This window comes from Ciconia boyciana, chromosome 2 (assembly GCF_034638445.1).
Source record: "Ciconia boyciana chromosome 2, ASM3463844v1, whole genome shotgun sequence".
In the NCBI taxonomy this organism is placed as follows: Eukaryota; Metazoa; Chordata; class Aves; order Ciconiiformes; family Ciconiidae; genus Ciconia; species Ciconia boyciana.
The window spans coordinates 73382176-73444645 of record NC_132935.1 but is presented as its reverse complement, the minus strand read 5'-3'; the positions used below and the strand labels follow the sequence as shown (position 1 = coordinate 73444645).

Sequence of the window (62470 nt, the reverse complement as noted above, 5' to 3'; positions counted from 1 at the left end):
AACCATTCATTTGGGATACTTTTTCTTCAGACAAAACCGGTGAGTTCAGAATCCTTCTGTGCCCCCACAGATCTGTTGAGGATGAGTACTTGGTTTGCTAGGTAGAGAGCATGCAGAATCCTGTTTCTCCGTATATTTTGATGTGTGCATATTTTGACAGCCGTACGCTTGCCTACTTTTGCAAGTATTAAAGAAGGTATTTCAGGCCCCCTTCTTTAAGCAGGAGAGTGCAGGGAGCAGCACGGTGGTTGCACTTGGACTCCATCTGCCTGTTCTCCCCTCACTGGGGAGAGTCAAAAGTGGACGATGGATTCCTGAGGAGAGGAGACATCTAGCCAGGGTAAGCTGAGGATTAGACTAAAAGTGGCTTTGACTAACATTGTAATAGTTCGAATAAAAAACATTTTGAAAAAATGCTTAAAATTGTAGTCAGGTGACAGAGTAAACATACATGTAAAAATACCAAGGTAGCCAATGCATAAACAGCAGGACAAGGAGGCATTCTTTGCCCAGCGTAGGACTCGCGCATATGTTCACCTTCAATGAGCTGAATGGGATTCCTTGTGTGCTTAAACAACTTAAATATTTGAGCTTTGCTGTATTGCTCAGCTGATACATTCATCAGGGACTGCGTACTACGACAGGCAGCTTCCCTGTGAGAGGTAATGCACGCCGCTGCAAGAACTATAGAGCTGCCTTCATTTAGCATTTATAGGCCGGGGATTGAATATTTGTGTGTTTATAGGCAGGCAGATAACATAAGAAGTATCAGGCTTTCCTATGCCAAAAATATGTGTTTTCAAGTTACGCTAAAAAGTTTTAGCAAGAATGATCTATTGTATGCGAGCAGTTTACTATATGCAAACAGCTTAACACTTGTCCATTATGATTGATGATGCTGTAGGATGTATCCCAAATCCCTCCGGTGGAAGGTCTTTATGACACCTCGATTATCTGTTCTATTGCATTGCAACCGAGTCCGGGAAATTCACTTAGCAAAAATGTTATCAATTTCATGAAAAGAAGTTAGTGTGAGATGTCTAGATACAGCCAAAGACACTTTAAGAAGTGATATGAATTCACGAAACCATGCAGATAGAAAGATGTAATTTTGGAGTAAGTGTACATTCAAAAATGTAGCCTATAATTTAAGGACTAAGTTTACAGCATTTGTATTAAGAGAAGTATATTGAGATTCAGGTTTATGGATTGTGGAGCACTACTAAGTCAACCTTGTAAAATTATTGTTGGAGGGATCTTTTAAAATATGCATATCTCCAAGTCATAAGAACAAATAAATAGATTTTTGAAATCTTTGTGATGCTTTGTAATTATAGTCAATGCTATCCTTCTGATTTCATGACAGTCTCAAATTATTCTAACATACATACTGCAGAATGCTGGGGGCGGGGGGGGTAGGGGTAGGGGAATAATGGATTTTTCTTGCTTTGCCTACATGTTTGTCCAAGCTGTGCCACTCCTCTGATGTGCCCAGAACCCCACAAAATACCAGGTCTGGGGCAGACAGCTAGTACGCTGCAGAGGGGAACCTCATGTGCAGTTTGTACTGTAGCAGGCACCAACAGGCACAGTTGCCTGCGCAGGTCTCCATCCTACATGTGCAGCCCACCTACAGCTGCAGAGAGGTGAATTGACCACAACAAATGACAAAGCTGCCAGGCTCAGGGCAGATGAGGAACTGAAGTTCAGGCTACCTGCAAGGTAAACAGAGGCACCAGGGGCCAGATCCCACAGACAGGGTATGTGTAACCATCATTCATGTCGGCAGCATGGCTTAGCGTCATGAGGACAACAGCCAGGAGCAGCCTTGCCAAGAATCCTCACAGAACCGGCATTAAAATGTTCCCCAGCTGAAGCAGGTCACTGTGTCAGGGTTTGGCAGTTTGCTGCATCGGAATCTGAAGCGGCATCCCCTTTGAACCGAACGCAAACAAGCAGTACCTTAATGGAAGTCATTTTACACTCGTTCAGTGTTTAAATGGTGTTTTTAAAAGAAAACCTTAAAAATAAAAAGTATATTTACATGCCAGATACAATCGGCTTTGTAAAAAGAAAGAAATATGTAAATACTGTCTTCACATCAACTTTGGGGAAGTGTTTTTCCCACCAGAGCTAATTGCCAATGAAAAAATTGGCATTTATTTTTGAGGTTGTTACAAAGGGCGTCATAAACTAACTTTATTATAGCAAATGTTGAACTGTATTTGCATTATTTCCATCACATTGTCTTTGTTTTACAAGCTGTCTGCAAGAGCTGTTCTTGGAAGGTCTCCAACAAAGCATTCTCTTTGGGGCTACTAACTGCAAATAAGATTAAAGCTTAATATGTCTGGTAATCAGTTTTCTTTTAAAGAGTGCAATTTGATTTCTTATGGTCAGCTGGGATCCCACGTATCCTCATCTCTTCTGTTTTTCAACTTGCTGCTCTCAATAACCCAAAAAGGCAATTTGCCAACAGATGTCCTTTCACCAGTTTTCCTGAATTAAGAGTGTCATCCGAGAGGTAGTCATGCATGGCTTCTACTCCAGAATCCAGACTTCTGTCTATTAAAGGCAACTACTTTTTTTTCCTTCCAGCCTGGGCAAGAACAAAGCGCTTTATGTCCTCCATTTGTTCTGGTGACATGCAGCGAATAAAGATGGGTAAAGCCCATTTGCTCAAACCAAGTAAAGAGGAGTGGGTCCTCTCTGTACTCCTCACCTATACCACTGACTTGCTCCAAGAGAGCTGCAGCTGTACTGTGTGAATTTTTCTTGATAACAATAAAAATACTCTTTTGGGCAAATGGCAACTAAGAGAGAGCGAGCACCACGAGAACTTGTCTGTCTTTCATGAACCCAGTCCCACACCCCCCAGCTGATCTGATCTCGCCTCCCTTGTAAGGATGGGAGGAGGGAGCAGCTGGGATCTGTGCAGGTACCCTGGAGGGGAGGGGAGAGCACCTTCTCACCTCCCAGGGACAAGAGTCCCAGCACTCTCTTCCCATGGATGCTCCCTGAGCCCATGAGCACACAGCTCTTGTCCGCTTTGCTCCTTTGCTGGGGAGGAGTAAGAGGGAGAACAAGTCTCCTTCACCCTATTCCTTCCCCTGTATTGGACTGGAACTAGGGCACCGTCCTGTATCTGAGGAGAAAGTTAAGGACAGAAAAACAGTGAGACTGGACCGGCAAAACTGGACTGGGTAAGCCTAGTCCTACAGATATCATGCGAGTTTTACAACCTAGTAATTATTGAATCATTTGGTACAATGTGCAAGCAGAACAGCAGCCACCCTGTGCTGCTGCCATCTATGCTGCACATTGTACAACAGAAGGGTCAGGAGTTGCAGGAGACCATGAATCATTAAGGAAAGTGTTTGGTAAAAGAGAATGCTGTTGGCGACTCTTGCACTTTCTTTTTGTCCTAAATAATAATATTCCTGAAATCCATCTTGACTGATACTATGACTTTTCCTATTGGGCCTACTGGACCAAACCACCAGAGGCCAACATTTTCAGAGTGTTCGTTCCTCATCGGGAGCTAGGTTCTCAAATCCCAGTCCTTAATTTTTACTTGTGTTAACTCTCCTATTGAAAACAAGCTTTAGGACAACATCAGAGCATATTGGTATATTCATCAGTTTGGTTGTCAGAGGTCCAAGATGATTTAAACCAAGTTTGCCAAAGGAGGTTGCTTCTAGATATAAACATTTCAAAGAATGTAAACACCAGTTTTCAAAACGTTGTTAAAAGGTTTTGGCAGGTATGAAAGTGCTTCTATTTCCATCTACATTAAACCTGGAGCATATTCATTATTCTTACATAGCCTGTTGTTATTCCATATGTCATCATTTGTTTTGATACTTATTTCTAAGTTCTGTTACAGGAGAAAATAAGAGCACTGTGTTTCTAGGATATTTCTGGCACAGCAACGACATGTTTTAATATAGTACAAAACATTTAATCCAGTGAGAATATCCACAACTACAAAATGCAGATGTTTAAACCACAAAAGAAAAATAACTATTACACTTCATTCAAACATACATGTGACTGAAAGGACTGAGGATTTATCACAAACAGCTCTAGCCTTTACAAAGTGAAAGTGACTGGTCCTATTCTGGAAGAAATATGAATGAGCTTTCTCTCAAGAAAAATAGAAGCGGCCTGAGGGCAACATGAAGGTATAAGTAAAACTCTAAAACATGAAGTCTCTATTTTATTTTTACCGGAGTAGCTTTACCTTATGGATAAACAAAGACAAGATATAATTTTATGTAGCCATTTGAAAGTTCATAAGCCTGGTTAAAGCAACTTTTCTCAAGCAGTCTTAAAAACAACAGTAAAACTAGCAACTAATATGTTTGCCTGATATACTGTCACGTCTCCATGACAGTAAGGCCTGTCTAACCATTCGTTCTCCCTGCAGATGGGATCCCAGTGTTCCTATTTCAGGAGGATGTTTTTGTCACTGACTTAAAAACAGTAAGTGATTAAAGCGAGAACAGATACTAAATGTTTTCACATAAAAGCCTGCCACAGATTTCTCACCCAAATGCTTCCATCTATCCCTCACTATTTACCATTGCTGTTAACACAGCGGGTCAGCAATATAATTTTTTGCCAAATGTGAAACAAGGCAATTTTGTAGGGGATGCCGGAGGCCACTTGGAAACCAATTGCTTGAAGGAGGAGGTACCTTATGAAAAGGGACTGTAAAAGTGGCACCCAAGGGCTTCAACTTTGTAGCTCGATGGCTTCTTCAATAAATAGGCTCTGTTTATCATATATAGAAGAGCAAAGGAGAGGAAGCGGGCTTCCCACAGACAGGTCTGCAAAACGAAGGTACCGTCTGCTCCACACATCATAGATTAACCACAATAAAAAGGCTGAATTCATCAGTGTAGAGATATGCTGCATCATTAAATTATGCCTTCAGTGACAACTGAATAGTCCATTTGCCTTCAGCAGGTTTCTACTGGAGGCAATGATTGGAACTTAATAAACAGTTGTGTTAGAAAAGCACTATTTGTTATATATACGGCCTGTGAAGCACAAGCAGCAGAAGAAAGCGGGAACATTTCTTTTTAGTTACAAGCATCAGAAGAAATTACTGGCAGGTAAAGGAAGTGGACTGACATGATAAAAATACACTACTTACCACTCACTTTTCAGGTAGGACAAGCCCTTAATAAGTATTTGGTAGGTTTTCCCATTAGTCTGGTGTTCCTACTGTCAAGTGTGGATTAGTATTCCCACATGTTATTTCCAGTCAAAGGACTCCACCCATAATCTAGATTCCAGTTTTATTGCCCAATTAAGTTTTTAAAACGGTCAACATCCACTGCAATTCAATGATTTAATTATATTTACCTAAATGACATTGCAAATGAGCTACGCCTGCAGGAATGGATGGTTTGGGTCAGACCAAAGGTCTGTCTAGCTTCATACCCGCTCTCTGACACCCCCCAAAGTGGGTACCCAGGAAAAGATTACAAGGGCCACTACAAACACATGGTGGCAACTCCTCAGCTTTCAGCCAAACTTGGGTTTAGTTTCTCTTTTCAATACAAAGGTGATTTGCATTTCACTTATTTTCTATAACCTGCAAAGGTCTGCAAAGGCAATAATCCTGTAGATCATCCTCAGCTAGGTCTCCACTTAAGTGTATGTTTAATTGGAATGTACTGGCAATACTTAATTGCTGCAGGTGAGCTTTGTGGACATGCAGGCTGCTGGCAAAAGCAAAAGGCAAGTATCACCTCTATGTCTTAATTCAGTTTCTCTCTTATGATCTGGCCCAGACCATAGGAATTCATGTACTGTCCCTAGGATTTTGATTTCTGGAACCAGTGGATGACATCTGTGTAGGGTCAAATAATTTATCCAAAGTATAAAGAGGCTTTTCCGTAAAACCAAGGAATAATCCATCACTCAGGCTTCTTTGTTAACAATTTTCAAGTATTATGAAATTGTCTAACATTCTTCCAGCTCTGTTCTTATTCTTAAATCCTTCTACCCCACAATCTTGAAGTATATGCAAGCATAAAATATTTTATCCAGGATACATTTGAGTAATAAGGGCATTCTAACAATTTTTATTCTGTCTTGCTGTGTAGCAATGATCTTTGATATTAGTACATTCACTGCCTTCCTTCCAGGGATGCACTGATTTTAGACAAGGTGGGTAAAAATCATTTCATCTGGAACTGTTGTCATGCTTACTGCCTGATTCCTAAATCCTGCACTGGAACTGAGTACACCATGGCTGAGCACAAGCCCAGCACGGAGGAATTAGGGAAAAAAATCCGGCACCTCAAGGTAGTACTTGGCAGCTGCTGTTTCAGCCCTAGAGCTACAGCAGCTGCCACAGCCAAAGCAGCGTTGCTTGGAATGGACAAAATAAAGAAGATCTGCCTGAACTGTTGATCTACTTCTCCTTCCCACCTTGTGGCTTGCCTGCATTTTTTAACTCTTCCTTTACGCAGTGCAAAGAGCTCTACCTGGATCGTAATCTTGTGGATCCAGGAGAAGGACTATGTTTTCATCCCTATTACACAATACAGCCACAGAAACCTCCCCTCCCTTTCCCCCAGCCCCACCCCAATATTATCTTGTTAAATTAAAAATAAGCCTTTTTTTATATATATGTTCAGAAATCCTAGCAGAGGTGAATAGTGCAGAAAGATTATTTCATCACATGGAGCAAGCAAAGAGACTGTGCAAGCAATGAGCTACACACTTAGGAGGAGATGAGAAAAAGATGGAGCATATAATCTAGAACCAGCACAGCCGCATTAAAGTAAATTCATGTATTTAATTTTATATGAATCTATTTTCATACCTTTCTTTTCCTCCAGTCTTTTCTAAAAAAAGGTTTAACTCTCCAGAGTGCCATTTCTGAGATGGCTTCCCATAATGCAAAAGAGAAAAGTCTACAAGCTTTCCAGTGTAAGCAAGCAGCAGATGTGTGCGAGCCGAGAGCTCAGTAAGTAGGTATTTCCAGAGAGCTTAGATAAAGTGCTTAATACAATGCCCAAATACCACAAGTCCCAGTGGGATCTTGAAGCCTGCTATGGAAAAGAGACGATGGAAGAAAGTCAAAGACAAGGCAGGAATGTGATGTTTCCTTTTTGAACCATTTCAAAGTCTGACAACCTTTGTGTGAACCTATCAGTCTGATGAAGTCAACAGCAAGATGCAGCGGGTAGCAGTGGCATGGAAGGTAATATAGTACCTTCTTGGGGTTATAAACTGCATTCCAGTTGCCCTGTACTAATTCTGGGGCATCTCCACAGCATCTTGGCTAATCACTTCCATCGGAGTCAAGAGTAAGCACAATATCATCATTTCCAAAATATTGTTTTAAAGTTTGCACCTTTGCATCTAAACAAAGTCTTGCTCTTTGTCCAATTATCTGAATATACACAAGATCTGAGTATTATTAAATATTGGGAACACTGGCACTTTGGTTAGTGCAAGTCTTAGGTAAGTAAACATGTTGTACATCCACCATACTTTTTACCTGAGGTTCTCACAACTGTTGCTGATGCAACTGTCTCAGTCCCATGCTACGCTTACGCCAAGGCCAGAAGACACCACGCTGAATCCTAACCAGACTTTACATGACCCTGTAATGAAAGTAAGGTTACCCTTGCTTTCGGGGAGGCAAACTGGGGTCTTGCCTAAGGTTGCAAAGCAAGTCAGTGACATAGTGCCAAAAGGATTCAAGGTCTTACCTCCCCTCCCATTCCTGTGCTTCATTATTAAAACATGCTCCTATTCTGTTACATGCATCTCAGTTTTCACTACAGCATTATCACTGTTTAGCACAGTTTTAACAGTAAAACTTACTTTATGATTTGAAATGTCCTTTGGATAAAGAGAAGGGTTTGGAGAAAGAGAAAAGCGATTTCTTCAAAGATACACTCCTGCCTTGCAAAGTAAGTGTTAAATCTCTCTAGCTGAAAGACTATTTATGGTCTGCATAGTTATTCTTTCAGTGTATGACATCATCCTTAGCACATGCATAGCCCAGAAGAGAGTAAATTATTCTCCCTGAAAATTCCTTTCATTACTCTCAGATTGTTAAACATCACCTAGTGGCAAATTGGTAACTGATGTCTGTTGTCTGCAATTGATTTGCATGCTTATTTCCTTTGTTACACACTGGGGTCTCTTACCTTTTGTGTCTACAATAGAACTAAAGATGTAAATATTTTAGGATGCTGGGAATAAATTATGCTAGCTTATTTGCTTTTTTCTAAACCTGTATTTATTTACTTTTTTAAAAAGGCTTTTTTCTATTGCAAACAATACTCATTCACACAGTTACATATCCTCTACTATTACCTCAGCTGTAAAATACAATTTTCTATCCAGCCTTTGACGTGGGACTTCAGCCTGTTGTGCAGCCAACTTCTGCCCATAGCCACTCTCTCTGACTTTGCAAAGGAGTGACCTTTTGAAGTTAACACTGTTTTATTCATTCAGTATCACTACTCCAACTAGTTGAACAGTATCAGTATGATCTGAGGCCTCTGAAAGCAAAAGGTTTAATCAGAGCCCCTCATTCAGTCTTTGGGAGTATTCTTCAGAAAGACAATACAGGCTTAAAATTGATTTCTTGCAGGACCTCTCAGTGGCTGCTGTAAAGAATAAGGAGACAGCATTGATATGAGTCCCATGAGCAGAATCACTTTAACCTGAAGAATGCTGGAATTCCCAAAAGCTGAACAGTGATGAAAGCAATTACCTGAAAACACAGGCAATGTTTTGATGTTTTTGCTGTTGCCTTTTTTCTTCCTGGCTTTTGGAATTGTTTTTCTCTTAGTTGCAGCAGTAAAGCCAGCATCTGCAGTTTGCTGCTGTCTACTCAGTTAAGCAAGTGGCAAGTATGACACTTTTGTTATGGTGGATCAGGCCCTTAATCTGAATGGTACTGTCTGTAATGAATCAAATAACCTCCAGGGCATTTCTCTTTTATATGGCACAGCTATTTACTTCTGTAGAAATCATGCTTTTTAGGCACAAAGTGCTGCACTTCTAACACCCAAACAGTGATGAACCTCTTGGTCGCATATTCAAACAGAGGAGGAAATGCCTCCCTTTCTAAATTTCTTCTAGCTATGCTGTCAATCAACCACAGTCTATATTTCTATTAAATAGACAGATTTTCCTTCCCTCATGTGTCCAATATATTTTTTTGTTTGGGTTCTCATAGTTGCTCACTTGCTACATCCCAAACAACAGGTCCTGATGTTCTGAATGGCGCCTTTATTAGGATTGTTGTTCTAGAGGCACCTCCCTGGAAATTTGATTGAATTTTTAGATGAATACAGATACAGAGGTGAAGAAAGGAAATGTATGAAACTGATTATTTTTCTATTTGAAAACTAGTTTTCCTGCTGTTCTAGACAGATGGAGAGGAAAAAGATGGTACTTAATGAGGTGGGACATATTGTACTTCTTGACAGCACTGCTGAGCCAGAATACCATTTCTTAACATGAAAACCAATGCAGTAGATAATGTGCCTTTCAAACACAGCTTTAAAGTGAAAACCAATACACAAATCAACTTATCTCACCTCATTTTCTCATAGCAATGATAGACTAGTTTGGTTTTATTGCCTACATTTGTATTTATTATCGTTCCCTCTTCCTCCCATTTCCTACCTCTCTCTTTTTTTCTCAAAAGAGAAAATAAACAGATGCTAGAAGAGTAACCCTCAAGATAAAGATACCTAAAAGACCATGCACAATTTCCCATGAATTCTTTCAAAGCATGCTGCTAAAGGAATATGGTCATGCACTGTAAGCCTCATACTGAGCTCTGGTCAGTGTGGGACATTGTTTTACACCACCAGAATATAAATGCTGTTCTAACTAAATCAAAAAGCTTACAAAGTTTATAAACTTACAAAGTTTAGAAATTCTCTGCTGGCAAGGTTGAATTGTCCTCTGCTCTGAAACTCAAGATTGAAACCATCTGGGAAGAAAAAAAAAAATGATGTATCAATGATCTAAAGTGAGCTTGTGCTTTACATATAGCTTATTAATAAATATATAGTCAGACCACATCAATTCTACTGAGCAAATCCAGTCTGTAGGAAGCTTATTTTAGGCATGTGATTTGGGAAGCATACAGAAGAAAAGGCTCATCCAGAGCTGGTGCAGTCAGTTGGAAGAATGCTGTTGACTGGAATGGATTTCAGAGGACCCCGATAAGTAACAGTTGGATACCTTTGGCTGTCAGCATTGGAGCTAACAAAAGCTGTGGTTTTCTACACTTACTCCCAGCTACATAGAAGCCAGAGTTACCTTGACCATCAGCGTTCATCAGCAGGTTGGAGTGTTTACTATCTCAGGTCTACAATCCTTCCCCTCTCAAAAATCACAATGGCTGTAAGACTCTTTTCCCAATTAAGGCCAAATCAGCGGACCCCTGCAGCAGCACTCAAAAAATGCAACTTTTGAAATTTCATGAAGCCAACTCAGACTCTTCAAATGTAACTTTGGAATAATTCTAATTTAATTGTTGTCTTTTGCCCCAGAGTTTTTGTGCCTATGTGTTTGAATTAGCATTTTCAAGCCAAAACCTGAAAGCCTTTTGCTGTAAGTAACAGTAGATGTTAATGTAAAAGCTAATGGAGATTGTGCTTACCACTGAATAAGGCACAAAGAAAAATAAGAGCCCCAAAGAATTTACCATCTAAGGGCTCATTAAATTCAGTGGGACTACTTCCAAGATTAAATGAACACTTCTGGGCTAAGTATTTGTGAGATCAGTTTCATTTTGCAGACATAAGATACAAAATTGCCCCTTGAGACTGGGAGAATAATTGTGCATAACAGGAGGCATGTACTCACTCTTACTATACTCAACAGCAACACTTTAATGATAGTAGGAGAGCCCTCTGGAGTGCTTTTTATATACACTCACTCACACGCTTCCATATATGTATATAGAAGTTTTATCTTTATATACATATATGTATGTGTGTCTGTGTATGTGACTTCCAGTTACATAAATACATATTAAAATCTGCCTATATTCATATATATATATATTAAAATGCAATCTATCACTCCTGTATAGCATATGCTGTAATATGAGAATACATAAGCTAACAAAGCAAGAGGGCAGTTAGAAGACAGAAAAGCTTTCATACAGGTTGCAACTTCATTCCCATAAGATATTAGAGGTCCCAATTCCAATTTTAGAGTCACATAATCTACTTGAGTATATGAACTACTCTTCTTTCAGGAGGAATTCTAGCTCCCACTATGGTCAATGGAGAGTTTTCCTCTGCTTCCAAGAGGAATCAGCCCAGGCCTTAGTGCATCCAAACAGAAATCATTCAGACAAGACTATAGTGTCCTTGCTGATGCAGGAGTTGGGTCTTGTAGTTATATATGTTAAAGCGCTGGATAGTTCATAATCACCAAGAAAGGAAAAAAAAAAAACAAAACAAAACACAAAACCCACACCCAACCAAGCCTATTTCTTATATGAATTGTTTCAGATGTAGCAAAATTCCCTCTTTGCAACCTATGGTACAATTTTAAACAATCAGTTAGAAGTTAATGAAAGTGGGAAAGTGAGTATTGGCCACTGCTTTGGGATTAGGTGGGTTAACATTGCGGCAAGACATAAGGAATTAAACCTGAAAATTACAAGGGATTATGATTTGCAGGAAAACCCCTACATCTCACCATGCCATTCAAACTTGTTTCTGGTATTAACATTGAGCTCCTACCAGGTTGGGTTTTTCGTTTATTTTAACACTAAATTGAGATTTATGCAAACATTCCTGAAATAGGATGAATTTATTATATCAAGTAGGAGACTGAAAACTGCCTACATGCCTACAAAATCATCATTGCTCCATCAGTTAAAATTACATCCCATATTGCTCTCATTTAATCAAAAGCCAATCTTCTTAAGTTATTAAAAAGTACTGGCTTCTTGACATTAGCTAATACCAACATTAAACAAACAAACAAAAAAATTAATAGCTCATCCAAAAATTAAGGCAAGTGTGAAAAGGAAAAAAAAAATCTTCATATAATTGGAGTAGACTCCTTTCTCCAAGAAATAAAAAGAAAATATTGTCAATTTTCAACAAGCATTTGCAGAGTACACATTAAGAAAATCACTTAAGATTTCATCATGGTAAAAGTAAGATAGCATCAACATTTTAGATTTTGTAACATCTGTTTACAGTCAAGACTTTTTTTTTTTGAAGTACTATAAATTGGCAATTGTTTATCTACAGTAATGGACTCAATTACTGCTTCCCCACATTATGCAATGAGCATATTCAGTAACTGAGAAAATTAAGCAATAAACATATACTTTGAGCTACAGCAAAGCCTTGCCAGCATTAATTCTGCCAAATCAGAAGACATGCACACATTGCAATGTCATTTATTTGCACTTCATTTTTTCAGTACTTTGTCCTTCGCTGTTCACTTCTGTAATGCTAATGTACTGTTGCTTTGAAAATAATTAAAATTATGGTCTGACCACATGCAGTTTGAACAAATAGGTGCATGACCTTCAACCCTACACAGAAACACATTCATGCCAGACAAGAAGGTTATACAGCATTAGATAAACTACTACGTGCATACTTACACACATTATAAATGTCAATACGCTAATCAAAATTTTGAAAGATGTATTTTGATTGCACAAAGATGTGTACACTACAGGCTTACATTACAGATACTTAATATTTTTAAAAGTCTCCCTCAAAATCTCAGTTTAAACACCATCATTTGTTCCCAGCCTGTAAATCTGCCAGGAATATTCTTAATTTCCATCAGTTTTTCAAGCTTTTTTTTGTGGGCCCAACACTTAAGTTGCTGATGGTTGCCTCTGAAGGCCTAAACCTCCTTAACTTTACTAAAGTCCACGGGAGAACAAAAATGCTTCACACCATCAAACTTGCATTATCTAACATCTCTTAGAACTCGCTAATTGGGAGAGACAGAATGTCACTGCAGATTAACGCACCTTCTTTCACTTTGAGCACCTGAGTTGAATCTAATCTGCACAAAAGTGACTAAAAATCAATCTAATCTGACAGTGGTGAAATTATTAGATATAATTATATGCATTCTCAGATCCTTACCTGGAGAAGACAGATTCTTTAGGACCTTTCAGAAGAGGAATTTAAAAGATATTTGTAGGGTTTTTTAAAATCAAACCCATGCAGAAAACATTTGCTTTCGATCATAAAAGATGAAAGGTGATAAAGACAATATCTTCTGTTCATATCAGCCCTTAATATTTGCTACAGGAAACAACACACCCCCAAGCCAGAAGTGTGTTGGAGGAAGGAAGGAATTGGGGGAAGGGAAAAACCTTGAAAAGTATTCAGATGCACCATTTTTAATTACACAAAAACATGCATTACATTTTGAATGACGGGCTCCTCTCCATTAAAGGAGCAGGGATCTTAGCTTGCTCATACAATGAAATAATTAGCAAAATTTCTCGCTTGCAAAGGGCTGTATACATCCAATGCAAGCAAGTAAACTCAGCCCTTTTGCCAAACTCAGAGCAAAGGACATGACCAGGGGAGCGTAACCCTGACTTGAAGCTACCTTTTTCCTTTCACTCAAGTTTGCTGAGCTGTATTCAACTACAAGTTAGGAAATAAAAAGGACGCTACCGCAGGCTTACACACTTTTTGACAATAATCTCAGCAATAATATAACACTAAACAGTGCTGAAAAAGAATCTAGTTTGTTTAAATACTAATCATGCCTACCAAAAAGCTTCAAATGCATTCACAAATCTTTTTACCATATAACAGGACATACTCAACAGCACACTGTTAACAATGTTCTTCATCAAAATCTTTCTTCAAGCAGTAAAATGCATCCATTTATAATTCCAGTATTCCAAAAATGAAGACACAGATGATGAAATCGTTGTATTCTGAGCATTAAAAAGCACAGCAAGTCTGTGTGTCAGAACTAGGAATGCAATACTGTGATTAAACTAACAAAATTGTATTTGGTGAAAAGAATAGTTTCTCATGTAAAAGAATCGCGTTGTTTGCTCCTACTGTCATCTTTTTATGCCCACAAACACATGGACAGTGGAAATCCAGTTGATACAATCTATCTGGATTTCCAGAAGGCTTAAGGAACCTAAGCTCCTACCAAAAAATAATGAAGGTTCTTGCACAGATGTGTCACAAAATCTTTTGACAGTGCAACCTGTCAAAAAATAGGATATAATTGCCTAAAAGAGTTAGAGAAGTAAATAGTCCTCCCAGAGATCTGTCCTGGGACTTATGCTGTTCGTTGTATTTATCAGTAAGCTAGAAAAGGGGTGTAGCATCAGTAAGCTAGAAAAGGGGTGTAGCAAGGTGACAAAAGTTGCTGATGCTACTTCATTATTTAGGGTAATGAAGGTGAGGGCTCATAATGAAGAACTACATACAGACCTTATGTGACTTAGTAATTAGGCAATAAACCAGCACAGGAAATTCAATATAGATAAACATAAAAAGATACACAGGAGAATAAAACTGTCCAAATTTCCAATATACAATGAGTCAACCAGTACTACTCAGGAACAGAGACCTTGAGGTCATGACAGACAGATTATGGATATATATGCTTAGTGCTCAACAGCAGTCAAAAAAAGAAAAACAATTATTGGAAAAGGAATTGAGACTAGAACAGAGAACATCTCTTTGCAACCTGTGGAGTGCCTGCATCTTAAATACTGTGTGCAGTTTGTTCCCTCCATCTCAAAGAATATACAGTAGAGCTGAAAATGTTCCAAACAGGGCAACAAGGAGAATCCAAGCACCATCTTCCATATAAGAAATAGCTAAGTAAGCTAGAACTCTTGAGTCTAGAAACAGAAACGTTTAAGACTGAATAAAGTAAAGGTCTATAAAGTCTTTAGTGGCAATGGAGAGGGTGGGTCTTCAATGTCTCTCCAAAAACAAGAGCCAAAAAGCACCAAATGAAGCCAGAAAGCGAGTCAAGTTCAAAACCAAGAGAAAGAGGTGGGTCTTCACACACGTGATTCAGCTTCAGGAACTTCTGGTTGTGGGATACCATGAACGCCAACAGCTCACACTTGTTCAAGGGGCACCGGACAAACTCGTAGAACTGGAATCTACCAAGAGCTACTAAATACACAGAAACCATCTACAGAACAAGTATCGTCCTGTATGAACAGTTGCCCTGTTCATACAGTCTTCCCCACACATCTGCTTTCAGCTCTCACTGAGGATGGTGTACTGGGTTAAACAGTCTGACCCTGTATGGCCAGCCTCACATTCTCACTTCTCTGTGTGAAAGCACATGCCTTTTACAAATAACGATGGAATTGACAGAATCACAGAAAACAGAACTGGAAAAATTCTTGAGAGGTCATCTAATCTACTCTCCTGTCTCTTGGTAGAATCAGTAGTGCGTGATCTTTTGTGGCAGATGTCTAACCTGTTTTTCAAAACCTTCAAAAGCAAGCTATTCTAGTGCGAAGCTGGCCTTCTCTGAAAAAAGCTCTTTGTAATATAACCTGAATCTTCCTTGCTGCAAAGTTAATCCCTTTATTTCTTCATTGTTACAGACACAGAGAGAGATGGTCCCTCCCCCCTTGCAGTGGCCTTTCATATCCTTGGACTTATCTACCAAAACCTAGAAAGAAAACCCAAGCCCTCTCAAATTGTAGTCAACTAATCATTGAAAGAAAAAAGCCAAACACCAACACCCCCGCCCAACACCAAAATTCCTCTACGTATTACCCACTTGAGTGCATCACAGAAAGTAACAAAACAGATTGTTCTAGTAGGGTCGTTACTAGTACAAAAAAACCCCACAACTGTGTGGAGTACAGTTAGTGTATAAAGAATGGCCTATACTGCTCAGTAAATTGAGCTCATCTACAACAGGCACAGAGAACAGCTTACTCCTTCCTTTTCTGCAGAAATCTCCTCCAGCCCCCTTCTCCTCCTCATGCCACACACATAATCCAAATTCTCAATCACTCTTCACAGATCACGCTTCCTAGACCTCAGAGCATCCTCTTATTCTCTTCAAGAAAGATAGCAAAGATTTGGAGAGAGTCCAAAAGTGCAATGCCCAAAGCTAGACATAGCATTCAAATTGAGCCTAACCAAAGCTTTGACGAGTGAAAGGATTACAGCATGTGCCTTGCAGGCTTCCTGCTTGTGTGACGTTCAGGTTTCGAGGCACTGCAATACCGCTGATTCATATCCAGCTCATAATTCACCCAAGCTCTGCAATGCCTTCTACTGCAACTGTTATCCACTGATTTTTACCCAGCCCATGATTTATGTTGTTCCAATATTCTTCATTTTTTTTCTGTCTTATAGAACACTTTTTCCCCCCAAAAGAGATGATATTTTGGGGAATTTCACAAAAATTACATTGATGATAAGTAGTATCAATCTGCTTCTCTCGGTCACCTCACACGGTCCCTATGGATTTCCCAGGGTCAACTGACCAGACTCTTAAAGATCACTGGCTGTAAAAATAAAGTATGAATTTGTGCTTGTCTGTGCTGATTTATTTATATTAAAAAACAAACCAAACAAACCCAACAAAAAACCAACTGCTATCTAAATTCTAATTTCTACCCTCCAACTACAGTCTCCTCTTGGCTTGGTATCACCTGCAAATTTAGTTAGGGGTGCTTTTTGTCTATCTCATCATCTGGTTTGTACAGTAGCAACTCAGCAGAGACTCTCACAGACCTTGGCTAAGACACTGGGTGCAGTCTGACTAGTTCTGCACCCACCAGAATGGTTTATCTAGCACCTGAATTCCTAGTTTGCATTTGCAAAAAAAAAAAGTGAGACTGACAAATAACCACCAAAGTCAAGATGTTATCAAGCAAATGTCACATATTGGTTGCACTTCGCATCTTCATCTTTTGTTCTTTTTTTTTTGTTTGTGGGGGGTTTTTTTTGTTTTGTTCTTTTTTTTTTGCATTGAGAAAATAATAGTGAGCAAAGCAGCTAACATTCACAGATGGCCCACTAACACTTAGAGATACTGTTGGCAATATTAACTTACTCAAATTTATATCCTAATTGCAATAAAAATACCACAGCCTTAACCTACAAGCAAATGCAAAATTACTATAGAACTAAAAGTGCACTAGAAGACTTGCTCTAACAAGCAGAGATGCATGAGCTAATCCCTGTGAGCAATTTATTCAGTGACTTCAACCCCTCTTCTGTTAATGAATTCAATGGGACATTTTTATTTCTGTGAATTTATTCTTTATTTAGAATTATTAATAAATTAATTATATGACCATGCTCAGTCTTGAGATTGCTTGCAAACTATTTGCCATCCCACCAAGATCTTGTTCATAAATCAGATTACTTACTCAGCTAATCCACATTTTTTTTTAGTCTACAAACCTACAGTGTTTTCAAGGTGGTTACTGCATTAAAGATTATGCAAATGAGTATCATGACATTTTTATCTTTCTCAGCTGAGCATTTTGGAAATCAAGAACTTGTTCTCATGAATAACTGCAGAAAACATTAATCAGAATCTGAATGCAAACTAAATAGGGAAATTCTTAACCCATTTTCACTTTCAAAAGGTAAGATTAAATCTAATATGATAAATTAACTCATAAATCTTTTGAGACAGTGGGTAAATATGTTAAACACTGTGTAATAAATGATTATCCAGGATATACAGAATACAGGATTCCATTAACTACACAGTGGCAAGTTTCTTCCTTTCACAGTGTACGCAAACAGAATGTTTAAAATCAAAGTCAAATACTACATGTCATAATATTTTTCCAGTGTAGAATTCTATTTTACCATAGTGAAATCTGTATTTAACATAATCTTTTGTGGTAGATTTCTCTTGCCTACACAGTATTTTGCTTAAACTTGCCAGGCACAGCATGCATACAATTTTTGGTCAGAAGTCCACACTTCAGGTAACAACACTGATCAACGGCAAGTGCGCTGCCAACATAACTTTACTGAGTTAGTAGCAAAAAATTCAAATAAAGCACAACTAAAATGCAAACAGAACAGCAGTTTGACTCTTCTCTTACTGCTCATTTCTGATGTGTCAAATTAATCACATTTTAAAATAATTAACTTCAAGAAGGAAAGGCTACTAGGAAAATGGCACGAAAGGCATTTCTAAAGACCCTGCTTCTCTTTTTGTGTTATGAAGAATATGGAAGTGGCTTTTTCAAAACTTCTAACAGGAAGATTGCATTGAAAGTTAGATATTTGATGTGTGCAGTAAAAAGGCCTTTAATATTACAAATGTAGTCTCCTTAATCCAAAGTTCAAATACCTATTTAAAAGGCATTCGGCATTATATTTAAACAAAGCTAGTGCAGTGCCTGCAGCTGCAAATTGCAGGGAACAAATGCAAATCACAAGAGTTCACACTGCAGGCTCTGAAAAGTCATCAAAGCCTCCAAGTACTTTTAAAGAATAATGTACAAAATGCCACCAGACCTCACAAGCTACCCTGCAGGAATCCATTGCTTTTTACCTGATAGAGCGGTGAAACTAAGAACTTCAATCCTTTCTTTTTCCAGAGCCTTTATAAAAATGCAAATGACACTCAGTAGACACATACACAACTAAAACAAAAAAAAAAGTTTGGATTTTTTTTAAAGTAAAACTTAAGTCTTTTTAAAGAGTTAAAAACTTACTAATTATAGCACAAATTGCATCTGTGCAAGGCTGTTAAAGATGGATAAATTAACAGAAAAGTTGTCTGATACTGTTGCCAGGAAATTGTGATGGTACAAATTACTATGCAACCATCACTAGGAGATACTTCTCAACCGCCACAACTTCCTACATTGAGTTCAACCTACCATCTAGCAGAAAGTTATCCCTGCTTTGTAGATATGAAAACAAATGCAGAAAGACGTTATGTAAGAATTTTAAAGCCTTCATTTTAATTCAGTGGTATACAGAGGGATTATGTATATTCTCTTGCACCATTTCAGATACCTAATAATCTTACAAACTGCAATATGGCCAATGAGTGAAGCCACAGACCACTTCATTTTTAACCTGCCCATTTTTCTGGTAGTACACAAGTAAGAACAGTAGGAATGTTGAAAGCTGAACAACCAGGTGGGATGTCAATTAGGTACTGAGAGAGATTTAATTTCAAAGCTTGGAACAGAATAAATTCACAGTTGCAGAGACCAGCCTTTTCCTTTTGATGCAGCAGAAGAGTACCAAAGCATTTAGTCCGAAAGCATCCAAGGCATTTGCTCCCGCACAGGCTGAACGTGGCAGTCGGAGGGCATCCCACCACAACCAGCCGCTCTGCCAGACCAGTTCACCAGTACCAGTAGGAAGGGAGCTGGCACAACTCTCTACTCCCTAGGAAGCTGCGCCTGGGGCTGGGGCAGGGAGCAGCTCTGATGAAGTGTATGCTGCCCCAACTGCTTCTGCCTATGGATCTTCTCCATCTCCCTGCACCTCCAGATACACATTACTGATGTTCATAATGGTAGGCCATCCTCTTCCAAGGTCAGTCCTTGCTGTCCCGGCAGCTGATGCCATGCCTTGCAGCCCACAGCAGAGCCACCTGCATGGCAGAGCCCTCCCCAGGACCCCCACAGCTCATGGACACAGCCTGCACAGGGGCAGAGCGTGGCTGCCAGGGACCTCGCTTGCTCTACTCTGCTTTATCCTAACTCATGCTAAAGATCCTTCTGCTGGTTTTCCAAACATTTTCTTCTCTCATCACTTTCTTCCTCCATTAAGGGAAAAAAAAAAAATCTTAAATTATCCTAATCACGAGGCACCCACCACCGTTCATATGCCTCAACAGGTTCACCTTACAGGTTCACCAACATTACTCCTCCTGCAGAGGAGTAATCCCCTCTGCATGATGACAAAACTATTGTTAATGGTCAATTTTCGTCCAGTCAAAGGGTGAAAATAAACCCCAAACAACAAAACCAAAACCTGGGATAGGAGCCTGAGATCATCTTCCCTATTTCAGGAGACTCCTGCATTTTTCCTCATGTATTATCGAGAAAAGTACAAGGAGCCTTTCCACTTCACTGAGACTATTACTAACAAGCAGGTGGGTGACTGTTCCCATCAAAGAGCATGCAGGCTTATTGCTGAGCTGCATTTAATTTTTTTATTAGCAAGGCAACATACAAAAAATGGACCTTGCAGTACTAGTTAGGGAAATGGTGTTCACCTTGAGCCAGGTTCAAAATGACAGCAGGAAGAGCCACGTCACAGCAAGCCAGACTAGCAATTGCAATTTACACTTCTTCAGGCGAGCCCTTGTCCGTATGACAAAGCAACTGCCCATTTAAGTGTGTAACAGGAACCTAGCGAGATACATATTGCACTTACTCACCAGAACAACACCTCTTAATTTTCAGCAGGGCTGGGTGTCGACAGCCACTCAAGGAGTGGGGAGAAGGCAGCCTCGCAACCCCACAGCCCTTCCCACATCCTTAATTCTATTGCTCATCCCCTGCAGACACTCTCACTGTTTACATTGCTATTATTGCTATTTTCCAATGAGTTGTAGGCCTTCTGGGATTGTAAAGCATTTGGTACCGTGTAAAATTGCATTGTACTTAATATTGCTGCAATACACATGGGCCTTGTGATTTTGTTTTTAGTAAACTGATTGATAAAAATGGGTACAGATAAGAAAATGCCTTGCTAAGTGCTATTTAAAAACTTTCATGGATGCAGCACATTAATTTTCTGCATGATTCACATGCAACATCTACTTTGCAGCAGCATTAAAGATGCTCCTCTCAGTAAAAACATTCCTATGATAAGGTATGCTTTCTTTTTAATTGGGCATGCCTGGGAACTGAGCACACAGCATGTGCGTGGGAAAGAGATGGGACCCAGCCCTGGGAACAAAAAAAGGCTGACTAAGACAAGATCAACGCTTTGAGCAGATTTGGCTTTGTCAGGGGACACGACTCCCCTGCAATTCCCAGTGTCCCTGCTAATTTCAAACTCAGGTCACCATCCTGAGCATGCGACACGAGGCTGTCATCTGAAGCGAGAAGAAACACATACTGCATGGCACACATCAGCCTAAAACAATCACTAAGGGCAAACGCAATCGTGTTTACCAGCCTGCTCTGCAGTGCTGCTGGCAGCCTGCACACTCAGACAGAAAGACAGCAACTACAGTTGAGAAGGAGATGGGGCTTGAATGTTTGTACAAGGCCTTGCTTACACCCCTGGAAAGCAAATCTTGTCCTGCTTTTCTGCCACATACACAGGTGCCTGGAACACAGCCTGGAAGTCCAGGCTTTTGTCCTCAACTCTCTTTCAGGCCACCTTCAAAGCTTTTGTTTTACACAGCACTGCCTGGCACCCCTACTGTGACCAAGCTCGGTCCTCATTACAGCACCATCTATAAACGTGACCTAATTTTTATGCCTGAATATCAACTTCTTGGACCTCTGCCTTTCCACAAGGCATGCGCTGGGACAGGATCTCATACAGCTGCAGCTAGAAACCTAGTAGTCAGGCATTGCATAGAGGTCGCTCAAACAAATATGGTAATAAGTTGACCAGTATTTTGAATGCAGGTGCATGCAAGCATAAAGAAGCTAAAACCAGTTTTATCAGCCATCAAGCAGCTTGAGAACTGTCTGCAATCCCATATTTACTCAATTCCAACAAGAGGAAAAATTGCTGGACGAGGTCACTAGCCATGTCAAAACAGGGTGGAAGGAACCAAATCTGTAACAGTATGAATTACCCAGAAAGACATTCACTATCAGCTCTCTGTAGTCATATTTTGAAATCTTTAATGACAACTGTAATTGCTTGCAACTTGCATTTAAAAAGACTACACAGTTTAAGTGTGGACGATCACATAGAACACATTGGTAGGCTTCTCAGAGCTCATGATCTTAGAACTGAAGGGAGCAATTAAAACCAGCTGCATGTTTTATCAAGCCAACTGGAAAAAGCTGACACATTTGAGACTCACAGACCCTTCCTGTGGCCTGCAAGTGTTTTGCATAAACTTTACCTCACTTTGGGCAGGCTTAAGACAGCAATTGCCTGCAAACACAGCACTGTATTCTAGTGCTCACACTGCACGTGGGCTAAGTCTCCCATCTCCCCAAACTAGTTTGTATTCAGTCGAGCCTTACAGAGCTTTTTATTTTACTTCCCAAACGACTGCACACTGCAGGACTCAAAAGCCTCTGTGATACACAGGACTCAGCGACAGCGCCCTTTCCAGCTTTGCACACTTACTACCTCCCACGGTTAGCAAAACCAAAGCTTGCCACATTTTGTCACCTCCCACGCACACGGGCGCCAGGCCGAGCAGCCAGGCGAGGTGAGCTCCCCCGGGGGCCGACTCTGCCGCCACAGACAGGCCTCCGAGAAGGGGCCCGAGCTACCGCAGGCCGGGGTGGGGGGGAGCAATGAGGAGACAGGCTGCTTCCTACGAGGTTCGCCCCAGCTGCGAAAGCACCGGCCTCACACGCCCGCGGTGGAAACCTTCACAAGTGGAAGCCAAACCGCCGTGACCAACCAACCCCTCGCTAACCGTCTCCCTGACAGAGCCCGGCCAGGGTAGGGGAGGGGAGGGGAAGGTCGCGCCGCTGCTACTGCGCATGCCCGCCTGCAGCGCCGCTACAACGCTGGCCAGCGCCCGCCCCGCCACTGCGCGTGCGCGGGGCTGCCTCGCGCCCCGTGGGGGAGGGGTGAGCGCTCGCGCTCTCTCCCGGTTCCGCCCCGCCGACGTGCTCAGCCCGGGCGCGGAGGGGCTGGGAGGGGATGAGAAATGGCGAGTCTGATCCCCGCGGCCGCCTCTTCTCCCGCCGGCGCCCCATCCCGTAGCAAGAAGCGCCCGGCGAGCCCGGGCACCGGCAGCGGCCCCGCCAAGAAAAAGAAAGCGACGGCGCCCGGTGGCTCGCAGGTAATGGGCGCCGGGCGGCCAGCGCGCATGCGCGACGACCTTCCCCCTCCCCTTCCCCCCTCCCCCCGCGCATGCTCGCGGGAGGGGAGCGAGGAGCGCGCGTGCGGTTGGAGGAGGGCGGCTGGGGCGTGCCCGCGAGCGGGGCGTCGTGTGCCCGCCGGCGGGGACCGTCACCCCTCTCGGTGCCCTCGGCGGCCCCGGGGTCCGCTGCTGCCTCCCGCCTGGCTTCCCACGGCCCCCCTTCCTTCTCCTGGCCGGTCCCGCCCGTGGTCGGGCTGGAAGCTGCCGAGCCCTAGGGAAGGAATAGCGGCTCGGTGCCTGCCGCTGAGCCGGGGGGCTCCGGTGGCCGTCGGGCTGGCGGTTTCTTTCCAGGCGTTTGAACGCCGAGTTTCAGGCCTCTTCTTTCATGCCCCTGTAGCATGGAGGTTGCGTCCCCTCTGTGTATGCAGCTAGACCGCTAATACAGTTCTTAATGCTTTCTCCCGTCGGGTGTGTTAACTAAGAAGCAAAGCTTAACGTAGATTCAGTTAAAGCTGTGTTTAAAATCACTTAACTGTCGGCGTTGTGGGTGTTCATGCTTTCTGATCAAACCGTCTTGGCGTTGCTCTGTTTCTTCTTGTGCTTACCTTCAGTAGCTTCCTTTGTACCTAACATTATGCCATACCTGAGTCCTGCATGTAAACCTACATGCACAAACCTCTTGATTGTGCATGATGATGATTTTAATTTGAGGTAGCTGATCTGTCATGGAGGAGGGACTAGCGCTCCAACAAGCACAATTTAACAGCTACTAGTTCTGTTGTGTGCAGCTCAAATACAATTTTGCATTATGGCCTCTCAAGTTGAGCTAAGTGGGCCTAAGAGTTAAATGTGAAATGAAGATGTAACCTCAGGGCCCGAGTTTTGGGGAACAGGGTCAGGGGAGGGAGAAGGGCTATTAATGTGAGTTTCTCCTAACCTCCTATCCCCCATTGCAGTGGGTAGTGCAGCTTCTATTTCTGCATTGTGTGACACCACCGTGCAGCTCCACAGACCCATCCCCAGCTGATGACATCTGCCCCTTGATCATGAGGTAGCATCTCATGCTCCAGAACTAAGCCCTGGAAGAGGTTCAGAGTCAGGGTATATAGACATCTGTATAGACTTTAGATGCAGTATGTCTTGGATTACTTCTTTTAGAAAGATTTCAGTAGCTAAAGTGGTCAAAAAAGGGTTGGAAAAAATGGTTCTCCCCCCCATGATTCTTCTCAGTAATATTTAATGAACTATAACAGAGGCATAGCTACAAGTATGCACTACTGCCAGTTAGGCTGCATATTTTCATGAGCCATCAGATCAGGGGAATGTTTCTACATTTTTCAGCAGATCTTCTCTCCAGACAATTAAAAGCCATTGTGCACATGCCAGAGCACAGACACAAACCCTTCCTCATTCTGAATGATGCTCTTGCAACACTTGTTTTCACCCTGTGGCATTTACATAGTTTCTTTTCCTTTTCTGATGGGCTTATCCCTAGGGGAGGGAGTATGAACCAGTAGCTTAATGTAGCTAACAAACTGCACTGCAACTGTGAAAAATTACTGCCTGGCATGATCACGTTTGACAACTCTTTCAAAGTCTGCTAGAGATAACAATCTGGGTTTTCCAGCGTGGAGAGGACTGTTCTGTGCCTGTATGCACGTGTGTGTGTATGTGTATGCAGATATAAAACATTATATACTTGTATATGATTTAAATGCGTATAAAATTTTTATATTTAAAAAACTTCCCCAAATCCTCCAGCCTCTGAAACTGTTTTACAGGCTGGAGGGTTTGGGGAGACTTAAGCCTGTGGATTTAAGCCTTCCATATTATGAGACAATCCATGATTTCTTACTCAAACTGGGTTTTGATACTGTGTGATAAACAGTTTTTGCAATTCTTCTCACAAGTGATTTCAGTGAAGAAAGGAGTAATTTCTCAACATTATGTCCAAGTCAGCATATGCATTCACTGACTTCAGCACTGCAGATCAATCCCATAAGGAAAAGAAAAAAATGAGTCTCAGAAAATGTCTAACATCAGGAATGGGACCAGAAACAGCTTGTTGATCTTCTAGCAATCGCATTCAGTGTTGCTGACTAGCTCTGGAGCAAGCCAGTTCAAACAGAAATGAAATGGGGGCTTTGTATTTTTTGAGTTAGAAACATTGATCATTGGGCACTTTCTTCTGCAGTACCTTATTTAATCTTACTCTCCAGAAGTCCTTATAAAGCCCTTAGTTAATTGCTGAGTAATGTACTTTTTCTGGATAAGGAAACTGTGATGCAATGAAACAATAATTCTAGTCTGTTGAGCTATTCAGAATATAGCCAGTCAACAAGCACTTCATGCTCTATTTTATAACTTATCCAATCTTCAAGTGGCTCAGCCAATCAGGGACTAGGTCATCCATTAATTTTAAATACCAAGTATCCAATCACTGTGGGATTTTTATTTTCAATTTTTTAACTCCAAACAAGTAACATTCATCTGGCAGTCTGATAGGTACACACCTTTAATACACATCACTTTCAGCACAGGTTTGGAGGTAGTGCTTGTTACTCCTTCGACTGTTCACTTTCCTAATTAACCCCTTTGACATTTTTTAACAGCCTTTACAGCCTATCTTCAGCTTTCAGAAGCCAAATATATCGTGCCATAGCTCAGCACGAAATGGTTTCTATCTTAAGTGAACGGGCATTGTGAAACAGATAGAGAAATAGTGAATTATTTCCTTGGTTAATTAGCAAACTATAGGTAAGAGAGTCCCTACCGAGAGGTTTGTAACTGCTTGCAGGGGTCAACTTAGGATCTGGGGACTCCCCATTATATTAACTGGTAACTTCTGCTGAGAACCTTCTGCCTGGCCTTCACAAAAATACACTTCACATTGTGCCAGCTGTGAACTTACCCAGGTCTGTGATTCCATCACTGTGAAATTAAACAAAAAGGGCTTTTTGTAAGTTCTGCAAATCACATAGTTTGTTTTTCTTTCGCATGCTTTATGTCACAAGTAGCTATCACAGTGCTCGCCCTGAAAGACACGCTGGTCTAGTAAAACTGTAGATTTCAAAGATGTGTTTATTTTTTTATACAACAAATTTGCTTAAGTATAGCAATGTAATCAACTAGTCTGAGTAACTGTGTATCCTACAAGAAGGCACCATTATTACAGCATACAGATTTTTATAAACTCAATTTTGATTATGTTTCTCCAGCTTATGAATTGCTACTTTCTCCAAGATACACTTTAGGAACATTACCAAAAAACATTCTTCATCGTTTGTATGAGTTACCGACCTAAAGGTATTGAGTCATGTTTGTTTTGGAAGCACATTGCACATAGGCCTTGTCAGTCATGTCTACAGAAGGAGTCACACGCTTTTTTGATATAATGCCTGTATTTACCAAATGTAAAATTAAAAGCAAGTTTACAGGAAAGCATGATTGCAAATTGATTACATCACTTCCATTAGCGTTACACAATTATTCCTCCCGTGCAGTTGTGCTGCAGCAAAGACTGGGGTATTTTTCAGTGGCACAAGATTTTTAGTGCTGAGGATTGTTATGTATATTAAATGGTAAAAAACAATGCCGTTTAGTGGTTTACGTAGCACCGTTCAGTTAGATGTCCCTGCCCAATGATTCCCAGTAGCTGCTGTGCTGGTTCAGCTCTATCACTGGCTCCTGTGCACACTTGTCTCCAGGTCTCCCATCTTTTTAATTACTATCACTTAACCTGGGACAGAATCTTTGACACTCATCTTAAAATGCCACCAGTTCCTCTACCTTAATGTTCACACCATTATTTTTATAGATTATACAGCAACAGGAAGCGCTTAAAAGAGTATATTCTACATCCAGATGTAATTGATGAAACAAAATGCTTGCCCATGACAGCTAGCAAGCTTTAAAGATAAAATTTGCAGTGAGATGAGAGAATGATTTGGAAAAAAAAAAAAGTCTCTGATTTTGTCAGAGGACAATTAAAGAGAGAAAATATGCTAAATAATATGGTAATGTATACTTGCTTACATTAGTTGTGAATCAATTTCAGACATGCATGATGAAGTATAGTAAATGGCTTACTTTGAGAATGACATCATGTTTTGTCTTACATTTTGAATTGACGTAAACTGCCCTGTAAACTACAGAAATACACAGAGAATGCTTTTTGCTTCCTTCCTCTCCATCGTTGTAGCAACAGCAGGTCTTCGTACCATTTAGAAAATAAAGACTGAACTTCCTCTTCTGCAATGGTATTTAAGAGTTAAATTATTCAATATATTGATTTTATCTCTAATTGTGAATATTGCAGCAGTACTACTGGCAACCTTCATTTTATGTAACTAGCTCTCATGTGTACTTAACACTTTCTGTATTTCTTGTTCTATGCTTAAAAACAGAACCTATCCAACAATATTAGAAAATAAAGTAAAAAATGGTTTAAAAGTTAACGTCCTCTTAAATAAGTTCCTCTCATGCACAACATGAAAAGAAAAGGGGCGACTCTAAGATACGCTTAGAACTCCATTTTTATTTTAAATGTAACTGAATGATGATGTTTTATATCGTAAACTGAAGATCATCAGATTAGAGTTCTGATAGACAGCTGTACGTTCAACAAGAAGACTTAAATATATACATATTAACATGGTTACTGTTACATACTCAGAAGCTGTCCACTAAAGACAGAGAGCTTATCCGAGTACATAAATAGCATAGAATTGGACTCTAAACCATCAGTAAATTTAATCAATTCTCCTGTTATGCTATCTTACCAAGCCTATCACTGTTAAGTAGGAAACCATCAAATCAATTTTAAAATAATTTTGTTTTAAAGAGTCCATTTGATCTGGCTTTTATTTCCTGAGAAATGAAGTTAGGGAGAATGAGTTTAACTACAGAATCGGTGAGTGCCACTACTACTACTGAGCTAAACTGCTGCTCTCACCATGTTCTGGCACGAGCACCTCCTCTAGCGCGTCACAGTATAATAACTTTCTGATCTGAAATTAAAAATTACCTACTTATGAATTCAGACCTTGTCTGAACTAAACTTATTCTAATTATTATAACACTAGTCCATATAAGACTTTAACAGAAAAGCATGATTTTCCTTTGTAGTTGGAAATTTTAATAAACAAGTTGCGTTTCTCACCAATCCACTGGTCCTGAAAGAGACAGCAGGACCCTGATACAGCATGATAGTAGGGACACGTAGCTACATATGTCTTTGCCAGTTTTTTAAAAAGATATCACCTCATTATGCTCTAGACTCCACTTTTTTTTTTTTAAACATCTCTCAGCCCTTAAGGTTATGACAGTAACTGAAAATATATGAATTTAACCAATGAAGCAGTGCCAATCTGAAGCTACTGCTTGCCTGGAACGCTATCTTTAAAAGATGTAATGTGCTCCTAGGGGATGTTAACTCAAACCTAATTAAATTGATTTAAATGACACTTTCATTGGATAAAGTATAGATATCATGATATGGTGCAGACAATTGCTAGTTACTGATAAGAACTGCTGAGGTGAGCTCTTCAAGTTCAGCCACTTGCATACTTACTCACAACCCTACCCAAGAGTTTTGGCTCTTACAAAACTAGCAGCCAGTTTAAAACAAATTGCCATGTCTTAACAGGAGTTTTAGCAGGTAGTGTTTGAATTGGGATAGCTATCCCACAGATAGGTAGCATACTCTGGCATCACACTGCATGTTACCAGACCACAGAGCACTGAAAATCCCCCAAACTTGCAGTTCTCTGTATGAAGCTCTCAGAGGGTCAGCGCTTACATCTCCTAATCCTTTCAAACACATGTGACCACAAAGACACTTTCTGCAACAAAGCAGACAGTGAACAGCTGAAATATTAAGCATCTCTTCTTCCATGGGATTTTTGTACTCTTCCCAAAAACCAGCTTATTTTCAGGCAGTCCACTAATGAGAGCCAGGATTATCCCGAGGTACCAGTTTTTGTCCCTTGCACATTTGAAGTAAAATCTGTTAGAGAACCAGAATCCCTCCAGTCCCTGATGGGGAAAAATGATAATTAAAAGACAATTAGCAGATTTTGTAGGGAAATCTGGCAAAAGTTATGTGTGTTTTAAGTGTAGCTTTATTAAAAAAAAGGGAATTGCTTTTATAGAGCAATCTAGATTAAAAGGGAAACTGTCGAAACTGAGAGCTAAGAATTGACTTTGCTTGACATGTATCACATATTGAAGGCTTTAGATGATCTGTAATCCTAAAAGTATGTGAATTTCCAAACCAGACTATGCCAGTCTCAGAGAATTACCAACCCCCCAACCAAATGTAATTAGATTTTATATTTAGAGTAAACACAGATGTGTTATGTTGTAGAGTGCAAGGCAGAAGCGTATGTGTATTGACTTTTACTACGGGCGTCAGTATGCTGGTGTCATGTTTTTTTTACCCTTCTCCCCTTATCCTAGTAGAGAATTTTAGTTTTTCCTTTAGCTAACAGAAAATGGAGTGTCTTACTATGATCACACTTAATTTCAGGGTTCATAATAAACATGCAAGAAACTTAGGAGAGATAATAAAGATGGTTCACTGCTTCTTATTATAAGGACACAAAATAGGATGGGTTATTTTTTGAAAGAGGAAGAGCAATCTAAAACACTGCATGCATGTACTTTAGCATGACATTTTGTCTGAGAGGTAGTGCTCCTAAAAAGCGATCTCAGAATCCAGTTAACACATTAAAAGATTCAGATTAACAAAAGAAAACTTGGAATAACTTAACTGTCTAGCTATTGCAGATTTGAAGTGGTGTCAGACTGTTTTTCACATTTTTGTAAAGTGTAATGCTTGCGTTAGTAACTTCAGTTCTTGCTTTAGCAAGGCATTAGAAGTTATATAAATGTATTAATTTTGGATTAGAAAGGCTAATAGAACTATTAATTTGGTAGCCTTGTGTCATGGTTTAACCCTAGCCAGCAACTAAGCATCCCACAGCCGCTCGCTCCCACAGCTGGTGGGATGGGGGAGAGAATCGGAAGAGTGAAAGTGAGAAAACTCGTGGGTTGAGATAAAGACAGTTTAATTGGGAAAGCAAAAGCCGTGCATGCAAGCAAAGCAAAACAAGGAATTCATTCACTGCTTCCCACGGGCAGGCAGATGTTCAGCCATCTCCAGGAAAGCAGGGCTCCATCACGCATAGCGGTTACTTGGGAAGACAAACGCCATCACTCCGAACGTCCCCCCCTTCCTTCTTCTTCCCCCAGCTTTATCTGCTGAGCATGATACCATATGGTATGGAATATCCCTTTGGTCAGCTGGGGTCAGCTGTCCCAGTCGTGTCCCCTCCCAACTTCTTGTGCACCCCCAGCCTACTCGCTGGTGGGGTGGGGTGAGAAGCAGAAAAGGCCTTGACTCTGTGTAAGCCCTGCTCAGCAGTAATGAAAACATCCCTGTGTTATCAACACTGTTTCCAGCACAAATCCAAAACACAGCCTCATACTAGCTACTATAAAGAAAATTAACCTAGCCAAAACCAGCACACCTGGGAGGGTTTCAAACGCACTTTTTAAGCATTCCAAGAAAACAGAATGGAGACACTGGCTATTTATTTAGACCTGCAGAAAGCCATAAAAGTTGTGACACTCCATGCTGTGAAGTATACCTGGCCCTCAGGCCCCCACAGCAGAATTCATACCCATGAACAGCATGTCTTACCTCACTGCAAAGCACACCTGCAACTTCAAGAGGCTCAATTAGGCAATTTGTTGGCCTCTCATGATCAAAAAGGAGAGAGTCCCAGTCTCCTCTTATCTTCTTCACTCTTAGCCACCTCCACAAGTCTCAGCTGTGTGCACCTGCCACCTGCATCACGCCAGCTTTGGTACTCACCAGACCTGCTGAGCCACTGATAGAGGTCATCAGTCAGAAGACTAACTTAACCAAATCTTCCCCCTCTCCCAGGAAGCTGCGTGGTCTCCTGCTACATTGGTGAACTGGACTGATTCACAGGGAGGTCTAACAGGTATTGGAGGTAGCACAAGGAAGAAATAGGACCACGTGGCAAGGAAAACCACTTTTCCACTACAAGTGAGCTATTTCATGAGCTTAGATACTCTTAACTGCAGGTTTCATTAGTTTACCGTAACAAACTAAATGAAAACTGGAGCAGTTCAAGGTCTGATTCATTAGTAGATCCAGTGTCCCTGCCTGTGGGGAGACCTGCGGAGTAACAGCTTCAGCCGTCATACTGCTTGTCTGTCAGTCTCGAAGTACCTTAGAACTGATTCTACAAACTCCAGCAAGCTCTGTGAGATGCCAACAAAATAAGCTAGCAGGAAATACTAAGGACTAGTCCTAATTCTATTTCTCCCTGAAGATTTAGGCAACTCTTTCCACTTGGGATTCATCTGCCTTTCTGAAAGCAAATACTATATCCTTTCTTTCAAAAGTAGAACAGAAGTCACACTTACAGCACTGATACTTGCTTTTTATATCATGTGTCCTTACAAGTGCTTGCTGTGTCCTCCACTTGAAGTTAGTCCTGTTCCTGCCACTGCCAGAGGGGATTCAAACCCTCTTTTCCCCCACGCACACCCTAACCACCAGGCTGGAAGCCAGTCTGGTGTGGTGGGAGGGGAGCGTTGAAATGTTTTCTCCTCTACAGCCAAGGATGGAGGTTCTGTCTGTTCCAGAAAGAACAACTCCATAGTCTGGTATTGAAAACAGTTGTCAGAACGGTCTGCTTATGTATTCTAGGTATTTCTGTTATGTTTTGTCTAATGATCTTTTTAATGAAAAATAGACAGTTGTGCAAACAGGGATCAGAAATCTTTTCCTTCCAAAACTCTAGCCAAAAAGCTATATAGTCATGCCATCTAATAACATCCATTTATGCTGTAATAAAAATGCATCACTTAATTCAAGAAACAAATTTGAAAGGGCTAGAAGGAAACTATTTTGTGAGTAATATGTAATTAAACTGTAGAGTCCATCATTCTGGGAGGGGTGAATATCTGTAGTTACATGGTTTGTAATCATCCTGCCCCAGGATGTAAGTGCTGGCTGACTCAGGAAAAAAACCTGTCCTTGCTGATTATAAGACCCTGCTGTGGATAAGGAGCATTTTTGGGAATTAAAAGAAAAATCCTTCTGTAAAGCATTGCAAGCCATTGCTAGGATTTACCACATGAAGAGAGACTTCGAGTATCATATCTGTCCTTTTATCATTTATTAAACAGAGAAAAATGATTTGTTGTATCCTATATATCCTTAATTTTCATTAAACGGACAAAATATTGCACTTCTTTGTGCTTCTGTGCACAACTTGCCCCACCTGTGAATTACATAAAATCTGTCATAATTTAAAAAGATACCTCATTTTGCAAACATCCACAGGCCTAGAGGTGAAACCTTCTACAGTTTTAAGCAAGTTAGGTTTTTTACTTTTCTGCCCTTACAGTGTTGGCATGCTTGTAGCACTACTTACCCCTGTGTTCATAAGGATGCAATGTGCTTACATGACAGCCTTATTTACTGCTTCCTCAGAGTTATGCTTTTCTGAGTTAGTGAAAGAACGAGAAGAAGGGCAGAAAAGGCTGAGATGCCTATGATAGTTTCTGCATAAATTAGACAAGGTTTACAGGTATGGATAGTGTCACTTAAGTGGTACAGCTGGAAAAATCAAATAAGCTTTCAAGCATATAAGTCTTTTTTTCAAATCTGAAAATGAAACGGCAACTTTCCAAGCTAAATACAGAACAACTGCTTAGAGTTTGGTTAGGTATGTAGTAGACCATCAAGTAGACCATCTTTAAAGAAAAGGTTAGGGGCATCCCAGGAGTACAGGGGATGTTAAGGGAGAGAGTATTATGAAAATACTTCTAATCTAGGAGAAAATACTTCTCATCTAGGACCATCTTTAAAGAAAAGGTTAGGGGCATCCCAGGAGTACAGGGGATGTTAAGGGAGAGAGTATTATGAAAATACTTCTCATCTAGGAGAAAGGAGGAGGGAGTTAAAACTCTGTAGGAAACTGTGTGAAAGTTATGTGCCATAAAAACAATCTTTCTATTGAGTCAGTGGTATATTGGTATGCAGTCCATCCAGAAGCTTGTCTTAACTTTCCAGATAAACAGGTACATTTAAGAGAAGATAACCCCTCTGCCTAGAAACTTTGTTACATTTATGCCCTGAAACCACCAGGACTACAGCAAAATACTGCTGAAATGGAACAGGCAGAAATTAGGGCAGTAATTAACATGAGTTATATGACTGCTCATGACCAAAAGAGCTTTTTGTTAATAAAACCAGTATTTTCTATTTTATAGGGTATTGATTTCTAACTAGGGAGATGGAGAGTTGCCAGAGAGCTGTGGAATCTCTGTCCTTGGAGGTGTTCCAAGACCTGCTGGGACAAAGCCCTAAGCAGCCTGGTCCAGGGTCAGTTTTGACCACACTTTGAGCAGGAGGTAGGCTAGTCACCTCCTGAGACTCCTTCCAGCCTCAGTGATTCAGCGTTCCCGTGTCTCATGTCAGACGTCTGATTTATGTGATTAAGATGGGTGCGCCCTCTCCCTAGACGAGCAGTCGTATACTCCTGCCATAGGGTACCTCAGTTGGGTACTTTAACCCATAGTGTATTAATGAAGCCTGAAACTCAATTACTACATTTAGACAGTATTAATTCTCCCTACACTGTAACAATGGTTATGTTTTAGTAGAACTGCTTTTCCCTGGGAGAAACAGCACAATGTTCTTACAGCAAAATTAACTCTTAACATCAAACAGGAATAGGAGAAGCCCATTTTTCCTTGATATCTGCACAGTGTCTTCAGGCTCCTCAAACCAAAGTAGTTAGCTGGAAAGTCCTTATTCCTGAAATTGATTATCTTTGTTTACATAGTCTAGAACTAGCAATGCTAGTTTGAGTCTCACATTAAAGACCTTAAATTTTCTCAAGTCAGAAATTCCATTTTCTCCTTAATTTTTGTTAAACCTATCTGTTGCAGCCATAGAATTGCCCTTTTTCTCCTCCTCCTTTCCATCTGTCCAAAAGGTATTTTTTAATTTGCTAATTATTTATTCATTGTGGGAACCTTCTTAAAATATCTCATTAAACCCATCACAAAATATTAAATACTATGTTTCCCTCTAACCTACGATCATGGATGTGATACCAAAACTTCACTAATTCTAATGTAGTGGAAAAGTCAAGTCTTTTAATAGTTCTGTTCTCTTTCAAGTCCAGCAAAAAAGGCAGTCGGGATACAAGTTTTTATGCAAAACACTGGACTGTCTGGCGCTTTTCAGATGTGCTGCAGTTCCTCAACTTCAATATATAGTATCAGGGTGAAGTGTATGGCCACGGAACTTACATAGTTGAATAAACAACACCTACTTGTACAAATGTTTCTGCAGAAATATTTCAGAAATTTGCCTTGAAATTAGCATCACTATACAACTCCCTTTTCCTCCTGAGCAGCCTCAAAATAGTCTACAATAGATACTTGTATTACCTGATTTTCATCTAAATTAGAAGTTGCCGTATGTTTATTTTGGTTCAGTCATCAGGTTTTTTTCATTATCCAGTTAAATATAGGTATCCATAGGATAATGCACTTACAATTTTGCTGAGTACAGGAGACCTGGTGTGCTATTCAAAGCAGGAATGGTTGGTGTTGAGTTTGCTAGATGAAGGAAAGTGCATGTAGTATTCAGGGCATGTACAGCCGTATTTTTTTTGCCCCATAAAATGAGACAAACAATAAAGATGACATTTGTAGTCTGAAGATTCAAAAAAAATAAGGTATAGTTTCTTTTCTTGTCCTCTTTTAAAGACCTTTGGAGCATCTGATACAATTACTGCTCTCTGATACGTTACGCCTTTGATAACTTTTTGAAGGTTTGTAGAAATAATATTTTTATTCTCAGTTGCCTTAGAAGTGGAATGTTCCATACGTCACTGTACCTAATGTTTGTCTTTCTGACATTGTGTTTGGGTATGACAGTCTTAAGTACCTGTACAGAAATGGAAAAACCTTTTTCTGAGTAACTTTAGACTGTAGTGCTAAGCCTTTGCAATACGACTGCTAGTATTTACTAATGCGTCATGGCAGCAGTAGGTGTAGTTAGCAGAAACGTAACAGAAATAGAATTTTTATCTACTTAAAGTGACAATTAAGACAGAAGGAACTGCTAAAATGTGCAAAAAATAGGGAAAATGCAAAAGTAAAGTTTTGTTTTCTGTATTGGTTTACCAGTTAGTCCATAACGTCTGAATGTAAAATTTGACTATTCCAATTCAGGTCTACTTCTCCGAAGAAAAATAGACAGAATAGGAGCTCTGGAAGACAGATACACCCTATCTTTACTCAAAAGTAATTAATTGCCTTTCCTTGAAGAAATGTTGTTTTGGTTTTGTTTGTTACTCAAATGTTGTTTCCTGTCAAAATAGATAATGTTTTACAGAATAAACTAGAATCAGGAAACTGAGTATTTTTTGCAGAATGGAATTGCTTTCTTGTCAGCCATAGGAGCCGATATCTTTTTGCTTTCCTTGTCCCTGGTTCAGTGACATGCAGATGAATGGACTGGGATCCTTCTCCTACCTTGGCTGAAGCCTGCTATTCGACAGAGGGATTTTGTTATGCTCCCTGAGCAGCATTACAATGTTAACAGCATATGAGCGTATTGTAATCCTCCAGTCTTTTCTCCTGAAATACTTTGACCTTAACTGTTCTGTATCAAATGATGTATTTTAAACTTTAAGAAGCAGTTTAGCCAAAGTCCTTGACTGAACTGAATTTTTCTGATAGAGAAAGGAATGTACTGGCAGTTTTTATAAAAATTCAACTGTGATTTACTCTAGTCTTTTTTGCTAGTATGCTTCCATCCATTTTCAGTCTTAAGGCCCATCAATTTAGAAGACTTTTTTTTTCTCTTGGGGAATCAAAATATTCTGTTAGCTGGGCTCAGTTTTACCCTTGGTGAAAGTATGAACTAACACGTGCTTTTTCATTCCATATATACTGAAATTTTTAGTTCCAGAGCTGCTTCAGCATGCCATTCAGCTCATGAATTTGCTCAAGTTACAATTTTCTTAATAAAGAAAACTGTCAAACGTTATAAACAAGGAATAGTCCCAATCCACCAAATGAAATCTGAAAGTGAGAGATCCTTTGCAATTATTTAAGCCGAAGGGAGCTTTGTGGCAAATGCAAATTAAACCAAGCTTTTCTGGGATAGTGTGAAGCTATTCACAGTTGCGTCCCAATTACATTTTATTTGAGGCTTTTCCCCATAGAAAATAGTAATTTTTTTCCTTGAAATATCTGTAAGTTATAAAACTTTGTCTATCATAGTGCTTGAAAGTTTTTAAATGGAAAAACATGTTTGGCATCTGAAATCTCTTGAGAAGAAATCAAAGCTTTTTACTGAAACTTGTTAGCCTCTTTCTGTGTTTGAAAGTTTAATAATTTTGAAGAGAACAAAGTAAACTTGAGTTTTTCTGGATTTTTTTTTTCTTAAGTGAGCAGTCCCAGTAAGAAGGGAGTTCTTGTGTCATGAAATTGCTAGGTCTTTTTCCCCTAGGTTTTCAAGAAATGTTTGGGAGGTGGAGAATGTAATTAAAATCTTATTCTCCCTTTGGCTGCGTTTTTAATTTTGAATTCATACCCTCACGCAGCGTAATAGAGCTTTGCTTTAGGGTGTTTCATACCTCTATCAAAGTGACTAAAGTAATTAGTATTTTATACATTTTGGTAAGTATTTTGTCACTGGAAGCACCAGTGCAGGTGAATGATAATGGTTTGAAGCTCAGGCAGTGACAGGACCCTAAATGAGAATGTCGCCTTTTAATCAAGAGCACTTGGAGTCTATGGTATTGAAATGCCCTACAGAGAACACAGAAAAGCTATCCATCACTTTGTGACAGTCCAATCTTTCAGTGCATGAGCAAAATTTTATTCAGCCTTTCTAAGGCAGTTGGAATGTAAGATGTTTTAACTCACCTCAAAAGAGCAGTGTAAAAGTTCGAAAGCATAATGTACAGATTGCTTTCTGGCGAGCATATGTGTCTTTATGCATTATCTTTATTTGTTTAGATTGCAACTGAAATGTTTTCCATGTCCTGCTTCAAACACCTCCCCCCTCCCTCTTATACACCCAACAGGAGAGATGATTTCTAAATTTTAGTCATATGTTTGGAGTTGATTTGCATAGTTGATTAACTCTTGATGCTCAGCAGAAATACGCAGCAAGTTAAAGGGAAAGAACTGTTGCTTTAGGAAGGGCAGATTTTCTAAGTCTCACACAGAAAAGTAGTTTGACACGTGACAAGCAGTCCTCTGGAGAATGCTTAGAAGAAGCTGAAGTACATTTAGTGACATGTACTTGGAATTATAAACTATTATTATAATAATTCAACAATCTAATTTCAAGCTTTGTGTTGTTATGTTTGTTTCTAACAACCCCCCCTCAGCTTGCTTTATAAGTGAAAGCAGCAGCAGCATCTGAGGACAATGTCGTAATTTAAACAAAAATATTTTTGTTGTCGGACATTTGGGAGATTTATTTCTGATGTCAATGGAAGCAGAAACCTGTACCAGGACCGCTGTCTTTTAAGATGAGTTGGCAATGATGAAACCCATTGACTTAAATGGATTTACTCCCAATTCACAGTGTATGCATGACTGTCTTGCCCACCCTACTAGCTGCTTGAAATCAAGGACATTGATCTGCACTGTACTTAATACCTGTTTTCAGCTGGCTACTACTCAGGTTTTTTGTTTAGTAAATTGAGTTTTTCAGTACCCTGTGGAACAAAATTTGCTGTGAATATGCAAGATTAGGTTTTTTTCCTTCCTGGCATTTGAACGTTTTCAAGCTGAAATATTTTCTGTCCTACCCCAAAATAAGGTAGAACCTTCTGTGAAGGGAGAACGTTCCTAAAATGCTACCATGTACCAGAGTGCTGAGAGAGAAAAGGCTGGGGAAATTGTATTGGGCTTCATTTTAGTGAGTGGAAAGGAAGAGGGAGAAAGTTTGTCCTGCTGAATCCAAGAACCAGTAAAATGCAACCAGATAGTTAAGACATGTTTATACATGTTACTGAATAAGTCTTTCCAGCAAACCTTTCTGTCACAGACATGGAGAGTTAATCTTGTTCAAGAGAGTGCTATTTCTTCAGTCCTACTTTGTTACTGAATCTTCAGTGACTTTGCTTTCAGAAATACACTATGCTAATAACATTGGTGATGAGAAATTTTTTAGCTATCATTTAAACTTGATCTTAAGCATGTCTAACTCTGACACCTTTCTCTGTGAATTGTTCCCAGCAATGTAAAGAGCTGCATTTTTGTCTGCCAGAGTGTACGTGTTCAAGTTTTAATGGCTCCTGTCATGTCATCATGCAATGTTAAATGAATTAAATATTCAGAATGTGCAAGAGCCTGTGCCAGGCTTGTTATACAGTGAGAGCTAATATATTAATCAAACAGCTTAATATATGTTCCAGTATGAGCAGTATTAGCTGGGACTCTGTTAAATAGCTGACATTCAAAGTCTACTCCCAATTTTGAAAAGTCTGCTCATATCATCGCTGCTGTCAACTAATGACATTCGTGCTCTGTTTCCACACGGCATTCTCATGCACTGTAATTGGCTGCTAGTGAAAATACAGGTATTATCCATCTATTTTATAAATTACCATTTTCTTCCCTGGCTGCATGCCACAGCTTCATCAGGATGTCACAGAACTTACACACAGCTAACAGCTGAGTAAGTTGCTACAAGTTGGATATTGCTGCTTTAGAAGTAACCTACTACAGGAGTAATTAGACATATAACATTACTGAGGCTGAGTTAAAACAACTGTGTCAATGAAATTAAGAATGTCATTGTAGTATTATTGTGATTATGAAAATCAGCTGCCAAAAGTAAGTAAAAATAATTTAAACTATTTATTGAACTTCACATACAAAGGTTGGAGACAAGTGGGTTCCTCAGCAAGCCAAATTGGGTGCTTGGGGCAAAGTTATCACCAAGCGTGAGGGCTTGATTTAAAACCAGACCCCTCTTATTACTTATTTTTCAATAGTGACATACAACCCCCTAGTCATCACTGTAAGACAAAGCCAGAGTATCAGAAATACTGAACACAGAAGCAAAACCAAACCAAAAAACTACGTATGTAATCACCTTCATCTACAATTGCTGCACTCAATATAGTGTTAAAACTGACTAATGAATGAATGATTTGCAGAAAACAAAACAGAGAAAATCAATGTTTACAGTATTGTTTTTGCTTCCTTAAACTAGAAACTCCCTTTCCACTTCTTACGGAATTTATTTATGCATTTAAGTTTTGCTTTACCAACATGCTGTTCAGTTTACCTTCTATTTTTAAATTCTGTTTTACCATGTAAAACTGTAACATCTAGCAAAAATGGCCACTGATGATCATAGTGTACTTTCAGTGATGTGGAAATCCTTTTTTTTTTTCCTAAGACATGCATGGTATGCAGTGATAGGATGCCAGAAATGCACAAATTTATGTATTTGACTTTTATGTTTCATATTTTTTATGTTTTTTATACTCTGTAAAATCCTGTTAGTCTAAAATAATGAAAAAATATTATAAAATATAATCCAAAAGTAAATAGGTAAGAAATGATACTTCAGCATATATCAGTTATTCTGTTATGCAGTTTTAATCCTTGTTGGGGGGGGAGGGGAGGGAGGAATGATGATTCAGACAGGCACTTTCATAATAAGCTAATTCTACCTGGTATTTAGTCCCATCACAGATACCCATCCCAAACCCCACAATGCTGATTCTACCTAGAAATAGCCAAAACAAAGAATTTAGCTTCCATGGTCTACAAGTTTTGCTTGTCCTCTCCCTAAATAAAACCAGACACATGGAGCAATCTTTGGAAATCATGTGAAAACCAATACATCTGCGGTAGGGAATTTGGAACAGAATATATTGAAAAAATTAATAGATCTACCAAAACCTAAGATTGAAAGTAGTATGTGAATAGGCAGCCTCCCAATGTGTGTTTTCTCCCAGTACAGACAGCATATACAGTAGAGTCCAAACTAGGCTCATTCCTGGGGTTTGGCTTTAGTCAAAAGAAACCAGTGTTAAGGTAGCAAAGCTTAGCTCAGGTCTCTTCCCCAGACTTGGCTGCTCTTACAACAAACCTCTTAGGACTCCCAAGTGTTTGCTGCAGGTCTTTGCTCTCTCTCGAAATTTTTCTGTCTCCAAACCAAGTGAAGTCCTCAGCCAGCTTCCTCACTCGGCAACTGTCACCCAGTCCTAGTACGTAACAGGGAGGACAGTCTCCCACCCAGCTGGGATGCACTGAATACTCGACAGACGGTCTTGTGAAAAGAAATGCAAAAAAGAAGCAGCACCCCTCACTGTTGCTCCTGTCTATCCCAGGAGGGATAGAGGTTGCCAACCTGTCACACTGTGGTTGTACTTAAAATTCAGCTAAAGCACATAAACACAACTTTATAGAGGGAATAAAATTGCACAAGTGGTCCTATAAGAAGCCTTTGACCCGCTGTCTACAACTTCTAAAACATGCCGTTCCAGTCCAGGTTGGTCTACGCCTGGCTAAGGAGGATACTGGGAGGACGAGGAGGAGGAGTCGGTGGGAAAGGATGAATGCAGTTACTGATGGCTTAGCTGCAGTCTTTACTGTAGCGTCTTTATTGTTATTTGGGGTAAAACTAGCTTAAGCATTTTCAGCTGTACTGAAATCACACCTTAATTTGGCAGTGCAGATGTACCCGGTAAATGTAAAGCTACTCCGAAGTCTTTGTTGTTACAATCTTCAACAGCCTATGGAGGAACACAGACCGCTTAGTGACTGTTCTCGCACAAATTCCCTGTAGCCCTAGTTACAGAAACCACCGTTTAAAAGACACAATTTAGTTATAAAGTGCACATTAAAAGCTGCTTCACTGTCTCTCTCCTTGAAGTGTATACTGAGCTCCCCGTAAAGGATGTTTACATTACAAGATCAGTTAAAAAGAAGCTTTAAAGAAGCTATTGAGAGTTTCAGCCCATGGTTACGCTTTCTTTCTAGCCCTACTGCAGAGCATTGGGGATTATCCTAGGACACTGGGGGTAAGGGAGTTAGGCTGAGAGACTGGCTGGGTAGAGAACATGTGCTGGGGACTGGCTGTGGATTTGGCAGGAAGGAGAAGTTACCCCACACGTGACTTCGGGTTACAGCACACATTGAGCAGTCCATGTTCCCTGGTGACAGCCACTTCCTCACTGTGCTCACAAGACCGCTGCCGCTTCATAGGACTACAAAGGGGATTTGAATTCATTCCTGTATGTTTGCCCCAACGCATGGCAGAGAAGAATGAGCTATCTTCCAGAATAAACGACCAAGCAAACAAGCACATTTGGGAGATATTTGTTCACCTAGTGTTAAAAGTTAAATATTACCTTTACTGTACAGTAATTGTTCACTGAGGAATCTTCTTTCAGGCTGTAAATAATGTGTTGTATTATCACTGTGTTATTCACTTTCAGGCAACGTCGGTTTTACAGTACAAAGGTAGATTCATATTGGTTAAAATTCATTTGGCATCTCCACCCTGCCTTTAAAAAAAGTTTCAAAAAACAAACCCGAAACATTAAATAATGTTTCTTATGCTTTAAATCCTGGCATTTCAAAACATAGGGTGGACAGATTTGTAGCTTGTTGAGACACTTTCAGTTTGTGGCTGAAAAAGTGCTGAGGATATCAGCTGAGACTTCTGCAGGCTGCACGGAAAGAGCATTTCAAAGCTCTGTACTTGCCGGAGTTCACTCCTCTGTGCAGCAGCACATTATTCTGGAAGCAGTGCTTCTACTCAAGTCTTTAATGTTTTTCCAGAAAGAAGAGCACATTAGCTGAGTGTCTCTCTTCCATAGTGCTACTGCCACTGCTAAAAATCAGAATTTTCATACAAGCAATGCTGAGTGAGGGAACTGGCATGCCTCTACAGTATGTGTTTATCTCAGTTCCCAGCATTTAACTGGGATCATAGTATTCAGTCCTGTTTGCTTTCCAGTCTATCACAGGCCTCTGAAATCATGGTATCAGTTGCACACCACTATGATATGCAAGCTGCTTTACAGTCTCCTGCACACCAGCCTGCACCCTTTGCCTTGGAGAGGAAACCGCTGCTCTCAAATTCTCCATGACAGATCCAGAAGCTCCTGCATTACATCTCAGTGGGACTGGAGGATGGCCTGGGTGTCCCCATGGCCCAGGAAAGCAGCAGCTGCTGCTCCGGATCCTGCTGCCTCTGCCACTGTGCAAGGGGTACTAGCACAAACAAAATTAACATCTGGCCTGTAACATGAGTCATCCCGACTCTTAGCAGCACTAATACCTGAAATCCCTTAGGGGTTGGTCCGGAAAAGAAAGGACGTGTAGAATTTACATTCAGGAATTGTCCTGCCAGGAACAGTTCCTTACTTTCCTTCCCAGTGTGCCAGCAAGATTAGCACTGAATCCACACTGAAAAACCCACTAAGACAGTGAGTGTAATATGTAAATGTACCCAGCTGCAGAACTTAAGGACTATATGTATAAGAAAGCTTCTTACCCTTTACTGATAAACCATTTTTATTTGCTCCATCTCAAAATACTAGATAGTGTTTTGAGATATTGTTGAAATGCTACTCAAAACCTGTTTCATAAACAACAGAATACTTGGGAGAAGATCACTGAAGGGGAAAAAGTGATCAAGTAATTAATTAAAAAACTGCAGGATTGGATTTAAAACCGACCAAATGGTACCAAATGAAAGGCGAGAACGCTTTGAAGAATAACTGTGAGTGCCAATTCCTCCACTTACAGAATTTACACTGATAATAAGTAGTAGCAGAGATAATATACTAATCAAAAATAATCTTGTCTCTCAAGCCCTGTCTTTCTCAAGATTGACTTTAATGTTTGCTGCTGAAATCCGAAGTGCTGGAAGCATGCATGTGCAAGAATATGGTTTGAAACCTAGCAACTCATTGTATAAAGCCACTTTACTCAGGATTGCTGAAGGAACTATTTTCTCTGCTCACTGTCACATAATGCACGTTTCTAAACATCCATCTGCATTTCTTCTGTTTCTGTGACAGTCACTGCCTTTTAACGTTGTCCTCAGCAAGAGAAGAATCAAGTTTAAGCTACAGACTTCAATGCTGCTTCCACTGATGTTATTATGGCAGTATCCTCTGTACTATGAGCTTACAGAGGACTGACTGTGGTTTTGAAAATAGATCATCTCTATTCATATATTTTCATAAGACACTAGAAATGTGACTATTTTACTTGAATGCTTCCTTATACCATACTTTGAATATTTAAGACCTCTCTTTGCTATGTTAAAAACAGGGACTGTTGAGTAACTGATGTATTTCTGCAAGAAGAGTTCAACTTGCTTAGTTCCTAATCCTGTAATTACTATGCATGTAGTTAAGAATACAAACACTTCCCTTGTAATCACATGGAGAAGGATATGCCAAATCATGGCCTTTGCTATATAGTCTCAGTTTCTAGAGGTACTCCCATAATTCACTAATAATAATGATCCTTTTTTCTCCTACTTGAAAGAATACTGCATCAACACAGAAGGTTTTGCAGTGCAGGTTTTCACAGGAAAACTTTTTTTGTTCTAAGTATTAGCTGTCTGAAGGTAAAGTACAGAAACATTTTAACCACCCGTTCAGTAAATACTGATTTAGCTTTTAGCCACGCTTTTTGTTCTTCAAGAAAAAAGAATCAAGGTATGAAATGCTATTGATTGAACTGCCAAACTCAATGGCAGAATTCTTATTGGCTTCAGTATGGATCAGGATTTCACAAGGAACATTTATGTATGTAGCGTGGGCTAGTTCTGGTAGTGTGGAGACTTAATAGGGCACTCTCAAAATAAAAAAACAACATAGACTCAGCCATGCCGAACTATCAGAAATTGTTTAGACTGCCACACAACTTTTTTAGCTTTCCAATCACACACATGCACCTTCTCCAACTGCTCTTCCTGCTAAATAAATAAACCATAAAGAAAAGCCTAGAAAACACCAACTAGTACCAATGTAGATTTTGTGAGGCTTGTATATAAAAATAATATATATAATAAAATCTTTTCTTCCCCTCAATCCTCACTCAGGCATGACTGAAGCCAAATATGGAGAATAAACTGATTAATCAATTATTCTTTAGAACCTCGACAAAAAAAAAGTATAAATTTTATATATTCCTGTTAATGCTCTAATACTGAACATTCTTAAACAAATCCAATGTACATTTCTGCTGTTTCTGGTTTCACATGCTGTCTTGCACTTTATAGAGATGGCTTTCATTAATACTGAAATAAACCCGATGCTGTTTTTACTCAGTAGGCTTTGGCCACTCTATTCCCCTCCTCCCCTTTATGTGTCAGTTGTAAATTGCTTGACAAATATTCTGTTTCATGCTTCCCCACTGCTGGCATGCAACATCTTTAAAGATTCAAAAGAGATAGAAGGCTAAAAAGGCAACAGGTAGGTAATATAGCAGAAGGCTCTGTCTCCAGTTAAACTTGCTCAGAGTAACAAGCAATAAGATTGTATTTTTTCTTCAGAGTGCAGGTGGAGAGGCCATGAATGAAAACAAATTTCTGAGCACAGACTCCAGCACAGGATCAGTGGAAACAACTGTCAAGCCATTACCATTTAAAGATCCAAACTTCATCGTAAGTATATTATTTTAACAATTTGAAATTCTAAACTCTTCAAATAAAACATTAACTAGGATTCTATTTAACCATATTGCTAATGTAAATATTAAGAAAGTCAGCTTAACAGCCAGATAAAAGGCCGGCAATTTTTAAGAGATTCACGTCAAGCCCATGCCACACTATGGTCCAAAGTGCACACTGTATTATAGCATGAAAATGGCACTGGTCCAGAGGCAGAACTATTATATTAAATTCTGGAACAGAGTCAGAAAACCTGCTAGACTGAGGTAAGCGCAGAAGTTTTATGGTGTGGTATCTCACAAACTACCGCATCTAGAGAGGAATAGTTTATACTGCTGTGAATGTAGGAATCCCATCTCCCAGTTCCTAGCCAAGGCAGGCTGCAAAACAATTGAACTAGAAATCATCCAGAGAGTCATTAGCAACTGGTATTTTGCTCCTCTCCTGGTCCCTGAAATTCTAACAGATCTGTAGTGTCTGTTCTTCCAGTAATTGCTAGATTTAGAAGCAAACGCTCCGTGAGGTTTAAACTGGGGGAGAAGGTGAAGGAAGACTACAGCTAGTAATGCTGTCACTTCTGGGTTTGTTTTTAATATCTTTTTATCTTGCTGTGCCAGGGCCAACTCATTGGCACACTGTACAAATGCTTTCTAGACAAGCAAATTTCTCAGACTGCTGGTCCTAAGCCAGTACTTAGAAGGAAGGATTTTATCCCAGATTTCATTCTGTATGAGTAAGATGCAATATCCCACAGCATAAAACCTGAGTAATCGGGAATCACAAAGCTCACTAAGCACAGGTTTGGCAGGGGGTATTAAATTATTCTCTGACTTGCAAGTTGCTCTAAGTCTGCTTGCAGATGACTTCTGTCATGAGAGGGGCATTGAAACGGCTGTATACTTTGCTCACTCTAATCCTCCAGTGAGCACCAGCGTCTTTGAGAAATGAGGTTTATTGGAAAAGCTCTGTTTGTGCCCAGAGGCATTCCATGTAGCTTCCATATAGGATTTAAATAGCCATGAGGCCTTGTGCTGATCCTTCAGTTCTTAGAGGGACGTCACCATTTCCAAAGAGGCAATACTACTGTCTGCATGGTTGAAATAATAATGAATGTAGAGGGCCTTTGGCAACTGCTGCAGAAATAATAGGCAGTTATAACAAAAACATGAAATTGTCCTCCCTGATACAGTAACTAATTTGAGAAGAAATGTATTGAGTTTTAACTAGCTTTTTGTTGGTATGAACTGGTAGTAACAATTTGGATGACTTTTTGCATCCTTCCAGCCTAATGTACTTTAAAAGGAAGAAAATAAATCCATTAACATCTCTCATAAATATGCCCAAATTTGAACCATTAGCGCACTGCAGAGGATAGACTTAAAAGCAGAGAAGAAGAAAGAAATTACCTTTTTCTAAACTTCCTGAATGGAATTTGCATCCCTTGGCAATGGAGAAGGGGACGAAGACCTTCTGACAATTCTGTAGAGCGATGAATAGCTCCACCTGTCCTAGCTCCAGCTTTCCCTGAACTTCAGTAGTGCAGAGGTAGCTTGGTTCATTTGCGCTTGGCAGTCATTGCCTTTTGATTGTAGGTATGTGAGGTGATACTCAGCCCCATTCCTAGGAGGCATAAGTTCATATAAACCCAATAGTTGCTTTTGAGAAACCAGATGACTGAAAAAAAAATCATTATGCAAAGATTTTGGGGAAAATGCATGTAATGAATTTGAATTAGTAATGTGGTAGTACATCTATTTTCATCTCATATTCCAGCAGTCTCTATTTTACAATGATCTCTAGATTACTAAGGTGTTACTCTCAGAGCAAACATTTGCATGTACTATATTGGATAGCCATTGCCAAAACACGATGTATCCTGAATATATCTTATGTCTACAGAAAAAAGCTTTCTCATTGAATCCTTCCTCCTATCATTCTCAGCAATTTAACAGGCTAATTTATTACCCAATCACAGCAGAAGTGTGTTTGCAGAACTTTGCTGAGTTTTAATGAGACTGATGTGGCAGGTAGTAATTATTAACAGAAATAACAACTCCCCAATTGTAAGAACATTTTCTTTTCTGAAGTAAAGCTGTAAATCTGTGTCCTTTGATCATTTAGAAGCAGTACAGTATGTTGTGCAGCTTCTGTCTCTGGAGGGACATAAATAAATTACTCTGTAGCAGTCACATTTGATAACTGAAACTACCATTATAGTACCTGTGGCAAGCCTTCCATTAATGTACCTTTCAAAATGCAAAATTGTCTTGGCAGCCAACATTCTATTTATTACTCTTTTTCTATTCTTCTGTCTTCTATCCTTTGAAAGAAAAACAAAATTTCCAGAAAGTTTCTCATAGTATTCATTACATTTTGCAAGATCAGTTGTGTTTTCTACAGTCATGGATAATTTACAAGAGCTAGAGCTGCACCTGTAATATGCCATCAAAAGGAGAGAGAAAATTTAGCTGTGTAATCACAATTTTTGACACAACTTCATAGTAATAAGTTCTAATACGATGGGAAGTACATACAGAATCCTGTAATCTCAGGCTAAACCTAACCACATTGATTTTCTATTTCCATGTAAAAAGCAGATTTTCATTTCCTTCAGTTAATCCTAAACATAGTAGCTTTGACTCAGTCCAAAAAGCTTTGTTTTTCTTGCAGCCAAGATTAAAGTGTACAGTATATTAGCGTTCTGATGAAGTAAGTGAGGATAACAAATGGTTCATGACAAGATGAGACGTATCAGAAAGACTATGAAATAGAAGTGTCACACTCTGAAATTGTATTCTTTATTTATTTTTTCTCTAAACACCATATTTTTAATTCTAGCACTCCGGCATTGGTGGAGCAGCAGCTGGCAAGAAGAACAGAACTTGGAAGAACCTAAAACAAATTCTTGCTTCTGAAAGGGCATTGCCATGGCAACTAAATGATCCTAGCTGTAAGCTGCTTAGATGCTTTGCATGTATTTATAAATAATAAAATCCACACAAATATCTTTCTTTAAAACAAACCTAAATAATTTCATCAGTGCATGCAGTATCCTGCTTGAACAGGGTCCAGTAGTACATTTAAAACTAGTCCAATCACACTCACCAGCCCTAAGTGGAAAGTAGGGGGAAGCAAATAATTTGGAGTATTGTGAGAAAGTTCAAATACATTTGGGTATAGAGTTTAATAAAAGAAATGTATATATCCAAACCAGGTCAGAAACTCCTTATTCCCATCAGGTTTTTGTCACCTCTTCACTGCTGAGGAGCCTCCTCCTCTGCATACAGCCCAAATGTCTAATGACAGGTGGCTGCTGCTTGATTAGCTATATTTGAACTATTTTCAAATAGATTCTGCTAAGCCACATACCTGCAGTAGCTTAGACCTCTGCCCAAGTTTCCTGTCCAGCTCCTTATCCTAGATTCTTGGGAGATTTAAATCCTACGTCCCCCATTTAGTTCAGCACAGCTGACACTACACTATTAGCAGTCCTGATAACAGCCTGCTGGTGTTCATCTACAGGAGCAGAGTTACAGCAGTGGTCTTAATCTAGATATACTTCAAGTCTACTCATAAAGTAGGATACTATTGGATGTAGCTGGAGACAGAATGTGATCCTCAGATTTTACTTAAGCAAGTGGAGGCATCTCAGAATTGAGCATATGCGTATACTTTTTGTCAGACTTGGTGCTTTATCCAAGAATAGCCTGCCATTTTTTGAAGTGTTTTAGACGCAACTGTTAGAGAAAAAGGCAGACTACTGTGTGTTCCTGGCTATTGTAACTGACAATCTGCTGATGTTGCTATTTCTATTATGTTCTGTTTGCAACAGTAAATTTACAGGCTTTAAGAAGGTGGGAAAAGAAATTCAGTTGCATATTTAAAACCAGCTGTCTGTGGCATTAGTGTCTTTTGAATTATGAGATGATGAGTTAGACATTTGATATGCATGAAGCATTTGAATTGATCGTAGCATCTGAATGAGGTGCAAGGGTGATGAGGAAGGAGGAAAGAAATGAGTCAGGTACAAGATATTTTCGTAAACATCCAAAATTGGGGATTTAACTACTTAAACATACCAACTCTATGTTAAAAATGTTTATGAATGAGAGTTGCTATCTAAAGGGCACCAAAGAACAGCAATTTCCATCATTTAATTTAAACATTCAGACAATTTTCTAGGTCATTCACTGGGCTTAAAGTGGTACATGCTTAAAGATTTAACTGATTTAAAAGATTACTTTGCTCTTCTGGATTATAGTATTTCAGAGCTGCAATCTTGAGCAATGTTTCGTGGTCTTAACATACACCATGCATATGATGATGACTATTCTTTGCAAATAACTGACTGCAAGGGAATTCATTAAGACTTGGAAGAAATCAACACATTTCAAATAACTCGCATTTTTCCTTTTGGGGAGGGCAGTTCTGTTTACTGAACTCTTATTTAGAGAGGTGAGCAAAATCAGGCTGTTCTTTACAGTGCTAACAGGCTAAATGTTTTCAGACGTAATTCTACTTCGAATTTCTTTGCCTTAGTGCTGCTCGTTAATAAAGATCTCAGAAAGTAAAGGTGGCATTTTAAAGAAGTAGTGCTACCTATTCACATTTTGGGTTTGTGTTTTAAAATATGTATAGCACACTGAATTTATCCCTTTGTTTTTCTCTAGATTTTAATATTGATGCTCCTCCTTCCTTTAAGCCTGCCAAGAAATATTCAGACATTTCAGGACTTCCGGTAAGTATTTTATTTTTCTCTTCAAAATTAGCACCTCACTTTCCACAATGAAATAAAGCTGGTGCATGCTTTTGTAAAAGCTGTACTTGCTGAGGTTCCTATTCAGCCTTGGGCTTAATAGCTGTCCAGTGATTTAGAGCCAAACCCAAATACTGTCACTACATCACAAAATTGTTAGGTTGTTAATAGATGTCAGGACAGATTAAATACCTTGTCCTGCCAGGTGGCTCCTATCACACCAATCTCCCAGCTGTAGAATCTGCACTGGTCCCCATCATTTCCAATTCTTTAGATTGTTACTGTGAAAGCTGGTGGCCCACAGCCTCCATGACTTCTAACTGCCCAGCTTTAACCACACGGACTGAAACTTTCCATGCTGAGTGTTTGCCTGAGGCTGATTTATTTCATTGTATCTTTTAGAGAAAGTTTCAAAAAGATGGCTCAGCAATTTCCAAGAATGAGATTAGGCAAAATTATATTGATTGGCCCATGTTAAAAAAAAAAACAAACCTTGTTACCATTTAACTCAAACTTTCCCTGAAACAAATCAGCCTGAGACAGACACTTGGCATGGACTTTTGAGAATTTCAAATACCCCCATGCTTCAGAGCTGGAACTTGGAGTTTGGCAGATGTATAGCCTGTGTGTCACGGATGGGCTCTTTTACATGGTTTTGTTAAAGAAAAACAGAAAGAGAAAAGGAAAAAAAAATCCCACATTTGACATAGATACAGTTTGCACATGCTCCAAAAAGTCTCGGTAGTTACAATTTGGCACCTGAATTCCCTGAAGATTCTGTTAGCACAAAACAGGAGTAGTCATTGAATTCTGCCCAACACAAATTCTGTATCTGCTGCTGACACTGTTCCTATGTGACATGAATAATTTTACTTAAAACAAAACAGGTGTTAGTAACAGCATATCTTTTCACCTTCAGTCCCCAGTGATTTATTTTGCAGAAGCCTGTGCATTTATTACAATTGAAATGAATGGGAATGTTGTATTTTGGACTATAAAAAGGGTTAAGTAGTGGTTACACTAAGTAACTACCATAATTAAAACTTTGTAACATCATACAGCCTTAGACAGAATTTCTGGATCCCTTCCCCCAGTTTAATCTGTTTCTCATCCACAGGGCACTAGCCTACCTCACAGGGTTGATATCACCTCATAGAGATGCCTGTAAATATACACCTTTGTTATGTTGATGCAGGTTAACACAGCACCTTGCATTCTGTACACTGAATTAAATGAAAGTCCCCATTGGGAAAAAAAAAATGGGTGAGCATTTAATTAAGGACTGCCTTATAGTGGATACACAGTGCAAGGGATCAAAGAATAGCTATAGCGCCAACTGTAATCCTGCACTTCCTAACATTCGCGTTCTTGATTTGGCAGTGTATGTTTTCTTTGACTTTTTTTATTTTTTAAGTAACACATTTAAATAAGGCACCTAGGACGTGGCATGTTTCCAGCCTGTGCCTTTGAGCATGATTTGGAAATGGAGTGGGTTGCTAAGCTCGAGGCTGGTAACCCTTGGTGTTCAAGAGGGAATGGGAAAGCAACATCTCCCTCACAGATGATCTGGCAGGCAGCAAATGGAAGAGACTGCTCACAAACCCAGGGAAAATAATTCCCTCCAGCCAGCCAGACTTACAGTCCTGTACTCATAAGAGTATTGTTTTGATATAATAGCAACTTGTTTTCAGAATAGGAGCGGGGGGTCAGTTGAATAAGGAACTTTGCATAAGTACCCCTACTCTATATAGAGATCCAGTGGATGGAGGAAGGCAGGATAAGTGGACATGTGAAATAATAATAGTAAGTAGATTTCACCAAAATAGCAGAAAATCCATACTGGGTCACTTAATGGTGCTCATCTGTTTCCTATCCTCTCCCCTTAGAGTCGCTTTGCAAGCATTAGTAGCATTCGCACCAGGTGTTACTAGCATTGCGCAACATCTCTGACCTGTGAGGGGCTTATGTGGGGCAGACAGCATAAGGGCCTAAGTCCCTTTCACTGCCCCATCTCCAAGGAACCAAATAATGCTTTCCAGCACTGGACTTTGATGCATTTCAAAACTAGTCAGTCATTGCACCTATACCGAGATGATGATGCAGGTTATAGACGGCAGTGAAGACCTACCAGCTAAGGGTCGGTTTAGCCATAGGAAATACGAGTCTTCCTTTCAGTTCCTCAGTTTTTCTTTACCAGCTCCTCTCTTCCATCAGTGATTTATGTACTTTAACTGTTCTAGCTCAGTATAAATACTCTCCTTTCTATATGAATCCATTCAGTGCTGCTTTTGTTTCCTTTTTTTTGTCTTTCCACTTTTTTTTTTCCTTAATTTTCCATCCTCTAATTGCATCGTGAGTCAAGTTTCCTATTTTACCTGGCCTGCAAGGTTTCTCCAGACTATGATAAAAATACTGTGTTTAAAAAAATCTTTTTTATTAAGATAACTGAGACAGCGTGTTCTTTAAATTGCTAAGCCAGAAATGTTTCATAAGAAGCACTAAATTTATTTTCAAGATCATTTCCTAGTAGTAAGATATGTGGGGTAATAGAATATTTTAGAAATCTAGAAGAAAAACGTCCCTGTATTTTCTATGTAAAATCTGAAAGCATTTGTGAAAGAATACATTTTCCATGGGAATGCTGGATGCCCCATGAAAAAAAAAAAGGCAAAATAAATTCCTTGGCATTACCCATTTAGGGAAGAATTAAATGGTCTAGTAGGTACAAAAAAAGAGAAGTGTATTAAAACAATCTCATCAGTATACCTGCAGTTATATTAAATGCCACAACTAAATTCTACTGATCCTCTTCTCTTTCTGTGTGTAACACAAATGGAATTAAATTTACCAATGGTCTAAGCAGAGCAGCCAATTTATATTTGTAAGGCAGCCTGGAATTCAAACGTTATTATGTACTACATTGACACTGCAAAATAAAACTTTATTTCCAAACTTGCAAGATGAGTATTTAGATATTTAACATGCAAAACAAAGTAATTTATTGTAAAGCAGGTTAAAAAACCCCCCAATCTTCAAATGTTTATATTTCTCTTCCTGTTCTGAAAATGGATCAGCCTTGTTACTACAGCAACAGCTTGAGATAACTAATTTATTGTATTTGAAGAGCCTGTATCTGTGGCCTTTGACTTAATTTCTAAACATGACAAGAGTTTTTTCTTTGCAAAATCACCTTACTTCACTTTCCTAATCTGTTTTAATTATTGCTGAAGTAGTGGTAAAGTTTGTTTTCAGTCTGAAGTCATGGCATAAATGACTAGTCACCTTACATTAGTGTGTGCAAACAGTACAGCCCAGTACACAGTATCAGAATGGTGAAGAACTGCCATAGTATTTTTAAACTAGATTGGTGCGCAACCCAAATTGCAGGTATTGCTTGGCTAGTTTACTACAGAATCATGCACATCTGAAAAGCAGTCTACTTGGTTAGCTTTTTCTTAGATACATGAGGCCAGATTTAAAGTGTGAAATAAAAATAAGTTTATACTTACTGTAACACGAAGTTACCATCAGGGATAATTTACTCCTAACGTCCCTAATTTTGCCATTTGTTTGAAAATGAACTGATGGTTTGACTGTTAGCTGACTACACTTAATTAACCTTATAGCATTTCCTTCTAAAGAAACAAGCTACAAATAACACTTAATTTTCTGCTAAGTCTTATCAGGCCAGACAATTACCTGAATTGTTACCATGGTCAGCAGATCCTTTTGAACATAAAAATGGTAGAGGGCTCTGCACTACAACAGTATGAATGGGGGGGAATGCTCCAGCTCTTCCTGGCCTTTTCTTTTTTAGTAGCAATTTCTTAAGGGGTCTCAACTGCCTGTGCCTTGCAGCCTGCCACCATCTCCTGTTAAAGAAAGGTACAGAAGATACTTTCAGAGCCTTGGTAGGCACTTGGTAATTCAATGCTGAACGGGTGGTGATTGTCTTGGAGGCTGAACGTGGAGAGGTGATACCCTGAAGCCTGCCTTCTTCCAGCCCAGCCTCCTGCACTGCCCCCGAGCTCATCTGAGCTCAAGGTTTCTGTAGCAACAGGGAAGGGGAGAGGATGGAGGGAAACTGGCACCGCTCCCAGGCACCCAGGCTCCAAATATAGCAGAGGATACAAGCGTAGCCCAGGGTGAGCTGGCCAGGCTGCTATCCGGAAAGCAGGCGTCTGTAGCAAAGCACAACGCTGAGTTCAAATTTCTTATCAGTTCAGTCACAGAACCATAAGCTGAGACACCCTTGCTTTAACAACCACTTTAAAGTAAATTAAAAGCTAAGTTGTATGCAGGAAGAGAAAACCAGTCCAAAGCTATCAGAGCACCCATAATTCAGCCTCTTTGTGGGTAATTTATTGGCAGCAGCCTGACTCTTTGGAGAGCTGCCTTGTGAGAGACTGCACAAGGCACAGAGTTGCTAGGGTGAGTTTAGAGAGTTGAGGAATTTCTTTTGCACTGTATTTTGTATGAAACTGTTTCAGCCCTCTCTTATGTTTAATGCATTTCTAATGTGATTTTATAGGGGTCTGTTAACTTCTCGTAAGTTCCGACATGAGGAGAAAGAAAAAAAGTACAAACTTTTGGTCATGTGGTAGAACAGCAGTGCTGTTACTGGGAAAAGAAATTCACTATTTTGTGGTCTTGTAATTAGACACTTTTTTTAGTATTCTTTTTCGAGATGTTCTTTGAATAGTGTCTCTGCCATTGTTTCTTTTTCAGGCAAATTACACAGATCCCCAGAGCAAGCTGAGATTTAGTACTATTGAAGAATTTGCCTATATTCGGATGCTCCCTTCAGACGTGGTTACAGGATACCTGGCTCTACGGAAAGCAACAAGTATTGTTTCCTGAAGAGACCAAATATTGTATATGACTTGTGAACAGGGCTAATTTTGAGAATCATGATGGAAACTGACTGCGGGACTGAGGTTCCTTAAAACTACCCATGGATATTTACATCTGGAAGTAGTTGATAATACGCGGATTTGAAGAACACATGGATTTAATTTTGATAAATGCTGATATTTGTTAGTTTGCCAATTTGTAAGCAATTTGGTTTGTGAACAGAATAACTTAGACCTTAAGGATACGTATCTGCACCATAATGTCTGAGTTATATTAATTTCTATAGAGACAAGATTTCATCTCCACCCTGTATATTTTGTGTACTACTCTGGCTCAGAGAAACAGTCATTTGTGTTAAGAAAAAGGTACCAAGATATCCCAGCTTCTAAACCTGCCTTGACAGATGCACTTGCCACTTGGCTATGAAGAAATTTGTCCCATCTGTAAAATGAAGCTAAAATACCTAGCAAGTGCTGCTATTGTGATGACTTTTTATGGTACTGAGCACTGTGGAAATGAACAACTTCACACAAATGTTTGCACTGAAGACTGTCAGCATAAATTGGACTCAAACTTGTTTTTAAAATATCCTAGTGAATATGCGTAACAGGATCAAATCAAATCACCAGGTAACTCTTAACTGTGACACTTCGTAGTTTTTGAGTGCTTTATTTCACAACTTGACTACTCTACCTTTCCTAGTTAGTACAATATTAATACTAATTAGTACAAAAAAGTACTAATTTCCCAGACTTTTTAAAAATGATGCTAAAAAAAAAGCAGGAATTCTACTGTCCAGTGGTGTTCTGACACCCAGATGGTCTTCAGCAAGGCGAGACCTCCTACATCAGGACACTGACCTTTGTACCATGAGGTATTAGAAGAATAACCTATAGCAACTGAACTTTGTCACCCTTTAGAGGAAGCAGACTGAAGGAGAGTTTGGATTCTGGGGGCGGGGGGGCGACAAGTATGTGCCAGCATCAGAATGACCATGATTTCCTGAAACTAAGTCTAGGGGCAAGGGAACAGAGGGTTTTGTGCCTGTTCTTTCTTTTTGTCCTCTTTCTTATGACAATCTGCTGATTTGTCATCATCTTACTTCTGCATCTTTGTCCCAGCCTTAGACTCGTCAAGTTTTAATCTGGACTCCAAGTTCAGGCTCAGCTATTCCTAGCCTCCAACCACGTGGCCTTCATGCCCATATTCCACCAACTACCCTGTAACTGTGGCACATACCTCCCTTAGCTCTCTGAGCCAATGGGTGTTAGCCAGAAAGGTGGCTAGGCGAGTTACCACTTGCTGTGGGAATGCTCTCTTCCCATGTGCAAAACTGCTAAGTGGAAGACTTGTCCCATAGCTTGTTAGTCCTGGATTGCCCAGGTCACTAAAGAGGTGAGACACTGATCACGGGACAGCAGTCCTGTCTCACCTGAGCTCCATCATGGACATTGAGATCTTGTACAAGACACCTCTTCTCTCTGAGTCCACAAGCAGCAGGCAGTGGTGACTAGTTAATGTCTAAGCTGCATCTTGAATGTACATTTCTACAGACACAATAATTATTAGAACAGATTTTTTTCTCATTGAAAGAATAAATATGCAGAGTGTTACTAATGCTAGTTTAATTTCAACTCCAAAACAGGAAAAACAATAATGGGACACATTGTTTAATGAAAGTCTGTGGGACTCATTCCTCAGTTCTTGTGATCTAATATTTACAAAACCAAAGTAATTTTAAAAAGTCTTTGACATGCTTACAATAGATCCTTCAAAGCCCTGGATATCAGATAATGCTACAACTGTATCACAGAACAAAAAAGAATAAGACAGGATATCTCTCTTCATGCCAGTAAGCATCCAAGCCACTTTCTCTTTGCATCCTAGTTTTAGAATGGATGTTTTTAACTTACTCTACATACTAAAGATGTGTTTATAAGATAAGCTTAATGTTGATATGAAAAGAAAACACATAGAACTGCTGTAAGATCATTTATGCTTTAATAAGCAGACAGCAGCTCAGCAAATCGTATTTCAGCAGCTTGTTCTCTCCTACAAATATTTTTAACATTTTTTGGGAATGACTGTTTAGGAACCCAGGCTCCCTTACCATCGGAAGTGCTCCACACACTCCTGCGCTGTGTATTAAGATGTTGCATCTCAGCTAATTTCTACCACGCAGCATTTATGCATTCCATTTTCAAAACCTAAGTGTCCTACTGAATCAATCGGCATCAGAAAAGTAAATACAGCTTAGATTTGGCAAAAATGTTAGTGACTCCTCTCTCAATGTTTTCTGTCCATATGATGGCTGCTAGATTCCCTTTTCTTTCCTTGTTTCCTCCTTTGTTAGCTACTGGCCCTTTTTTCGTAGTTGGTAGTACCTCACTTTTACTCATTATGCTGTGCAGTAGTCAAGCCAAGAGTGATGAGTCAGCCACCAGCACCATTCAGCCTTACATTGATCAACAACAGTTTACTATGGGAACAATCAAAATGAATTTGTTTTAGCAGGAAGCTGAGGACAGAAAAGATCTAGCAGCCAACATGTACGACATCGTTCGGTCCAACTAGGTTCTTTTTGGGAACAGCATGTGGACCTGCTGCTCTCATCAATACTTTCTATGAGAGAACTAATACCTACCTTGCTGCATATAAGAGAAAATACGGGTAAGTGAAGAGCTAGTCTGTGCCACAGAGTAGTTTTAAAGTATGTTTTATTGCCAGCTTTAGAAGAAGTGAAAATTGAGGAGTACATTTATATTTAAGAGTACTTACAGTACGTTATGTAGATAAACATAAATAACTTGAATTTAAACTGCAAAGAGGACAAAAGAAAGACATTTGAAAAGAGAAGCAGCAACGAATACCATTTCAGACTTGGGGAGAATGTATTTTGACTAATAGTACTGCCACATCTGTAAAGCAGAAAGCCAGCAGTCAGGGTAAGGACTAATTTGTTCAAGTACAACCGTTACTGTCTGTGAAGTATCACCTGAATATGTTACTTAATACAGACCACAGATGGCTTCAGCCTCACATGCATTTGCATTAATATGTTCCCCTGTCATCCCTTGCCATTACCCCTGTGTAACGGCTTGCAGCACGCCAGTTGCTAAGCTCCCATAGAAATCCCACTTACATTAATGGGAAGCGAGCTTGTCCAACAACTCGCAAGGAACAGTCCAACTGGCAAAGCTTTACCCTTAGTCTTTTTGGTGGGTGGAAAGCATATTTTCCTTGCCTCATCTGTCCTATCCCTCAGAAATGAGGGATGTTCACCAGAGGCCAAGCTCCTGTCTTCCTGTGCAGCTACCTGCCCCAAACACTGCTGGTCCAGCAAACACTGGAGGTGGGAGGTCGCCTCCAGTTTACTGGGGGGTTTTCTGGGGTTTTTTTTTTAGACTGCAGTAGCTGGTATTTACCCCATGCTTTGGGTGGATGTACTTGCTCCCTAGGCCTGGGCAAAGCGGGCAAGTGCCTGTGCAGCAGTCGGGCCCAGGGCAGCAAAACTGCCGTAGCTGAACTGCCAAAGCTGCAGTATGGCCAAAGCCCTGGTGCTGCAAGGACGCTGTGCTGCAGCTGGGGCAGGAGCTGGGTCACGTGGGGCTGTAGGACTGCGGGGCCAGCTGCTCCCGAGCAGGGAAGGGGTGTGCTGGGGCGATGAGAGGAGTGAAGATCTCAACAGCTACAGCTGCTGCCTCCACCTCCCCATCCTCTCCAGTGGGAGAGCAGGATGCCGGAGCTCCAGGGCTCTTGCCTTGATTATTCACCGCTGGTTTGCACAGCAGGTCTGTACCCATGGAAACTTCCTGCCCCGGTCCTGCCCTCTGCTGCATCTGCACTAGGAATGACCTTGGCCCCATGTCCTGGAAAGCAGCAAAATTCAATTCAGAGAGGCCTTGGGCCAGCTCGTTTCGGAGCCCCTGCATTTCACTGTCCTGTATTTCCTGGCCTTCTCCCATTGTAGCATTCTGGATTGCTATGGAGTTGCTATATATGGGCTTCCATGGAGGACAGGAGTAGCAGGCACATGCAGGGAGATGTGCCTTGATCTCCTTTGACAGAGGCCTGTAAGTGTCAAACCCCACCAAAGCACAAGGAAATTAAGGTAAGCAAAGGGGAGGGGTTTTTACTGGTGAAGAATATAAAAGTAAAAATAAACTAGTATATGGTTAAAAAGGTTTTGTAAATCCACTCTGTTAAGAAAAAAGCTCAAACTCCCTGCATTATTACAATCCTTTTCCTGAAGGGCTAAGTAATTTTTAATAAATCAATACAACAATAATTTATTACTAGAAAACTTACCAACAGGTTTTAAGGCCTCTTACAATCTCTAACAATGTACATGGTTTACATACTCAAGCACATAGTTTTTCTTTGTTAATCACTTCAGGGAAAAGACTTTCACAGACTTGATGTCAGGTTCTAGGATAAAAATCCTGACTTTGTGCTCTTTTAAACAAGAAAAGTCAAGCAGTGTCTGTGCTGTTACTGAACACTTCAGTCACACTAAGATGATGATACCATTAATACTGGAGTTCACAGAAATCCCTTCGTATTTTTGTCATTTTAGTATGTGCCCCCCAATTAAAAACCACTTTTCTCTGCCTTTTGGAGAATGGATGGGTGGGACACAATAAAATAGCACATCTTTAGGTAAGAAAAACATTTTGTTTAAGTCCGTTTGGTATCTGTAAGTATTGCTTGACTTGGTTTTGTATTATCTGAGAAGCTTACAAAATCCAGTCTTTTCAGATGATTACACTACTGTAAATCACAACCTACAGACAGCAATAGCAGTCATCTCTTGGGAGAGATAACAACAACAACAAACAAACACTGTTTAAACTACTGTAAATAGTGCTTGTGTAATTGCACACGGTTTATGGACTATGAGATCACATGTGTTAAGTACAGAACATCGCTTTCTCTGACACCATAGCCTAAAATCAATAATCTCTACATAAAAATCGTAGTACTAGTGGACTAGGCAATAAGTTGGTTTTGGGGCTGGCTGTGGTAACTGTTTGCCAGCGTGCTCTCCTCTGGGCAAGAGCTCCCGTCAGTTGCTTGCATGCTGACTGCTGTGGCTCTGTTACTTGACTCTGGTACACCCAGCACAGCACCCCAGAAAACTGCATCTGGTTCATGGACAATCTGAAGTCTTCTCCAATGTCCCAAATCTGGGATGCAAAAATTGCTCTTCTCTCAAGTGAATTGTTTACAAGCTGCTAACCACGCACACCACATGTGAACAGTGTCCCTTTCCTCTGCGAGTCTTGAATCCAAAGCATAGTTTGTGTAAAAGGAGAAGAGGTGCCCCTCGCATGGGTACTTCTGTTTCAGCTCAGGTCACACACAAACAAGTTCTCAGCATCAGGTTTTGGAATTTCTGAAGACAGCTGCCTACCCATTCATGGGAAGAAAGCATTTCGTGCCTCATCCTATCAAAATAAATTGGTGTCCGTGCACATTCAGTGCCTCCATATAGATCTGATAAATCTACAGCAATAAACCCTTATGAGCAGAGATGCAGGCCTGGTCTGCTTGGTCAGTACTTGGCAGGCATTGGGCACTGGGTAAGCAAGGGTAGCAAGGAATGTCTGAATTCTGGCTGTGATCCCATTTATATCACGAGGGACAGCAGTTTCACAAGACAGCTTCTCTTGATTCTCTTCTCCCAGGAGGAGGAGATGCCTCAGAAGGACACCGTACACGCACACATACACTGCCTACATGCTGTGTGTCAGGTCATTAGTTTCATGACTAATGCATCAAGATGACATAAAGGGGACAGAATTAAGGATCTTTTAATATAATTGTCTGTTGGCCCAAATCCTCTCTCATCTTCCATCTTAGGTAACCTGGATGCTGCTAGCCCCTGCGCGCTCACAGGAGTGAAGGAGTGTCCCCACCCACACAGAGGAGTGCTCCTGTGGTCTGAACTCCACCCAAACAATTAGAGCTGTTAATTGCGTGAAACCTTCAGGCCATGGCTGCTTACCGAGACAGCGGAGGGCTGGCTGTACAGTGTGCGTCTCCCCTGCCCTGTGGCTACAGCTGCATCCTTCACCAGGTGGCTAAGCAGGGATGGTGGGGGTGAATACGGGCAGGCAATCTCATGGTGGGAGTCTGCCTTCCAGCTCAGGACCAAAATGCAGGCACCCACTTTCAAACAACTGGAAGAAGCCAGCAGCCTCTAGGAGTGTGCCTGAATAGCAGTTTTTGCATGGGGGACAACAGAGGCAGTGTGGGGTTTGATAATAACCTTAATAAAAGAGGAAATCTCAAGAATTTCAGCAAGAGCTGGACTTAGAGTAAGGTGAGAGGACTGGAACTGGGACTGCAGAAGCAACTGCCCTGACAATATAAGGCTATGCCAAAGAGAAATGATTTATAAAACACTCTGTGGGTGATTCTTAATCCTCTGAAATAACACATATGGCATTATGGTGGTTTTATATTTGGAATAAAGAACATAAATAGAGCATAACTCACTACTTCAAATTGTGCCTTTCTGGAAGGTATGTCATAGCTGGTGATGGGGAGTCAGTGGCTGCCATCAGTGTCATGTGCACAAGTGACAGCAGCTAATAGGCACAAGCCTTGTTCTCCTCATATTAAATGGGCTTTTGTTACTGAAGCTGATGGCAAAGCACAATCAATCAAATATTTTTGGCCTCTAACAACCAAGAATTTGTTTGTTTGTCATGCTTCATCTCTTGTACCAGGCTGTACAAAATCAGAGAGCTAAGAAATAAATACCAGCAACTCCTTTCCAGTGTTACGTGAGCCCTTCCCACAAGCTTTGTAAACTGAGAATTACTACCACCATTGTAGCGTAGTACGAGATGTTCCATGCCAGTACCATAGTTTGGCCCCATGCTTCCTGAACCCTTGGGAAATGGCACGTCGAACCCCACTGTGAAACCCCACCTGCAAACAGTTTATTTCAGCAACTGTCTCCACATTCTTCTAATTTACCTAATAGTGAATTGGAAGCCAAATTCTCTGTGGACATTGAGAAGTCCTTCTGAAGGATCACATGGGGACAGAGGATGCAAAAGCCATTCTTCCTGTACATTTCCTGTATACAGTGCCACTGGGACACACAGACCTCTCTGGAGCCTTTGGGCAGTGACTCACCTCAAGGTCTGTTTATATCTTTCATAAAAAATATGCATAGGTCACATGGATGATTTTTGGAACAAGCAGCGGAACCCTGCTCTTCCACCTTTCACACACACGCTCTGCTCACTGCATGCAACAGTCTCTTGATTAATCCCTCCAACTCCACGAATCATGGGATTGCACCCACTGTAAACCAGTTATACAGCCCTGGTAGTTCAGACACTCTCCAGAGAACGGGAGAGGTGCTTTGAATCTATTACGTGAAAGAGGAGACTGAGCCCGTATCAAAGAGTGGGGATGAAGCATCCTCACCCCTCACCCCTGGGCGGCTGGATAAGGAGAGCAGGAACTGCAGCAGCAGCCCTGTACTGGTGGTATTTCAAATTAAGGCAATAGCCTACAATAGCCTTTTTGCAGAGTGCGATCTGGAAGGGCGCTGCATCTGCTGCTGCAGGACAGAATGTGGGCAGGAGGCTGGCACTGAGCTGCTCGGCTCTGTCAAGGCTGACACGTCTCCGGGCACGCTCAAAGGCAGAGCTTCAGATGTCTGGGTAACCATCCAGGATCCAGTCAGCAGCTGTGTGAGGATACAGACGACTGCAGGTTTGGGCATAGACTGTCTAAACTCAGCCCGGATCCCGTTTGGGGATCTGCTCCTCTCTGAAGACTTGGGAATAAGTCTTACCGACTCAGTGGATTTTGACTCAACACCCATATCATCTGACCAGCTCACATAGCATGCACTTCTTGTCACCAGAAGGTACCTGGTATTGCTACCAGTACTGGATCTGAAGTGGTGAAAGCATGAGCATCCATGGAAAAAAAAATCATCAAGGGCAGATAAGGGCCCTCTTGTCATTCTCCCAGAACTTCTCTGCCTTTCAGGTCACGTCTCTATTACCTTCATGACCTACTGAACACTACTCTCTACCACCAGCTTTTCCAAACTTACGTCACAAGCTCAAGCTAAGACACTGGACAAGGTTAAAAATCCTGTCCTACAACATACATTT

The 62470-nt window shown here is 40.2% G+C and overlaps 1 protein-coding gene across 1 annotated transcript; it reads left to right on the top strand.

The window, feature by feature from the left end:
• Positions 1-22697: 22697 nt before the first annotated feature.
• Positions 22698-57388, top strand: INO80C (INO80 complex subunit C). Its single transcript, XM_072852973.1, has 5 exons — positions 22698-22950; positions 44597-44707; positions 47552-47663; positions 49384-49451; positions 54198-57388. Exons 1-5 carry the CDS (start codon positions 22816-22818, stop codon positions 54327-54329), a joined length of 558 nt encoding a protein of 185 aa, XP_072709074.1. The 5' UTR covers positions 22698-22815; the 3' UTR covers positions 54330-57388.
• The last annotated feature ends 5082 nt before the right edge of the window (positions 57389-62470 follow it).

Excerpts from the sequence above, each read along its gene's own strand:
- INO80C (XM_072852973.1), top strand. The coding sequence starts at position 22,816 with ATGGCGAGTCTGATCCCCGCGGCCGCCTCTTCTCCCGCCGGCGCCCCA. Across the intron at positions 44,708-47,551 it reads TTAAAGATCCAAACTTCATC|CACTCCGGCATTGGTGGAGC; the intron begins GTAAGTATATTA and ends TTTTAATTCTAG. Across the intron at positions 49,452-54,197 it reads CAGACATTTCAGGACTTCCG|GCAAATTACACAGATCCCCA; the intron begins GTAAGTATTTTA and ends TTTCTTTTTCAG.